General features: G+C 42.5%; 3 protein-coding genes across 3 annotated transcripts; all 3 read left to right on the top strand.

Moving 5' to 3' along the window:
- The first annotated feature begins 1,195 nt into the window (after nucleotides 1-1,195).
- LOC129339696 (vomeronasal type-2 receptor 26-like) lies at nucleotides 1,196-14,351 on the top strand. Its single transcript, XM_054994276.1, has 9 exons — nucleotides 1,196-1,387; nucleotides 3,681-3,754; nucleotides 3,993-4,290; nucleotides 4,982-5,893; nucleotides 8,792-9,019; nucleotides 11,117-11,243; nucleotides 11,724-11,726; nucleotides 12,467-13,328; nucleotides 14,261-14,351. The coding sequence occupies exons 1-9, from the start codon at nucleotides 1,196-1,198 to the stop codon at nucleotides 14,349-14,351; spliced, it is 2,787 nt and encodes a 928-aa protein (XP_054850251.1).
- A 4,176-nt stretch (nucleotides 14,352-18,527) lies between these two features.
- On the top strand, nucleotides 18,528-30,533 carry LOC129339697 (vomeronasal type-2 receptor 26-like). The gene is made up of 4 exons (XM_054994277.1): nucleotides 18,528-18,815; nucleotides 21,889-22,770; nucleotides 28,711-28,837; nucleotides 29,632-30,533. The coding sequence occupies exons 1-4, from the start codon at nucleotides 18,528-18,530 to the stop codon at nucleotides 30,531-30,533; spliced, it is 2,199 nt and encodes a 732-aa protein (XP_054850252.1).
- A 6,687-nt stretch (nucleotides 30,534-37,220) lies between these two features.
- On the top strand, nucleotides 37,221-51,682 carry LOC129339698 (vomeronasal type-2 receptor 26-like). The gene is made up of 7 exons (XM_054994278.1): nucleotides 37,221-37,412; nucleotides 38,478-38,668; nucleotides 40,026-40,314; nucleotides 41,046-41,891; nucleotides 47,297-47,524; nucleotides 49,483-49,609; nucleotides 50,757-51,682. Exons 1-7 carry the CDS (start codon nucleotides 37,221-37,223, stop codon nucleotides 51,680-51,682), a joined length of 2,799 nt encoding a protein of 932 aa, XP_054850253.1.
- The last annotated feature ends 2,528 nt before the right edge of the window (nucleotides 51,683-54,210 follow it).

The raw sequence follows: 54,210 nt of genomic DNA on the forward strand, positions 1-54,210 counted from the left end.
CCCGCCGGGATTGGCGCCCCTTTACCCTTCTCCAAAGCCTCAAGGCGTTTTAAAATTGCAGCATTAAAGCTAACATCCTCCTCGTCGTCAGATGACGACACTACTGGGGGAGGCCTCTTAGCAGGCTGCTTCTTAGCAGGCTGCTTGCCCTTGGCTGCTCCCTTTCCTTTCCTGGAAGCCATACCAACCAGCCTTATGAAGTGATAAGTAAAGCACGCGAAAGGGCACGTAGCTGCAAACAGGACACCAAGGGGGGGCCAGCAGGGGAAGAAGAACCAGACCCTCTTACCAGCGCAGGGGCCTGGGCCCTCAACTACTAAAACTATGCCCAGCCAGCGACCTTGGGGGAGCCCAAAATGGCGGCCAGAGCGAGGCCCCAGAGGTGTACAGGGTTAAGCCAGGAAGGCTGGCCACCCGCGAAACAGGCACACTGTGCAGGCCTAAACTAGCAGGCCCGGGCAGGATAGAGCCAAGCCCCCCTCCCCCACCGCAATGAGCCCCAGGGAAAAAATGGCGAAAGCGCCCAAACCGTACCCACCAGGGCCCGCCGCGCCGAGGGAGCACCGCCGCGGCGACAGAAACGCGGCCGGGAAACAGCCCGGCCCGCGCCGCGCAGAAACGACGCGGCGCTCAGCCGCGTCCGGCCAGCCGGAGGCTGCAACGGGGGCCAGCCGGAACAACCAGAGCCCGAACGAGCCAGCACAAGCCGATAGAGGCCCAGCAAAGGGGGCACAGAGGACAGAAAAAACGGCGCTAAGCGCCCAAACCGTTGCTCTGAAGCACCTGGGAACCGCCGCTGCGCCGCTGGAAGCGCGGCCGAGAAACCACCCGGCCCGCGAAACAACGCTGTGACGCCCAGCAGCGTCCGAAAGACGGAGGCTGCAAAGGAGGGGGGGCCCTCAGAAACGGCAGGAGCCCGAGCAAGCCGGCTCCTGCCTATAGAGGCCCACGCGTTCTCCAAGCGACGGCGGAGCAGGCACGAAAACGCTCCGCTCTCGCCGATCGCTTGGAGCAACTGCGTAGGAGGGAAGGGCGGAGATACAAACGGCTCTATCTCCACCCACCCCCAGAAAGCCCCGGATGGGCGGGAAAAGTCCCATCCTCCATCCGAGGCTGCAAACCCGGCCCCCCGGCCATAGCCACTTGTGGCTGCCGGGAGTGGCCGAATTGACACACTATAGGCTTAGGCACCAGAATGAAGGCCCTTTTAGCTGAACCCCACCAGAAGTTTGAAACAGTCAGATTGGAAACTCACAAAGCTCATGGGGAGTTTGCTAATTATAGAACAGATGATGAACTTTCTGAAAGCTCCCAAATCTCTCAACTACTAGAAGAGCTGGGGACTTCAGGAATGATGATTATCTGCCCTGTCATTATCAAGATCCATGTGATTAAAAGCTTCTTATGGAAATCCCACAGCTAACCAGTGACCACTGTCAAAATGAAAAGTTCAAATGCTATAAATGTTATAAACTCCAGTCAAAACAACTTGTGCCACAGAGCTCAGGGAGGTTACTCAGAAGAAGGTCCATTTTTGTCAAAGGTAGCTGTCCTCCCATCTCTGTTAGGGCAAAAATCCAGACAGGAATTTGTAATGATGAAGAGAGCAAGAGTGGAAGAGTGATTTGGCCATCACACTAGGGTTTGAGAGAATTAGTATAGGATCTCCACGCTGTCCTGAAGCTCTCTCTATTACTTTGTTTGTTGTTTAGTCATGCTCTCCAAGTCTTAAGCTACTGCAAGTTCAGTCCCTGGAATTGCCAGTTTAAAAAGGATCAAGTAATACAGGATGCAGAAGATGTATGCTAGAGAACAGAGAGAGCTGCTACTTATCTGAGTGAACAATACTAAGCTTGACAGACCAATGTCCTCATTCACTATAAGGCAGCTCCATGAGCACTTCACAGGCAGGATAAAAATGCCCTAGTCCTTTGTAGATTTTTTTGTTTCTGTAACTTTACTTCAGTTGGATTCTATTCTGCTTCCACATTTAAGTTAAAATGCTGCATCCGTGGTGTTTTAACCAAAAGAAAGCCTTTTCCAGTTGCGTTTTCTCTCTTTGTGATTTGAAATAGTGATGTGTGATTTTCATGCCATTTTCTGTTTTGTCATACTGATTTTTTCATTAAGATGTACATTTTTCATTAATACTTCAATGTTCCATTTTTCATTAATACTTCAATGTTCCATATCGTGTGGACAAATTCAATTTGTATCTCAAATATATATGTACAAGTAGTTTATACATTGCATAAAAATACCTTCAAACTGAGAACAAATCTAGAAAATCCAATAACAAAAAACAAAAGGACATGTAAGTAAATATAAAACACAGACAATTTGCTTATCCCTCTTGCAGTTACACAAGTGAATGCCTAGGGAATGATTCGGCTATGGAACTGGAACTGGGGCCACATTTTGCCAGCATTCTTTCTGGTTTTAGGATTGCAGCTACTCCTGCTAATGCCTTCCAATGTTTTCAGCAACAGTTTGAAATCCATTTGCCTTAGGCATCAAGACCTTTCTCATCGTTTCGATAGATCCAGAGATGGTATGATCATTGGGGGATTTGTTTCCTTTAGAGCTATTGAAAATGTTGTATTCAATTTTACAGGACAAGACCCTACTTTTGTAACTGCGTGGTAAGTATCTCTCAGTTTTTTTAAAGATTGAGCCTTGGGTCTTTAGAGAATCTCATCAAACTTGTGTCATTCTTGTCTCAACCATTCCACTGTGGATTTTGGCTCAGTGGTGCTGCTTCAAACATGTTAATTCATCACTTAGAAATTATAGTATCAAGAGGTGATTCACCCGCATGAAGAGGCAATCTCAAATCTAATGTCACAGTCTGAATGTATGTTTCATCTCAATCACAGCTCTGTGTTCATGGATTGAGCTTTCTGTCATCTTGTATAAAACATCCCAGTGTTCGGAAACCTAAGTAAAGATCGTTAACTCAAGATTCTCAATAAGCTTAACTGTAACGAGTTAAACAATCTGACAAAGCAGAGCCTTTAATAAAAATAGAGTGGTTAGGACCATTCCACAGATATAATGATGTCCACCTAGAGGGTGTGACTTTCTTCTCTCTCCTACCACAGCAACCCCAAATGTCTCCACCTCGAAATCCCACTTCCACCCCAGTTTTTCAAATCTCAGTTGAGATGGTTCCTTCCTAAGTTCAGTTTGAAACGAGACAATAAAGACAACTAAGATTGTATTTAAAAAATGCTTCCCTCCCTTTCTGAACGAACAATATTGTGTGAGCCAGTATTTCAAAGATCCCATTGATGCTAACATCCAGGCCAAAATCCTGCACACTGGACACCAGCAGGCCCTTAGAGGGTCATTATTGTATAGGGTGCTATTGTGTAGGGTACTATTGTGTAGGGAACTACACAGGAACTTCATATTGAGCCAGTTCTTACAGAGGATTAACAGTGCAATCCTAAGCAGAGTTACACCAGTCTAAGCCCATTGATTTCAATGGGCTTAGACCGAGCTTAGGATTGCTCTGTAAATGTATGAACATATCCTGTCATCTCCCCTGCTACCCAGAGGCTACTTTTCATATCCCCCAAAGCATTCAGTGCACATGCAGGTTTCCAAGATGCAGGACCCCCGCACGAATCCCCTCTTATGGATGTCTCTGATGAGGCTGTATCCTTATTCTTCAACAGGAAGGCATCCGCACTGATACATTCATAGAAGCAAATTCTCTTCCTGAAACAGCTGAGACTGAACCAGGGTTTGTGTAAGACAAGTTAAACAAATCAATCAAGTAGGAATTTTTCTGTCAATGATCAAATTCTACTGTCAGGGAGTAGCAAGGCTTCTACGTATAAGATGGGGAAAAACCTGTCAGCACGAAGAAGGCTTGGAGTTGCAGCCCAGCTAAATTTCTGTGGTGAGGTCTACAGTTAGATGCTTTTGGAAATGAAACACATTTATTGATATAACACGTTGTCTGCCAAAAACATTTTTTTTAATAGGGCGATACCTAAAAACTACCAGCATATTCTTGCCTTTGCTTTTGCTGTTAATGAGATCAGGAAGAGTAATCTCTTACCCAACACCACATTGGGATCAAAGATCTCTGACAATTATTTCAATACACGATATATATATCAGAACACTCTGGAGCTACTCTACAGAGGAAATCCGATTCATCGTAATTATTTCTGCGCCAGGAAGCAGAAAGTAAATAAACTGATGGCCACCATCAGTGGACTTCGCTCCGAAAACTCCATTCACTTGGCCAACATCTTAACGATTTTCAAGATTCCCCAGGTATGTGTGTTCTTGGAAATTCATCGATCCAGACATTTAGCAATAGAGAGCTGCTTTTCAGTATGCTTTCTGTGTTCCTTGCAGAACTGTCAAATTGGTGGTGGAAAGTTCTGTCAAGTCACAGCCAACTTATGGTAACCCTATAGAATATTCAAGGCAACAGCTGAACAGAGGTGGGTTGCTAGTGCCTGCCTCTGGCTCTGAACATCCTGGAGGCATCCGTTCTAAGTACTAACCTAAACGGACCCTGAGTAGCTTCCAAGATCTGATGAGCTCAGTCTAGTTTAGGCCATCCAGGTCAGGGCAAGAAGAATGAATCTTCATCACAACAAATTCATGGCTACCCCACCTAATGGGGCATTCAGGGGAAGAGAGGTGAAGGCCATTTCCTTCCTCCTCATAGAAACACCCATCTTCCTTGGAGATCTCCCATCAAAGGAGTAACCCTGACCATCCCTGATAACCTTCAAAGCTCTCAAGAGCTTCGGTTAAGCTGGGATATTCAGACGACTTACTTAGTAGACACCATTCAGTCCACTGCTCAGAATTCTATTATTAATCATGATTCCTGTTAGCTTCTTGGAATAAAAGATTGTCCAATACCATGCTCTGCCTAAACCTGAAAGTTCATGGTGAATTTTCTTGCTTTCATTTTTGTCACCATTGTTAAAATCCTTATCTTTCATCTTAGGTCAGTTATGGTCCCTTTGGCCTTATGCTGAACGATAAAACTCAGTACCCATATTTCTTCTCAATGGTTCCAAATGATGTTCATCAATATGTCGGGATTGTTCATCTCCTTAAGCATTTTGGATGGAATTGGATTGGTTTAATCAGAACAGATGATGAGGAAGGAGAAATTTTCCTTCAAAACTTGATGCCAAAGTTGTTGCAAAGTAACATTTGCATTGCTTTCAAAGAACTGCTTCCAAAATTCAGGAATTACTTAATGGATGATTCAGTTCAAGAAATCTTAGGAAGGATAGCTTTTAACCTCTTGAACAAAACAAACACCATCCTTCTTCATGGGGATCGTCAGTCTATGGAACCTTTACGAATACTTCTACTCTGCTATGAAATTGATTACAGGCTACCAATAGAGAGAGTTTGGATTATAACATCTCAATGGGATGTTACATCTGTTTACAAAGCGAATGAATTCGCTGCAAAATCCCTCAATGGCACTATGTCCTTTGCGCTGCACACAAGGGTAGAGTCTGGATTTCAGGACTTCATTGACAGCATACATCCATATAAATCGGAGATTTTTTTGATCGAACTGTTCTGGTGTGAAGTATTTCACTGTTCGCTACCGTTTTTTTATCTATATTACCCAAATGCTGGAAACTGCACAGGGGAGGAGAAGCTGCGGAGCCTCCCAGAAACTGTGTTTGAAATGAGAATGTCAGGACAGAGTTATGGCATCTACAATGCAGTCTATGCTGTCGCGCATGCTCTCCATGCCATGTATTCATCGAGAACTTGGAAGAAAGCAATGGTGAAAGGAGGTCATCTCAGTGTTCAGCCATGGCAGGTCACTCACCCTTTTGGACATAACTCACCCATAAGCAGCATCTTAGCTTGCAACAACACAAATGCCACTGTAGGAATTATGTATGTCCATATAATTTATTTTCCTGGGAGACATTTTATGACGTTAACTCATAAACTGCATGCAAAGTAGTTAAAGTATTTTAATCTGTGCCTAATCATAGAAGGACTTTTATCTTAGCACCCCATGCTCTTTTGTGACAAGTGATCTTTGAGAGGTGGCTTAACAGAATTCCTTTATCCAATTGTTTTGTCTGTGTAGTTTAGGAAGATTCAAGACTGTGACTGTAGGGGCAGGCAATTCTTTTGGATCCAAGAACCGAAACATGCAAAGTCTGATTTGTCAAGTTGCTCATATGCCAGAAAACAAAAAGAGTAAGTTAGAATGGGCTAGAGATGTGGGTTGTATTTAAACCCACATGGAGCAAATTTTCACCAGTGTTGGAATCTTTAGGATTTGCCTTTGACTCAGTTGGTGGCTGTGAAGATCTAGGAGGAAATAACAGGGAGAAGACATGCCTGTTTTCTCCTCCCGCACTCCTTCGTTCAGCTCTGCCAGTGTTTCAGCTATTTACATGGGGATCTCTCCTTGGGGCTAAGCCTAGTGTGTTTCCATTGATTTTTTGTTGTTGTTGAGGCTTGCTCTCTCCTAGCTTTTAAGGAGATCAGGAAATTGCTTCTCTCTTGTTTGGTTTACCAGGTATTTGGTTACCTTCCTTGCCCTACACCTTCACTACATCAGTTCCAGTTCCTTCTTTGAATAGTACAGGCTAGAATAGGATTTGGGATTTAATCTACAAGAAAATGCCTTTGTGCTTTAGACTGCCCCACATGTATTTTGGATGAATCCTGCACATATTGTGCCTCAGATTATCTGAAGAAGGAGAAGAAGAAGAAAATGAATGAATGAATGAATGAATACAATGGGAAACAATTCTGGCAATCAAATGTTTTATTTTCCCAAGTAGTAACTGTATCAGTTGACATCAAAAAAGCAATGATGTATCTTAAGTCAATTAAGGTTATTGTGGACTAAATTGTCATGATGCAGAATTGAGAGATGAAAAAGACATGGGCCATCAGAGACACTCAGAAAGGGTGCTAGGAGTTTCCCTTATATCCCTGGGCCATAATTTTTTTGTGTGCGGAACAAAAAATCTACTTCAAACTATTAATAAAATACGTTGAAAGTGCATTATGCAACATTTGCAGAATCAGTCAGAGTTGCACATATTAAACTCAAGACCTGCCTTGACGGTTAGAGGCTCTGCTACTTCAGTCCTACAAGCTAGTGTGGGGGCAGTCTATTGTTGCTTCGCAATTGTGAGCTATTCTGCACCTTGTAGCAAACCAACAAGGAATGGTGTTTTACCAGAGACAAAGCTTAAAAGCATTCAAAATATAAGACAGTTTAATGAAGAAATAAAAAAGAACACGTGTCTTTTATGCACATCCAAGGAGAAGATGTATCCAGAAAACTAATAATATCACCTTGAGGGCGTCAATCCCTCTGGGATTCTTTGCTCTTCCTGCAGACATTCAGCTGCCCTCCTCTCCGTCGCTTTAGGCATTCCATTCTAAATGGTAAATCATTGTCCTATTTCAGCCAGATCCATTAGCATATGCAAGCATTCAAGGATGTTGTATTGTTGAAGGCTTTCATAGCCGGAGAACGATGGTTGTTGTGGGTTTTCCGGGCTGTATTGCCGTGGTCTTGGCATTGTAGTTCCTGACGTTTCACCAGCAGCTGTGGCTGGCATCTTCAGAGGTGTAGCACCAAAAGACAGAGATCTCTCAGCGTCACAGTGTGGAAAAGATGTAGGTCATTTGTATCTACTCAGGAGGGGTGGGGTTGAGCTGAGTCATCCTGTAAAAGTTTCCCAGGGTGTGGAATGCTAATGGCGGGAGGCTTCACTGTATCCTGAGGAGGTTCTTTTGCATATGGATTGGTGCTTGATGTGCTAATCTTCTCTGCAGGGCTATTGTCGGGTGTAGAGTGTTTTGTTAGCCTGATGTTTTTCAGAACTGGAAACCATGCTCTGTTCATTCTTAAGGTTTCTTCTTTCCTGTTGAAGTTTTGCTTATGCTTGTGAATTTCAATGGCTTCCCTGTGCAGTCTGACAAAGTAGTTGGAAGTGTTGTCCAGTATTTTGGTGTCCTGGAATAAGATACTGTGCCCTGTTTGCGTTAGGCTATGTTCAGCCACTGCTGATTTTTCAGGTTGTCCAAGTCTGCAGTGTCTTTCATGTTCTTTTATTCTTGTCTGGATGCTACGCTTTGTGGTCCCGATGTAAACTTGTCCACAGCTGCAGGATATATGGTATACTCATTCAAGGACGTTGTTCATCAGCAGGAGGGCTAAACCTTGGGCTGCTCCTTCCTGCCAGCTATGAGTTTGCAGACGGGTTGCAATTTACAAATAGGGCCGTTTCAATAGTTGAAATATCTGGAGTGAATGCCAGATCTCTAACAAAGTGGCATGCAGTCTTCCCTCAGTACAGACACTTCAAACAATATTGTATTTGAAGAAAGATTTTAAACATTGAATGTTCTAAAATTAACGATTTTCTGAAATTAAAAATGTATTGCACAGATTGAAGGATTATATCTCTGCAAGTTCCAGAATTCTAATGTCAGGTCATTTTTCATTAGTTTCTTTTTATATATATATTTTCTCTCCCAATCTAGATGTAGTTGTTATTTTTTAAATTTTTAAATTTTTTTTTAACAAAATAAGGATAAAGAAAAAAGGAAGGGGAGGAAAGATTTTTTTAAAAAAGGTTTAAAATGCACATTACAAGGACTATTCAAATTTTAGTAAACATGTAACATTTAAGATATGAGTAAAGTACAACATATTCATAGTTCTTAGGAATATTTTCTCTCTCAGTCCTAATGAATTATGTCAGCTCAACTTTCTTCTTATATATTTTTATCTTTCCCAATCTAGATGCATTTGTTTCTGAGGAATGTCCGCTTTAACAATACTGCTGGGGAAGAAATCTTCTTTGACAAAAATGGAGACCTGGCAGGTGGCTTTGATATCATGAATCTGGTCACCTTTCCCAATCAGACTTTCCAGAGAGTGCGAGTGGGATGGATGGACCCCTGGTCTCCTACAGGCAAAGAGTTCTACGTTAATGAAAGTGCTATTGTGTGGAATCAGAAGTTCCAGCAGGTGTGGATAATCGTTTTAAAATAAATGATACCTTTGGAAAACTATAATAAAGGGGAAATGCAGTGTTACATATAAAAGTCAATCCAAACTGTAGCTATGCCCACCATGGTGGGTGTAGTGGTTAAGAGTAGAGATGGGCACGATCCAAAAATTTTTAACAATCCAGCAGATTGTGGATCGGCGCCGGCGACTATCCCAAATTAACGATCTGTGCCGATTATCCCCCGTTCCCAATCCGTGGATCGTGGAACATGGAGGCCAAAGCGGGGTATGCTGTATTATGAGGGAAGGTGGGTGGTGCTGGTGGCCACTGGGCCTGGTGGGCATGGGGAGGCGGCGACGAGCCACCTCCCCGCAGGGGGCGGGGGTCTGGCCACTCACCAGCGGCACCCCCCATGTGCCTGCCCGCCAGGCCAAACTGGAGCACGCTGGTATTCCCTGTGAAGGAAGGACGGTGGGTGTTCGTGGCGGCTGCCAGGCCTGGCGGGCACGGGGAGGTGGTGGCGAGGTCTGTGTTTGGCCGTCAGAGCTGCCTCTCAGGGTTTGCAGGGATGAGATTGGAGTGCCCATGGCTACAGAACACCCCCTTCCCCCTCCCTACCCTGGGTGTCTTCTCCTAACTTGTGACTGCTTTGCTGCTCCGTGGTTGGAAGGAAGCCCTGCTGATTAAGGAAAGCTGGGCTTCCATTCGGGTTTCCAGGGCAACAGAAGGAGGGCAAACAGAGCTCAGGCATGCCCCTGGCTCTGTTGCCAGGGGAATAGATTGCTGGTGCCTGAGTGTCTGGATCCCCGATCCGAGCCCAAACGCCCCGATCCAGGCCAGGTCACGATCACGCAATTGCCATTATCGTGTTTTTTTTTTTTTATCGTAATACAGATTGTGCCCATCTCTAGTTAAGAGCTTGGTACTCTAATCTGGAGAACTGGGTTTGATTCCCCACTCCTCCATTTGAAGCCAGCTGGGTGACCTTGGTCAGTCACAGCTTCTAGGTGCTCTTTCAGCCCCACTCACCCATGGGGTGTTTGCTGTTGTGGGGATAATAATCATATACTTTATAAACTGCTCTGTGTAAGTGTTAATTTGTCCTGAAGGGTGGTATATAGCTCGGATGATATTATTATATTGACCCAGAGAATTCTTGTAGATTGGGGAATTTCATTTCTGAAATTAATTTTTTGGGCCATTGATTCCTCTGCTTCTCTATTTCTCTTTTAAGAATTGGACTTCTCTTTCATTTAAAGATAAATCAAAGTGCCCTTTTATAACCTCAGCCTTTGCAATTGTTATGCACCCCGTGGCAGTGTTCTAACAGGAGACAGGAAGGGTTGGGAAGATGCTGCTTGCCTTTCAGCATCTACCAAGTGAAATTCTGAAATCTTGCAGAACCTCCCATCCTGTCCCTCCTTTCTTTCAATGTCTCTTTGATCAGAAAGGTATTGATTAGAAACTGATTCTCAATTTCTAAAAACAAGAAAAGAAACAGATAGTTGGGGAGAAACTGGGTAAAAACAATTAAGAGAATTTCTGTTTAGTCAAAAATATCTCTGAATACAAACATTTAAACAATCAACAAAGTACCTTTTAGGATAACCACCCAGAATAACAAAACAATGTGCAGAACTGTCCATCAAGAAAAAATGTCTCAGGAGGAGGTCAGGGAGTAATGGTCTCCTGTACTGGGGGGTTGCGTTGGCCACAACATAGAAGTGTGTTTCTGTACTGAGGGTGGGTGCGGCCCCCATCACCCCCTGTTGCTGAGGTGTCTTTTGTCGGTGGTCATCCCTTCCTTGTGGGTCCAGGAGGGTGACTTCCGTACGTTTTGAAATATTGTCAAAGGAGGTTCAAGCACCACTGAGTGGAATTTCAGAGGATGAGAGGAAGGGCGCAGCTGGGGTGGTAGGTTGTGGGATGGAGAGCAGGAAAAGAAAGATCAGATGTTGCTTTAAGGCAAAGGATTCAAGATGCGGGGTAAGTAGCACCATGACTGTGATCATCAAACATATTCTGGATGAACTTATTTTTGTGTTCTTGTGCAAAAAGATCAGAGTGGAAAACTGAGAGATAAAACTAACCACCTTTCTTCTGGTTATCCATAGAGCATTCCTAAAGCTACGTGTGTCCCCAACTGCCACTCAGGGTACAGCAGGATTGTTCAGGAGGGGAAGCCCATTTGTTGCTATGATTGTGCTCAATGCCCTCAAGGGAGCATTTCAAACCAGACTGGTAAGTGAAAGCCTTTATCTTGATTGGGGGAAATTCCACATGCCTAGCATTGAGCCCTGCCATATCAATATTCTGTATAAGAAAGGAGTAAATGGTTTGGTAATTTTCGTTTTGAACAGCAACAAGGACAACTCATGGTTTGAGTCAACCTGATATGGCTTTTCTTTTCTAGAGAATTTGCCCCTATATGTTCTCCACAAGCTTAGTTAACTAGTCTGATAATCATCTAAGATATGTTACCGTTTGCATATCCTAGGAGAGGAAATGTTTGGCAACCTTCTAAACATGTTTAAATTTTTCAAGTGACATGAATTTCAGTAACTGCAACAACATCTCAAAGAACACATGCAGCATTAAGCCTATGGCACATTATGAGGGGGCTGTTCTAATTCAAGTATTGTTGCGTTAATGTTGCTCTTTTGCAACATCAACACAACAATAGCCAGGAGACAGGAAAACTGTGAGCAAAACTGTTTCCAGCAGGTAGCCATACTGTTATGCAGTAGACAGCAGGATTGGATCCCAATGGCACCTTATAGATCCTCAAGATTTTCAGGTTTTGGACTTTTGAGAGTCAGAACTGCCTTCTTCGCATGATTTGAGCAAAATAGACATGCATTAAAGTTTTCCAAAGCCTAGTCAGAACAACGGAACTGATTGAATTTGATTACTCTGCCAATTTCTTCAGGACTGTCTCTTTTTATGAGGATTGGAAGATGGCTCATGTCAACAGTTTCTGCAATGTATATTCTCAATGGGTACACTTACTAGTTTGATGGCTTTTGTTTTGATAATTAATGACATGAATTTCAGTAGTTGCAAGTGCAACAACATCTGAAAGAATGTAGGCAGCATTAAGTCCAGGGCACCTGTAAGAGGAGATCTCTGGAGTTAAAGTATATAGGGCAATACCTGCTGTTTTGCACCATTAATACTACAAAATACATGATACAGAATAACACTGAGCAAAACCAGTTCAAGTAGGTCACTATGTTGGTCTGCAATGAAGCAGCAGCACTGGAACCCAGTGGAACTTTACAGATTTTCAGTGTACAATAACTTCTTTCAGAACATTGTTTTAATAACTGATATCGTTATTTTTGAATAATAGTGGGAAAGTTTCATTTTTTAAAAAAAGAACGCAGTGCTGTGTTCATAGGCATGATAATGATCAACCATTTGTGTGTATTTGTGAATACTGAGACCGTGATTATGCATTTCAGATGCTGAAAAATGTGAGAAATGCCCTGAAGCCCAGTATTCAAATAGAAAACAGGATGAGTGCATTCCTAAACTGATCTCCTACTTATCCTTTGAGGACCTGATGGGAGCAGGTTTGGCTTCTGTTGCCATTTTGGTTTTTATAATTACAGTTGTTGTGATGGGGATCTTTTTGGCTCACAGAAACACACCTATTGTGAAAGCCAACAATTTCAGCATCACATGCATCCTGCTCTCCTCTCTGATGCTTGGCCTTCTGTCTTCCTTCCTCTTCATCGGCCAGCCTGGGACTGTGACCTGTCTCCTCCGGCAAACACTGTTTGGCATCATCTTCTCCCTTTCAGTTTCTTGCGTCTTGGCCAAAACCATCACTGTGGTTCTTGCCTTTATGGCCACAAAGCCAGACAGCAGGATGAGGAAATGGGTGGGGAAGAGACTGGCTCTCTCAGTCATCATGTTTTGTTCTTTGATTCAAACTGGCATCTGTGTTGTTTGGCTGGCAACATCATCCCCCTTTCCAGAATTTGACATGCACTCCGAGGTGTCTGTGATCATTCTACAGTGCAATGAAGGCTCAGCAGTCATGTTTTACGTGGTTTGGGGCTACATGGGTCTTCTGGCCATCATCAGTTTCACTGTGGCTTTCCTAGCACGAAAGCTGCCTGATTCTTTTAATGAAGCCAAGCTGATCACCTTCAGCATGTTGATTTTCTGCAGCGTTTGGGTGTCCTTTGTCCCAACGTATCTCAGCACCAAAGGGAAATACATGGTGGCCGTGGAGATCTTCTCTATCTTGGCCTCTAGTGCTGGCTCATTGGCTTGTATCTTCTTCCCCAAATGCTATATTATTTTAGTCCGTCCAGAACTGAACACCAGAGAGCAGCTAGTAAGGCAAAAGGAAACAAAAGCCCTTCACACCTAACTCTTAATGCCTCTTTATTTTTGAACTCTCTTTCTCTTTCCTCTATACCCAATTTAGTGGCGAAAGGGCAACTTTTCAGTACTGTGTTCCACAATGCCATCTATGTCACAGTACAAATATTATGAAGAAGAGAATTGTATTTACAGAGAAGGAAAAATTGAGATGTTTTTGGACTGTTGTCCCACTCTTCCTGTAAGCTTCCCTCATCCTCACTATGTATGTACTTATGTGTCGTCCATTCACAATGGACTAATGGCAACCCCAGGAAGGGCCTTTCAAGACTACTCAGAAGCAGAGTTGGTGTGCTATTGCCTTCCCCTACAGAGTCTTCCTTAGTGGTCCCCCACTGCTTCTGCCACAGATTATTTAGTTGTTATTTGATGTTTGATGTTTTTCTAGAGATCATTTGTTCCTGTTTGCAATGCATAAGTCCTTCTTGTTTTAGATTTTTTCCTTAGAGTGCAAAGGTATGCAACTCAGAGCAGCCACATTGTGTATCCAGAAATTCTAATAAAAACATCAGTGGACCCAACAACTGTTCATTATCAAATGCCATCACATGTCAACAATTCCCTTTAAATTTCAACAATTCCCTTTCAATTAGGTAGCATGGAGCACAATATTCGAGATAAAATTGTAACTCTTACCTAGCCTTTAACAGATCAGATCGCAGAAACCATGGTATCCAAAAAGCGGACCGTGAAATGAATCTTAGGATAACACTATCGGACGAGATCCAATCTCTGCAAAAATATAACAATGGAATGCAAGATGGAAAACAGATACACTACCCATATTGACAAACTGGTATTTAAAAATCTGGCATTATTTTATATTTGGATATACTCTATCTAGCAGAAAATTATCCTAAAACCGCCAATTTTATGGAAAAATGGCTTTCATTTTTTAAATATATCACTCTTAATAACATACAACCATCAAAATGCCATACCAAGAAATTTTAAACTCATAAAAATTGGCCTAATATTCACTAAAACGCCCTCAACTAGATAGCCCAGGTGAGCCTGATTTCGACAGATTTCAGAAGCTAATTAGGGTCGGCCTTGGTTAGTGATTGAATGGGAGACCTCCAATGAAGACCAGGATTGCAGAGGCAGGCAATGGCAAACCACCCCTGTTAGTCTCTTGCCATTAAAATCCCACCAGTGGTCACCATAAGTCAACTCTGACTTGACGGCCCTTATATCCCGCCCTCTCAACAAACGGGCTCAGGGAGGGTCATGACATCATAAAAACCACACTTTAATATACAATTAATAACAGTTAAAATCATAAAAAGATAAAATCAACAGATCATTAAAAAGTGGAGCGGAACAAAGCAAAAGCAGCAGTTATCCTGCAGAAGAATTTCAAAGCGAGTTTAGGAAGAGAGACTGCTGAATTGCAACTGATAATGACGCTCAAGACAATGCAGCCACCTGGACTGAATTGAGACCTAGGTTGCCTGTTTCATTGCCAATGCTGATTTCTCCATTCCTACCACCTCTTTGCATGTCCCACCGAATCCAATTATGCCTGTTATTGTCATTCACTCACTATTTTCATTTACTTGCTATTGTCATTCAGCATCGGAAATTATTCCACTCTCCAAGTTATAAGGCCACATGGATTCACATTCTAGCTGTATCTGAAGTGAGCTATGACTCACAAAAGCTCATACCCTACCACAAATTTTGTTAACCTTAAAAGTGCTACTGGATTTTTACTCTTTTCTACTGCAGTTAGGCACCGGTGATGCTGGTTAGGATTTTTCTTTTAATTCTCATTTCTAAATTGACCACACCAAGGGAGTTCTATCCCACCCATTCAAAGTCACCATTCTGATTGAACTTAAGTATTTCATTGTGGAAATTGGCATGATTGGTACATCTTGCACAGCTTTTGGGACAGAGAGGCTGATAGGGCAATCTTGCAGCTTCACAGTGCTGAAGGGACTGTTATGACTTAGGAAGGGTCCTGGTTTGGAGCTGTTGTTGGGCTCTGAAGGCTCACCTAAGCATAAGACGTTATGCTGATGACAAGGGCTTTTTTTGAGCCGGAACGACCCGGAATGGCATTCCAGCAACTCTTTAAAATACCCACGTGATAGGCGCACATATTGAGAGGTGTACCACCACATTTGTGGGTCATAAATAGCAAAGAAGAGTTCTGCTACCTATCCAAGATTTGGAGAAGTGTTGGATGGTCTGAACAAAGCCAGCAGAAGCAGCTGTTTTCAATCTCCCACCCCGTACAAAGAACATCTATAATTGTGTTAGGGATGTTTTCCTCTAAAGTGGTAGATGAAACATTCTAAATAATAAATATGTAACCCATGATTCAGTCTATTAATGCATCTTTCATTCCCAGGATAATGTGACACATTATAGTGAGATGTATAAGAGGAACATTGTTGTAAGAGTCATTTTTTTTGCTGTTTTTCTCATGCAATAAAATTGTTTAAAAGTCTGTCCTGAAATGAGGAACAATTATTTGTAAAGGTTATTGGTCTGAGAAGCCTAAAGATCATGTGAGCAAGAAAATCCCTAAGAGCTGATCACTGGCTTTGCTGCATAAGACGATCGGCCCTGCATTGTCGTGTCCTTAAAAGAGCCTTATGCCCCATTCCCTCGGGTGATAGAGCAACTACTCGTCAATGCATCTCTGCATACTTTTCCTGTGTTGAGGTAATTCAGGGAACTTTTTTTTCCCTTTTATTGCAATTGATTTAGTTATCAGTCTAAACACCAATGACTGATTCAAATTTAGCACAGTTGAAAAAAATTGCATGGCATACTTCTACGCTTGATAAGACAAACTGGGAAATATTTGTTTGCTTGTGATAACTTTTGAAAAAAAACTTTTAAATTATAAATTAACCTTGCTTTACAAATATGACTCAGATGTGTGTGCTAAATTTCAGTCCAGCTCTTCAACTAATTATCTCGTAAAATCTCTTCCTTTTGAATTTTTTTCTTTTCTTTTTTTTCTCCCCACAACGGCTCCTTTTCGAATAATCCCCCCCCCCCGCAAGCCATATGCATTTGGATAACTCTCTGGGGGCTATGTGAGACTTTTCCGGAGAAGCTGTAAACATATTTTCTTCTCCTGTGGTGCAGAGAAGCTGAAGCTGTGTTTAAGATATCCGTCTCTGCGATTATCTAATTCCCCATGGATGCTTCTACTCTTCAACACCCTTAGGGAGTTCTAGTGACCACTAGGAAAATTATAAACCATGAATGAAGAATGCTTTTAATATACCCTTCCCATTTAGAGAAGGACTTATAGAGATGCAGACTCTCTGTCAGACTGATAATTGATACATTTGCATTGTACTGTCCTAATTACCACTCTAGGCAGATTGTGGTTTTCATGGAAACTCTAATGAACATGTGGAGAGAGGCAGATTTGCGTCTCAGTGGAAGATTTCTGTGCAAGATGATGGTATTCTTAGTGTTGCTACTTGTACTGCTGCCCCAAGCAGGAGGCAGATTTCATTCTGTTCAGTGTCGCATCAGTGGTCCCCATCCTATTTGTCACAAATACTATCGATCAGGAGACTTCATCATCGGTGGCATTATTTCTCAGATCTTTACGCTTCTCAGACCAATAACCTTTAAAAATAATCCTTCCTTCCAATCCTTTCGTGGCTCTCTGTAAGGACTTAATTTGTAGGGGGAAAAAACCTAAATCATTGTACCTTTCTCATTTGAGTTAGTGCTGCTTGTATGTTCATTCATTTGGGGATAATGATGCTGTCCCTGCAGATCATTCATTGCCTGTTGCTGCTACCCATTTGTTTTAATGATGCTGGTGTTATTTGATGCATTTTGAGTCTCTTAAAGTTAGATTTTATTAAATTTGGTTGATCATGAAGGGGAACCTTAAGAGTATCATAGAGAGAAGGAATAAAAATATCTTTTATGTGAAGCATTTTTTCTCTCCCAAAGGAAACCAAAATAACTTAAAAAGTTTTTCTTCTCTTTTCCATTTTCTCATTATTACAACAACCCTAAGAGAAGAATTAATGGCCTACACTTACGTATTAAACTCCCATGGCAAAGCCATGGCCTCCCAAATATTAAATGGATCGTCTAACTGCTACTCTGCACTGGCACTCTTAAATAAAATATAAAATATTTGTTCAGATAACTTTCTCAGCAAACCAGTCCTGTTCTTTGGTTTCAATGGGGCAGGAAATCCCTGGCTTTTTAGGAAAGAATTTTCATAATCAGGATTACTGATAACACTAGTTGCAATGTCTTAGAAACCTAATTTTCCCATAACTGTCCCATAATTTCCCCGTAAGGTCCCATTTTAATTGTATTTTATTTTTATTATTTTAATAACTGTATTTTATGCTTGTAAGATAGATTTCTATTTTTACTGTTTTTAACTTGCTATTGCGACGGCCTTTGGCCATATACAATTAAACCTTCTTACTTACTACTACTCTTACTAGTTGCAATGCTACTTGAATGAATAGTGTATATCAAGCAGAAAATTAACACACATTTGAAGATGGCTTTGAATGCTGTGCATACATGGGCTTGTGTGGTAACTCATAGCTTTCACAGTGAGCTAGTAACAGACTAAACTAGCAATTTCCACTACTGCCTGCTTCCCACTACAGGTTCTCATGTCATTCCTCAGGTTTCCCAATCCCTCATTTTATAGAGGTCAGGGGGCTGCAGTGAGATGAGGGAGACAGGAAAGCTTCATTCCACCTACAGAAAATCCAATTCTATGTGAGTCTTTCAAATCAACTTCATACTTCCCTGGATTGGGGCAAAACAATGGCTTAGAAACTCACAAGTTTTTCCATGAGCAGAAGGATTGCTAATTGCGGAGCATAATGTTCTTGCCTCTCTCCCTGACAACAGCCTGGAATGTCCCCTCCAAAAGTGTTCCTGAGAGACAGGGGAGACTTGAGGAATAGAATTGGTTGGTGGGCATTTCAGGCCGTCACAGGAGGGAGGGCAGGGATTTTGCACTCCGTGAGCAAAAATCGTTCCACCTGCAAGAAAGACAGTATTTTACTTTGATGTTGTTAGCAATCGCAGAATTAACACCAACGCTCTTAATGTTATTTTCTGACTCTGATGGACTGTGGTGCAGAATAAAACTCTTATTGCAGGGTAATGACTCAGATCTACCAGCACATCCTGGCCTTGGTATTTGCAGTAAAGGAAATCAGTGAGAATCCTCAGCTTTTACCCAACATCACCTTGGGATTTGACATCTATAACAACTATTTCCATCCAGTCCAGACCATCCAAGCCTCCATGGAACTTCTCTCCACACAGGACAGATTCATCCCGAACTATAAATGTGACACACAGAACAATCCAGTAGCAGTTATTGGGGGACCCAACTCCAATATCTATCTTCATATGGCAACCATCCTGTGCATGTACAAGATTCCACAAGTAAGATGTATTCATTGCATGTGTGAAGAAATTATCCTTACTTCCCTTAGCTTTGAGGCACACTTTTTGAGGTCTGATGACAGAAAAGGTGTGATTAAAGTGCAAAAGGATACCTTGCTTGATTCAGATGAAGAAACACAATTCTGTAAGTTTGTTCAGAAGTCTGATGGAAAAAAAATAGCTTGTGTGTATTCATTCACTCATGTATAGGCTACCAGTATGGGATTGGAGAACATCACCATATTTATTGAAACTATGTTCATACGTTACTTTAGGTTTATGAAAATCTAATGTACACATCAAAATGAAGTAGCGTTTTTCCTGCAGTCTACCACTTCAGTCTATACCTATACCATTTCAAATAGAATGAGGCATTTGCACGCTGGAGAGCCAGTTTGATGTAATGTAAGAGCATGGGACTGTAATCTGGAGAACGGAATTTGATTCCTAAGTCCTCCACTTGAAGCCAGCTGGGTGATCTTAGGTTAGTCACAGCTTCTAGCTCTCTCAGGGCCAAGCTACACATGACGAATGACACTTGAACAGCAAGTGTATTTCTCTCTGTTCACTTGCCCTCCACTCAATCCACTTGCCGTTCAAGTGTCATTCGTCATGTGTAGCTTGGCCCTCAGCCCCACCCACTTCACAGGGTGTTTTGTTGTGTGGATAATAATGACAAACTTTGTAAACCACTCTGAGTGGGTGTTAAGTCATCCTGAAGGGCAGTATATAAATCAAATGTTGTTGTTGTTGTTGTTATTGGAATAATTGTCCAATGTTTTTTTTTAATCAGTTTTTAATTCCCCTTCTCCCCAAATGAGAAAGCAGAACATCTCCTGATCTCTACCAATAGAATGGAATGGAATTAGATGGAAGGAACCAGAATTGGAATAAATCAAGGTTTAAAAGTTACATTTCTCCATATGATTGTCACAGAACTACCAACCGTTTAGTTTGTTCCTATGACTATGAGTTTCATGTTTTGGTGAGATTAAAGGACTGATGCTTTTGAGGAAGGTCTATTGTAAAGGGTCAATTTACCTGTCTCTGAGAATTTGAAATGACAAAAGACTGTAGGGATGAAAGAAGAATGAGAAAGGGAAATGCCAGCACCTGGGAGCATGGAGGATTTTTTAGTGACAAATTAGTCAGAGAAATACTTGCATTAGCATTTGGTGGCTCTTTTCTGTGCTTTTCCCAGCCCTTCAGCATCTTTGTTGAGATGTGGCAGCAGAACTATAAAGCAGTATTCCACATGAGGCTGCACCAGGCACTCGCAAAAGTCAGTATTGTAGTGGCAGTTTTATTACCACCCCTTTCCTTACAATCCCAAGCATGGAATTTACCTTTTTGAATGCCGTTGCATTCCTAGTCAACTGGTCTGCCATTGTTTGTCCAGATGCCATCAGCATAGATATGCAATTGGTAATTTTGGCCCCAGTGTGGAAGTTTTCACAACCACCAAGCAATGCATTCTGCAGAGGTTGGACCCTCTGACTCTGAGAACTTGACTCTCTTGAAGTTAAACATGGCTGTGTTGGACTTTCTAGGCTACTTCCTGCTCACAGATATGTTGAACTTCATAGCCCCATGGTCACTTTTAAATCTTTTTTAACACAAGTGGGATCCAGGCAGCTTTTTCACTCAGTCTTATCCAGTTCTCCTCTTTACTTCAGATTTTGACTTTGACCAAATCGTTCTCATGATTCCCAGTACAGAAGTTTTGATGATGTATGGGACTCCTCCTCCCATATTAAGCAGCAGAAAAGTGGTTGGACCCCATCTAGAGTCTTGGGTAATACCAGCTGACCTCTATTACCGTCAGGACATAGTATTTTGTCACAGCTAGAATGCTGAAGTCAGTTGCAAAATCTGTGAGTATAATTAAAGACCTCCACCACCCCCACCCCCACCATTACAAAGCTGGGTTTGATCAAGCCAGATTTTCTGCTTGTGACAAAGGAAGGTTCTATTGGGGTTCATGGGATCTGCAAGGACAGAAGCTATGAGTGGTGAGATGGGAGATGTAGGAAAGGATAGAATTTGTTGAGACTGAGTTAAAAAGTTGGCTGGATTCAATTCACTGTCCCTTTCAACAGCCTCTTTTTTTGATTGGTGTGAATTTTCTGGGATGTATAGCCGTGGTCTTGGCATTGTAGTTCCTGATGTTTCGTCAGCAGCTGTGGCTGGCATCTTCAGAGGTGTAGCACCAAAAGACAGAGATCTCTCAGTGTCCACAACAACCCTTGTCCTCCGGCCATGAAAGCCTTAGACAATATAGTCGCTTTTTTCTTCACCTTCAGATCTTTGGTCCTCGAGATGATAACACATTAGATGCATCTTTTCAAACTCCTCTGAAACTGAGAAACTGCTGTCTGTAAGACATCATAGTTTAGATATGGGTGTAAAATATGTGCCATATTCAGCAAAATGTGTTTTGGGGAGCTCATCTCAAGCATTATAGTTCAGAATATTTGATGTATAAGCTGAAGTAGCCGCTATGAGGAAAGATCAAAACAGACTTCAAATCACACACTTTATTTGCAAATATGTAATATGAAAGCAATGATGAAAGCAATGATGAAGAATATCGTTTTTATCGTTTTTTTTCCTGATCGTGTTTTTCATATTGCTTCATAGAGTGAGAACAAGCCAATCACACTGGGCAATCTTTACGGCAAGTTTCTCAACAGGCATCCAAAAAGTACACAAATGGAAACTGCTCTTCCTTGGTGCGGTTTCCATTGTTCTCCTAAGCCCTGTGCATCACTCAGCCATGAAGCATTGTTGAGACCAGCATGAGACTAAGTCTGTTCTATTCCATGTCGTCTTCTGACTCTTATCCAGGGATTCTAACTGTTTTATATTTGACATAAATATTCCACTGACATAAATTGCAATTAAAAAAAAAACCCTCCAGGTTCATAAATGCTCAATAAAGACTTGCAGAAATCTCCCTCACTTTGACAGCTGTTCTGAAGCAGTGTATTTTGCAAATGTTTAGCTAAACACAAACACAAATATTTAAGAAATATTGCTCTCTTTCACCTTTCCCCCCTCCTCTTCTGTTTAGCTCATTTATGGTTCTACTCCAGATGTGAACAACAAAGCAGAAGATGTTTTCTTCCACTGGATGTTCCCCAATGGGGCTCATCAGTACTATGGCCTTCTCCGGTTATTACGGTATTTCCGGTGGGTATGGATAGGAGTGATTTATCTGGATGTCGACATTGAAAAAACATTTATACACAATGTACTTCCCATGTTTTCCCAAAATGGAATCTGCTTTGACTTCATACAATCATTACCAAAAATGAGTTCCACTATTGACATCACAAAATACGTAAATGAAGAAATCGAGCTATGCCACGTTGTCATGAGAAGCACTGCTACTGTGGTGGTTTTTCATGGTGAATTTCAGACCACAATGAGGTTGAGAAGTTTACTCCATTATGCAGAATTTGAGGAGTTACCAGTGAAGACAAAAGGTAAAGTCTGGATCATGACAGCCCAGATGGACTTCACGTCAGACGCCTATCAAAGACTTTGGGACGTAGACTTCATCCATGGTGCTCTATCCTTTGCAGTTCACTCCAAGGACATGCTAGGATTCCAGAAATTTCTCTGTCTCAGACACCCTTCCATTCAAAAAGTGGATGGTTTTATCGGGGACTTCTGGGAACATGCATTTAACTGCTTCTTTCCTGACAGAAAGGTTAGGGGAATCTGCACTGTGTTAGACAAGAATGTTGAAGAAATGTGCACAGGGACTGAGAAGCTGGAGGCCCTTCCTAGCTCTGTCTTTGAAATGAGCATGACTGCCCACAGCTACAGCACTTACAACGCGGTGTACGCAGTGGCACATGCTTTGCATGCCATGCATTCATCGAAATCCAAGCATGTACCTGGGAAGGATGGAGGGGAAGGGACACGTCAAAATTGGCAGCTGTGGCAGGTAACATCCTGAGAAATCCGCCTGCCTGCCTGCCTGCCTGGATGGCTGGCTGTTTGTAATCCACATTTCTCACTGAGATCCAAAAAAGATTACATAGCACAAGTGAGAATACAATATAGTCAACATCTAGGACAGTCATTGAACAAAGCACAATAATGAAGAACAGTCAGGACATTCAGGGAAACACATACAATAAGGTATAATAGCAATTAAAAAAAAAAACAAGCATAAAGCCAAAGCATAGAAATTAAATCTTTCTAAATCAAGCATTACTAATTTACATGGCATGTTTAGCAATCTGGAAACTCACTAGTAGGCAGACAATATCCAACAGAGTGGCATATCGTCCCTGTCAGTACCAATGCATGTGCCTGAGTGACTTCTTAGAATACATCCCTATGATCTGGGTAGAAATCCCTCCTGAATAATTCAGTCTTGCATAATTTCTGGAAAGCCAGGAGAGTGGAAGCTTTCCTGACCTCCTCAGACAAACCATTCCATAAGGTGAGGGCAACCACCGAGAAAGCACATGTGTGGCAGCTGTTGATTTTACCCAACCGCAGGGTGGCTTCTGTAGGTAGACCTGTTAAGATGAACCAAGATGCTATGGCGGCATTTGCAGAGTTATGAGAGGCTGAGACCATAAAGGGCTTTGAATGTGATATTCATAATCTTGAATTGAGCCTGGTAACTGATGGGAAGCCAATGGAGTGACTGCAGAATGGGAGTAATATGTATGCTCTACATATGTAATACGTAGAGTAAACAATCTTCAGCGTTCTGCACCAGCTGGATTCTCTGAGTCAGCTTTGAGTGGAGGCCTATGCAGAATGCATTCCAGTATTATAGTCACCTTGTTACTGTGCTATAAATCTAGGTGGCCAGATAGGCTGTGTCAAGATAGGGGGCCATCTTTCAGGCTAACCTGAGTTAGAAGAAGGCCTTTTTTGCGGCTGCATTTTCTTGCTTCTCTAGCAGTAGTGCTGGATCTAGTATAACCGTTTGGCTCTTAACTGAGTCAGTCAGGGTCAACTGAACCCCATCAAAGGTGAGAAGCACGATGGACTTCAGGATCTCCGCTTTTCCAACCAACGTCACTTCCATTTTGTCTGGCTTCAATTTCAGTTGTCATCTGAATATTAAAGCCATAGCTACAAATGAGTTCTCCAAAAGCCTTGGATTCAATTTCAATTTGTGTGCTTTCAGTCAGTTCACAACAGCTGCCAAGCTGTACCTGTATGGCATCACCAGGATATTTGGATAACAAGATATATGCTGGGTGTCATCTGCATGACACCCTAAAGTTCTCCTAAAGTCTTTACGTAGAATTTTAATTACATGGGGGATAAGATTATGATTTGTGGAACCCTACAAGGGTTTTCCATATCTGTCTAGAGCAACAGATTATAACTCTGTCTGGAGGTTAGGCATCAAAGAACAACTGCCATAATACAGACATTCACTAAAGTTCTTGCTCAAGTTAAGATTATTGTGGACTTGAATATTCCTTGTCTGGCTAGACTATGATTTTTCACTATTACCAGGATTACTACGTCTAATGGTGTGAAAGATCATTATTTGCAGGGCTTTTTTCCAGCTGGAATGTGGTGAAACGGAGTTCCGGAACCGCTTGAAAATGGTCACATGGCTGGTGGCCCCACCCCCTGATCTCCAGACAGAGGCTGTGGTGCGGAGGGCAATCTAAACTCCCCTCTGTCTGGAGATCAGGGGGTGGGGCCACCAGCCATGTGACCATTTTCTCCAAGGGCAACACACTGAGTTCCACTACTTCTTTTCCCAGAAAAAGCCCTGAGTATTTGCAAAGCTAGGTTAGTCTGTCATAGAAAAATTAGAAAAATTCTAGTCTGTCAAGACATGATCCTGGGCCTAAGGCTGAAGAAGAAGCTGCTTGGAGGCCATGAGGAAGCCCATCTGCCACAAAAGGCAAAAATGTTATGCATTTGCCCAGGCAGTAAAAAATTGGCCCTACTGCAACATTATTCCTTCTGAGTCATGCCAGAAGTGATGCTATCAGCCAAGTATGCCCCCCTTATGTTTCTGCCACCTCAGTACCCCCACCTATCACACTCAACCTAACCTCACCTACAGCAAGGTGAATGTGGCCTAAGAATGAGAATCCCATCAGGCAGTCACATAAGGGAGCTTTGTTGTTTCCGGGCCATATTCCTTCTTTGTGAATATTACTGTGTATTAATTCTGCCCCATTTTTATAATGCCACTCCTATTAGTCACGTGCTATCATATTTGTTTCAAATCCCTTTTCTTTCTTTAAAAACATTTTATTATACCAAAAAGGGAATACCGAAAAAAGAGGGATAAAGGAAGGGGATAATTAAAACAAATACGAAGCTGTGTGCTACAAGGATTATTAAAGTACAGAGTACAAAAACCATAACCTTTAAAGGTGTTAGAATAATAATTAAAACTGTTTAGTATATATATTTTCAAATAAACAACACATGCAGAATTCAAACCTGTATCTATTCCTTATCTTAATTTTTTTTAAAAAACTCATTATCCCATCTATCTTATCATTACCTTTTCTTAAGAATAACAATGCTAATCCTTTAAGGTCAAAAGCCTTTTTTGTTCACTTTGCTGGGGTTCGTCACACCTCAAGTTCAGCCATACATCTGGGCATGGCCTTACTAAAGAGGGGAATGCCTCGGGGCAAGGAGGGCAGAAATAGGACTCTTTTGTCTCAGTCATGCTCTGATCTGGGCTGCCCTCCTGCTCGATTTTGTGGCAGAAATCAAGAATGAAAGGTGGGTAATGGGGCCAGGGGAAGAGCATGGCATGAAACATGGTGAATCCAATCTTCTTCATTGCTGCAGGTGGTGTAGAAATGTGAGATGTGAGCTTTCTGAGTTAAGAACTGGCAACATTAGTGAGAGGCTAGTTGCAACAAATTCTTATATATTCTCTTTCCTCTTTTGGGTTTCATATGCATTAGGTTCTATTTATATATATATATATATATATATATATATATATATATATATATATATATATATATATAAATTTGTTTAAAAATTAATATATTAAAACATATTAAATATATTAAAACATATTAATATATTAATATGTTAAAAATTAATATATAAGTCACCTTTCCCGGTGACTGAAGGCGGTCTGCAAGTTGAGCCATGTCTTAATTTATCTTTTGAGTCTCTTCTTGCCTGTGTTGTTTTGTCAAGTGAAATGTGATTACCCAAAGATAAATCTTTGCACATGTCTTTTAAAATAAAAACTCATGATTTCCTCTACTGCAATTTAGCTCCCCCATTTTCTGAGAAGCGTCTCCTTCAACAACAGTGCTGGAGATAAAATTTCCTTTGACCAAAATGGGGAATTCATATCTGGATTCGATGTTGTTAACTGGGTGACATTCTCAAACCAATCTTTTCTTAGAGTCAAAGTTGGAAGGATCGAACCAGATGCTCCCTCAGAAAATGTGTTCACCATATCTGAGGATGCCATCCAGTGGCCCAGTATCTTCAACCAGGTAGGAGCCAAACACGTTTTGAATGTGTATCACCATTTTCCCAGTGTTTAAAAATCGTTCCCTGTTTAGGCACTGAGTAAATTCTTGTTGTGGAAGAGCTAGATAAGGTGCAATATTCATCTTCTACACTTTAAAAAAGATAGTAAAAATTGCAGCTGCTGGTTTGAATTTTGAGGAAGGATTGCTAGGGAACAGTGTTTAGCTTCTCTTCAATGATTTAGAATGCTCCTCTGATATTGTAGTTACCTCTGGTTTGTGTGTGTGTGTGTGTGTGGCATTTTGAACCTGTGTTTCCATAGGATAGATTTCACTCTTTTCCTGGTTTTTGTATGCTGCCAGAGAGACAAATTGAACCTATTATTTTCAACTCGAAGTGCAAGCAGTCAGATGTTGGAACTCAATTGCTCTTTACTATGTATTAGGGATGGGCACAAACCAGAAAAAAAAATGAACCATGCAGTTCACAGTTCATCACATTTCATGAATCACAAACCACAAACTTTCAGAAACCTGCCCTGGTTTGCGAACAGGTTCATTTGGTTCGTAAAAATGGCACTTCCAGGCCAGCAAATCACCACTTCCGGGTCAGCAGAAGGTCACTTCTGGGTCAGCAGAAGGTCTGCAGAAAGCCCATCCCCCATTGCCTAGGAAACTGATTGATCAGCACCAAGCTGTCTGCAGTGACAACCTGAAAAGTAAACCAAACAAACTGCCCTAAAGTTTATGGCGGTTTGTCACAACCGGGTTCTGACAAACTGCCAGTTCATGAATCATGACCCGGCCTGTTTTGTGCTGAACTTTGGTTCGTATTTTGTTTTGTGCTTATCTTTACTATGTATGTTGTTTTCTAATAAGTGAATGAGTTATGTACTCATTTCCATCAAATGCAATGGACTTAGAAAGGTATAACTCTATTTAGGATTGTTCTCTAAGTCACCAAAATTCCCTTCAAAGTTGTATAAATTACAAACCATTTGATGTTATGACTAGAGATGGGCACGATCCAAAAAAAATTAACGATCCAGCTGATTGTGGATTGGCGCCAGTGACGATCCCTAATAAACAATCCACACTGATCATCTCCCATTCCCAATCTGTGGATCATGGAGGCAAAAGCGGAGGGGCACCCCACTGTTCCCAGTGATACAGGAACGGTGGGTGATGCCGGTGGCATCTGTGTTTGGCCATCTGTGTTTGGCTGTCAGAGCTGCCTATCAGGGTTTGCAGGGATGAGATTGGAGTGCCCGTGGCTACAGAACACCCCCTTCCCACTCCCTCCCCTGGCTGTCTTCTCCCAACTGGTGACTGCTTTGCTGCTCCGTGGTTGGAAGGAAGCCCTGCTGATTAAGGAAAGCTGGGCTTCCATTCGGGTTTCCAAGACGACAGAAGCTGAGGCATTCCCCTGGCTCCATTGCCAGGGGAATCGATTGCTGGCGCCTGAGTGTCTGGCTTCCCGATCCAAGCATGATCCAGCCCCAATCCAGCCCCCCTCCCAATCAATGGATCGTTGGCTGTGGCCGATCACGATGTGCTGATTCATGATCGCACAATCGCCATTATCGTGGGGTTTTTTGGATCGTAATGCGGATTGTGCCCATCTCTAGTTATGACCATCTACACAAAAGACAGGCTGAATTTACATTAAAAACCTGAACTTTAATAATAGAAGCAACTGGTGTGATAAAGTTGCTTTCCCCCCAATATCTTTATCAAAGAGTTGCAGTCGTGGTGTTGGTTCCAACATTACATGACAAATCAATTTCTCTCTTGAAGCTATGTTTTTGCACCATTTGAAATTTTGATTAGTTGAGAATTGGGTTGCTGTCAAATTCTCTAATTCTGATATTTTAATATTCCTAATGCCTCTTTTGGTTTTGCTTCTGTTTAATGTGAATTTCCTCTCCAATTTTCAGCTTTGTAACAGTGTTCTCTATCAGTTGTGTATAATATAAAAATTGAGTTAATGTAGTATTTAAAGTGGTATTTTAAAAAAGAGATCCTACACATCAGCAGAAATGGGAACAAAAACTGTGAAAATAGGAAAATGTAAATTATGAAATGGGGGAAAAAATGCAGCAGAGCATCAGCACTTTATGCAATGCTAATATCAGTCAAGTTCTAGACTGACCAGAGAGATGCAATATCCCTGAATTATTCTTAGCTTAACTTCACAGTTCCCAACTATCTCTTCCCTCCATACTCTCACCTACGCCAAGTAGATCTGCCTCATCTGGATCAGAGAGCATGTTTGCAATCAGAATTGTTCTAGAACAATCAGAATTGTTCTAGAATACATCTGAGGGTGCTTAATTCTTTCTTAGAAGCTATACTGAGCTGTATCAAAAATACAGCATATGGCTTTATTATGATATCTAAAATGATTAATGTGCATCATTTAATGAATTTCTGGACAGGTTCAGCCCATTTCTCAGTGTAATGAGGAGTGCCATTCTGGATATAATCAAAGAAAGAAAGAAGGGAAGCCCTATTGCTGCTATGATTGCCTTCCATGTCCAGAAGGAAAGATTTCAAACCAGAATGGTAAGACTCAAAGTGTACAACACGCAAACATTTTTTTTAACATGATCAAACACTTGGGTATCGGGATGTATATGCACTACCACTGTTTGAAAAGTGGTTTTGGGTTTTTTTTGCATGCTTCACTGGTGATTGTTGATAAGTCTGAGACAAGAATATATTTTTATATGCATAATACCTCATTTAACTCAACCAGATCAAGGATTACACTACATCCTAACGAGATAGTGGTCGTGACTACTCCCATGTTGAGCCACCTAGGTAGAAAAGAAATTCTCAGTGACAAGACTGAGATTACATGGATCCTAAAATTTTGGATTAGATTTGCTCCTCCTATAGCAAATTTCAAGAGAACACTATGTAAATTATGGCCATTTCCACAGGCGTTGAATAATGCACTTTCAATGCACTTTCGCAATCCTTTAGAAGTAGATTTTTTGTTCAACACACAGGCTGCTTCCACACACATTGGATAATCCACTTTCAATACTCTTTAGTGAACATTTGAAACTGATTTTCCATGTGTGGAACAAAAAATCCACTTCTAAAGGATTGTGAAAGTGCATTGAAAGTGCATTATTGAGCGTGTGTGGAAATGGCCATGGAAAACCAGTTTCAAATGTTGACTAAAGAGTATTGAAAGTGGATTATCCAACGTGTGTGGAAGCAGCCCATGTCATGTTTTGAGTGAGGAACATTCAATCAGCGTCTTGTAATGTAAAGCAGTGATTACTGAGATTATCTACTGATTGTCTTCCAAGTATAACTTCAAAAAAAAAAGATATTTTATTTTCCAGATCTGGGCAACTGTTTTCAATGTCCGGAAGATCATTACCCAAATGACAAACAGGATCTGTGCCTTCCGAAAGTTATAACCTTTTTGTCTTATGAGGAGCCCTTGGGGACCAGCTTGTCCATTTTCTCTCTCTCCTTTTCTTTCATCACAGTTTTGGTGCTCGGAATATTCATGAAGTACCACAACACACCCATCATCAAAGCCAATAACCGGCATCTCTCCTACACTCTTCTTATCTCCCTCCTCTTTTGCTTCCTTTGTGCTCTACTCTTCATTGGCCGACCCGAGAAGGCGACATGCCTCCTTCGACAAACGACATTTGGCATTGTTTTCTCAGCGGCTGTCTCTTGTCTGTTGGCCAAAACCCTCACTGTAGTTCTCGCATTTCTTGCTACCAAGCCTGGATCCAGCATGAGGAAATGGTTGGGGAAAAAACTGACAACCTCCATTGTCCTTGCCTGCTCCTTAACTCAGGTTGTTCTTTGCAGCACGTGGCTGGCCAAATTCCCCCCATTCCCTGATCTTAACATGCACTCCATAAGGGGAGAAATCATAGTGGAATGCAACGAAGGGTCAGACATCATGTTTTATTGTGTCCTGGGCTACATGGGCTTCCTGGCCTTTGTCAGTTTTGTTGTGGCTTTCCTTGCCAGGAAGTTACCAGACACTTTCCAGGAAGCCAAGTCTATTACCTTCAGCATGCTCCTGTTTTGCACGGTCTGGCTGTCCTTTGTTCCGACCTACCTGAGCACAAAAGGGAAGTATATGGTGGCCGTGGAGATCTTCTCCATCTTGGCCTCCAGTGCTGGAGTACTGAGTTGTATTTTTTTCCCTAAATGCTACATCACTATGATAAGACCTGATCTGAACAAAAGGGAGCAGATGATAAAGAGGGGGAAATGAAGAACTTGTATGTCTTCTGCTCTGGGCTGTGGTGGAATACTGTGTACATGCATAGAAATTTTTCTGAAATTTTCTTTGTGTCCTATATATTTGATCGTGAACTTATCATTTTTGAATGAAATGATCAGGTGTGAGCCAATTCTTTTTTCTAATTTATTAGTTGAAATTTTTTAAATTTATTAGGTGTTTTCCAAAATTGTGCATGTGCAAAGTTCTACTGATCTTAGCAGTTTGACAGCCATTATCTAAGTACAGCATTTAGTTATGACTGATTTAAGTCTGGCTGATTCCACACAGAGGCCAATTCCACATGGCTTACCTGAAGCCGGAACTTTGCAGAACATTGCGGATCATGAAGGAAAAAACACGGAAGATTACGTTTTCTCATGCGAGTTTTGTGTGACGTTGCACGAGTTTTGTGCGAGAAAACACGCTCTTCTGCGTTTTTTCCGGCATGATCCTCAATGTTCTGCAATGTCCCGGCTTCATTTAAGCCATGTGGAATTAGCCAGACAGCTGTCATTTTCCTTCCATTTTTCCTCTGCCATGCCACAGGAAGCCTTCTGGAGCAGAGCAATGAGAAATCACTACTGCACTATTACAATCTAACATTCTTCCGATGTATCGCCATGATCACTAAAGTCCAAGCTTTCATTTTTTAAAAAAATAAGTCTCTATTCCCTTCTCTTCTCCCTACACCTTTTCTCATATAACTCTGCAACAAAATGGGTTAGAGTCTTATTTTGTAAAGAAATTAAAGTACTTTTGCATCATGGCAATACGTTTGGTAGAATGTTGATTATTATTTGATTATTGCAATAGAGCAATACCGATTGCCAGTTTCTAAAAAAAAATCCAGGGATAACTATGGCCATGTCTGCGGGAAAAGCTGGTGGTGATGCACTGCACTGAGAGGAAGGAATACAGAGAAGCACCTTGGTAAACATTCACAAGCTGGTTGACAAACAGTTGAACTGATCATGGAAAATTTGGTTTCTTGAAAGAGACTGGTAAACAGGATGTGAGCTGAACTAGTAGGTGATCAAGCATCCCTAAAAAGGGTGAAGAGCTTGTTTTTCATGTTCTCATCACTCAGTCGATTAAACAGATACCAGAGAGGGAACTTCCTCCCATCTGTTGTGCTTAACTGATGGGATATGAGCTTAAGCATTTCGCTGAATCAATACATCACATTCTGCAGTGCATTGTACATGTGGTTTGGAGGGATCAAGTGGCAAATGGTGAAATGGGGCATACTTCACACCATCAGAGTGGTATAGGAAGATTTACTGAAAGCAGACTTTCATGACTCAGTTGATCCTGGCAGCGATCCATACCTGGGTGATGAACACGCACTCATTCCCAAGGGGTTCACATGCATAGGCTAATGACACTGAGCAAGGAACTTATCTATACCATTAAGGTGTGTGGGCAGATGACTAATGGAGGAAGTGTTTATACCTATGTATACCAGGACAAAGTTCTGCTATAATATGAACTGAATGAAAATAAACATGAATTGTGATACATGCTAAATGTGCAGCCACATAAAAGTTCAGAGAAATTCATGGTGGATCAGTGTAAGAAGTGAAATGGGACACTTGATTCATCCAAACTGGGAAACAAGCGATTAGAAGAGGATTCGTAAAATTGATACAGACTTGTTAATGATTTGATGACGGCCACCTTTCGATTCAGTCGCAATATCTGTCTAATGACTCATTGTGAAATTGCTGGAGAAGGTATGCTTCTTCAATCTCATCTCCCTCTCCTTCAGTGTCCCGTTGTTCACCTTCCTCTCCCATCTGCAAAATCAAGCAGAACTTCATGGTTCCATAGTAGGTGGGTAAGGGAAGTAAGATGGATTGGGAGATTCAGGACAGGAGGTGCAATCGTGAAGCCTTCTCTTGTTAAACTACAGAAGGTGGTCTCAGTTGAAAACAAGCCGTCCTAGGAAGATGTTATATTCTGAAGTGGGTGCATGTGGACACGGAATGTCACTCTCACCATATGGTTCCAACTGAACTTCCACCCTGTGCTGACAATCATTTTCCTTAAATGAGTTCAATAAAACCCTTTAATCTTCTTTAATGTCTTCTTTGGTTCTCTGTATGAATATTGATTTAAATATTGACTAAATTTGCTTAGTCACAACTCACAACGGAACGTCTCTCCATGGGGACATGATCTTTCTTTGACCGTGTACTTCTCAATAGAGCAGTGTGTGTGCATCTATATGTATACATGTATTGAACTATCTATTTTAATGCAGCTGTCTTCATTGCCACATTCAAACATGTGATCTATGGTGCATAAGGTAAAGGTAAAGGTAGTCCTCTGTGCAAGCACTGAGTCATTACTGACACATGAGGGGGTACATTCCCTGATGCAATTTCTTTGGTTATATTTGTGAGTTGGATCCAACCAGCTTTTTTGCTAGGAAAAAGAGAGGAAGAATTCAACTTGTCCAGCTGCAGCAAAGCTGCTTAGGCTGGGAGTTGGCTTTGCAGCCCCGCCCAGAGGAAGCTGACAGGCTCCCTTCCCGGGCATCCGGGGCTTTGGCCAGTAGTGGAGCCAAGATCCGCTTGCAGGTGGCTCTGTTTCCCCAGCTTCAGTTTCCTCATGTGCTCGGCCCACCCACTTCACCCTGTTTTAGTGCAGGATTAGCCAGCTGCTGTGTCAGAGCCAGGTAGGAATTTTTCCCTTTTTGCCCTGATTGGCTTTGGGAGAGGGGGGAGGGTTCGCCTACCTTGCACAAATGGCAGTGTTCTGAGGTATTGTTTGGGTGCTGATGCTTGATCTGTCATTGGCAGGAGAGTTTGGGGTATAGGGTGCGGGCCGGTGAGCACCCAGTGGTGCTTCCCCATAAGTGGGGAACAAGGTCTGCCATCAGTGTGGTATGCTGCTGGTGGCTACCATTGCACAGGCAGATGCCTGCTGGGAATCCCCAAGTACAAGGCCTTCCTTCATGCTAGACAGCTGGGGCATTAGGTGCTTGAAGGGGGGATCCCTTGCCTGGCTGGCCGGATTGCAGGGGTCAGGGAAACTGTGGGCCCGATTGAAAAGAAAATGACCGCAAGATCCCTGTGCATGGTCTTTGGCACAATGCCCAACTCCCTCAAATGGGCTAAATAGCGCAGTACCGCCAATCAGCCACAGGTCCTCTGGGAATGGATCTGGGGTGTGAAGTGAGACAAGGCGTCTGAGATACTGTTATCTGCACCTGCTACATGATGGGACTCTCCTATCAGAGCATGGCAAGTAGAGGTCCATTAGGTGGCATTTGGGCCATACAGAGGCCCTCCTTTCATCTTTTGACTCACTGCATGGGGAAGCGAGAGTGGCCCCCAACCCCTGCCTCTGAGTGATTGTCTGTTATGCAGAGTGAGAATACACTAAAGAGGTGGCTGCATGTACCCTCTTCCCTATGATTGATGAAGCTGCTTTCAGGACATTGCTAATCATGGCGAGGTGGTGTGCACAAAACCACTTCCTCCACACCGTCACTCTAAGAAAACAACTAGGCAATTGGAGGCAGGGGGCCAGGCCTCTCTTGCTCATCATGCAGCAAGTCAATGCATAGGAGGTGGAGGGTGGGATGTGTCTTCACTAGGCTAGAACTATTGCTAGAATAACTACCTAAAATTAGCTGTTAGAGGCTTAGGCAACACAATGAAGGACCTGTCAGTTGAATGCCACAAGAGACCTGTTAGTAGCCATATTGGAATCTCACAAAGATTGTGTTGAGTTTGCTAATTACAGAGCAGATCCTCACCTTTCTGAAAGCTCTCAAATCTCTAAACTACTAAAAGAACCAGGGGCTTCTGGAGAGGTGATTATCTGCCCTGTCATTATCACGTCCCCTATGATTAACTGCTTCAGGTGGAAATCTCAGAGCCAATCAATGGCTACTTTCAAAATGAATAGTCAAATGCAACTTACAAGCTTGTGCTGTAAACTCCAGTCAAAACAACTTGTGCCTCAAAGATCTGGGAGGTTAAACTGAAGAAGGTTGACCTGTGTCAAAGGTAGCTGTCCTGCATTCTCTATGAGAGCAAACAACCAGGCAGGAATTTGTAATGATAAAGAAAGCAAGAGTGGAATAGTGATTAAACCATCAGCCTAGGGTCTGAGAGAACTAGCTTCAGATCTTAACCCTCTCCTGAAGTGCTATTACTTTTTTTTTTTTACTATCATGCTCTCTAAGTCTTAATTTACTTAAGGGAAGGGTCCATGGCTCAGTTTTAGGACATCAACTTTGCATGCAGAAGCCCCAGGTTCAATCTGGAATCTCCAATTCAAAAAGTATACGTAATGTGCAAGATGCCCGCTAGATACCCCAGAGAGCTGCTTCCTGTCTGAGTAGACAATACTAAGTTTGACAGACCAATTTCCTCATCCAGTACAAGGCAGCTCCATGAGCACTTCAAAGGTTGATGTGAAGAGATGGAGAACTATGGAAGTCAGTTTCTGTCAGGAAGGAGGGATAAAAATGATCCAAATAAGAGTCTTAGTCCTTCGTTGATTGTTTTATTTCTGTAACTTTACTCTACATGGACTCTCTCCAGCTTATATATTTCAGTCATGAATGTCACATTCATGCTGTTTTAACCAGATAAAAGCCTTTTTCTCAATACTGGCCGTTTCCTCATGGCTTAACTCATTCTGCAAAATAGCAAAATCTCGTGCAAAATCTCACAAGAAGATGCTGTTATCGTGTCTTCTCATGCGATAACAACATCTTCTCGCGAGATTTCACGTGAGATTTCGCTATTTTGCAGAATAAGGTAAGCCGTGTGGAAACGGCCTTGGTTTCCCATCTTGTGATTTAAACTAATGATATGTGATTTTCATGCCATTTTATGTTCTTGAAAATGTATACATTTTTCATTTTCACTCGTGCATTAGTACATTAACATTCCATATTGTGTGTACAGATTTGATACATATGAGTCACATTCATCATATGCATATGCATATATAGACTACATATAAATACAATCAAAATGAGGAAAAAATCTTTAAAAATATTTAAAAAGCAAACAGGCATAAAAAAAATGAACTATGGCAGGCAATAACATTCTTGGAACATATTCAGCAAGGGCTCAGGTTGGCCATAAGCCACCTGTGGGGTGCAGGAGTCTGAGCAGAGGCCCAACCTCCCTCTTTGGCAGGTTAGCATGGGATTTGAGTGGGATGGTGACCCCTTTGGCGCATTCACTTAGGGGAATTGGGATTCTGTCAGGAGCAGCTGGTGGGCTTCATGGCAGCCAGTTGCGAGGGCAGACTTCCTTTGGGACTCCTGAACAAGTCCATCCCTATGGGCTACACTGCAGTGGGGGTCAGAGCTTTAAAGGGGGACCACTTGCCTGGCCACCAAATACCAGCCATCCTTTGGAGGGCTAACCCACAGGGCAGTGGGGGATCACCCAGGCAGGTCAAGGCAGAGGTCTGGTGAGACCCCAGAGCTTTGTTAGGGCTCACCGCGGATGCCACTGCGCAGGGTGCTGGGCAGTCTGCTCCTGACATCAAAAGGGGGCCAGGGATTCTGCGGGACCCTGCTCTGTGGATGGAGGAGCAGTATACATCACCCAGACTCCCTCTCACTACACTCGCTGGCCCACTCAACCTGTGCCACTCACTCCCCTTGGTCTCTGCCATCTCCTCCTCCGTGCCCTCACCCTGCTCCATCACTCCTACTCAAACCCACCACCCCAGAGCTCTTCCCAGTCATCCTTTATAAGGCTTCCTTTCCCCACCCCACCCTTCTTCCAGCCTGGATCTGGGCTGCCCCAAGTAGTTGCAGCTGGGGTAGCTGATCTGGCTCCACTGACCTGCACCAGCTGTGTCTTGTTGCCTGGCTGCCAAGCCTCCCTGACATTGCTGATTGCTGAAGGCAGGTCCAGCTGTGGCCCCTTGGCTGCCTGCCCAGTTTCTCCCCCAGAATGCCTGTGGCAGCTCCACCTGAGGTTGCTTGGCTTCTGGCACTCCCTGGGCCTGGCTATTGCTTTCTAGCTGGTGTATAGGCTGGGGCATGGTTCTGGGCTGTTGGGACTGCTTCCCCTCATCAGATAAGGGCTCTGCTTGGGCAGCTGCTGGGTCATTATTTCCCCTGCCCTTGCCTTCTCCCTCTACTTTGCCCAGCCCCCTGCCTTCTCCCTGGATGGTGGGGCTAGCTGGCCTTGCCCTGCCCCTTTCAGCCCCCTGGGGCCTTGGACCCTTGCCCCTTTTTCCTGGCATAGGCAGGTTCTGGCTCTGATGGCTGGCTGGGGCAGCAGGGCTGCTGCCTCCTGGCTGTCTCTCACTGTTTCCTCCCAGCGAGGCTGGGGCTGTGCCTCAGACCCCGGACAAGCTTGACCTGCACCGCTAGTTAGATCCCTTGCTGATTCCAAGTTTATGTTTAATTAGTAAACTGGCCCATATTTTATACCCAAGCAACTTGTCTGCCTTTTATTTCAACTGGGGGTGGGGGGGTAAACACTCCTGAAGTTCTGGGAGTAATGAAAATCTCTCCCCCAGAATGTTGGGAGTGTTTCCGAGATTCAGAGAGGCACAGGAGAAGGAAGGGAGAAAGGGGAAACAGCCTGGGAAACAACTGTTAGTGTTTTTCTTGCATTACTTTTACCCTGCTTTGATGCACATCAAGGGAGGCTTTGAGGTTGACACACTATAGGCTTAGGCATCAGAATGAAGGCCCTCTTAGCTGAACCCCACCAGAAGTTTGAAACAGTCAGATTGGAAACTCACAAAGCTCATGGGGAGTTTGCTAATTATAGAACAGATGATGAACTTTCTGAAAGCTCCCAAATCTCTCAACTACTAGAAGAGCTGGAGACTTCAGGAACAATGATTATCTGCCCTGTCGTTATCAAGATCCATGTGATTAAAAGCTTATTATGGGAATCCCACAGCTAACCAGTGACCACTGTCAAAATGAAAAGTTCAAGTGCTATAAATGTTATAAACTCCAGTCAAAACAGCTTGTGCCACAGAGCTCTGGGAGGTTACTCAGAAGAAGGTCCATTTTTGTCAAAGGTAGCTGTCCTCCAATCTCTGTTAGGGCAAAAATCCAGACAGGAATTTGTAATGATGAAGAGAGCAAGAGTGGAAGAGTGATTCGACCATCACACTAGGGTTTGAGAGAATTAGTATAGGATCTCCACGCTGTCCTGAAGCTCTCTCTATTACTTTGTTTGTTGTTTAGTCATGCTCTCCAAGTCTTAAGCTACTGCAAGTTCAGTCCCTGGAATTGCCAGTTTAAAAAGGATCAAGTAATACATGACGCAGAAGATGCATGCTAGAGAACAGAGAGAGCTGCTACTTATCTGAGTGAACAATACTAAGCTTGACAGACCAATGTCCTCATTCACTATAAGGCAGCTCCATGAGCACTTCACAGGCAGGATAAAAATGCCCTAGTCCTTTGTAGATTTTTTTTGTTTCTGTAACTTTACTTCAGTTGGATTCTATTCTGCTTGCACATTTAAGTTAAAATGTTGCATCCATGCTGTTTTAACCAAAAGAAAGCCTTTTCCAGTTGGGTTTTCTCTCTTCGTGATTTGAAATAGTGATGTGTGATTTTTGTGCCATTTTCTGTTTTGTCGTACTGAATTTTTCATTAAGATGTACATTTTTCATTAGTACTTCAATGTTCCATTTTTCATTAATACTTCAATGTTCCATATTGTGTGGACAAATTCAATTAATTTGTATCTCAAATATATATGTACAACTAGTGTATACATTGCATAAAAACACCTTCAAATTGAGAACAAATCTAGAAAATTCAATAACAAAAAACAAACTGACATGTAAACAAATATAAAATACAATTTGCTTATCCCTCTTGCAGTTACGCTAGTGAATGCCTAGGGAATGTTTCAGCTCTGTACCAGGAATTGGGAACACATTTTTCCAGCATTCCCACTGGTTTTAATATTGCAGCTATTCCTGCTGATGCTGCCCGAGGCTTTCAGCAACACTTCGAAATCCACTTGCCTTAGGCAACCAAAAGTTTCTCATCATTTCCATAGCACTGAAGAGGATATTATCATTGGGGCGTTTGTATCCATTACAGTTCGTGAAAGCATTCTACAAAGTTTTAGAGTACGGCCAGACCTCCATACAAAGGCGTGGTAAGTATCTCTGTTATTTTCAAGACTGAGCATTGAGGCTTTAGGGAATCCTGATCTAACATGTATCAATCTTGTCTAAACCATTCCACTGTGGATTCCGGCTGAGCTGTTCTGCTTCAAACACGCACGTTCATCACTTAGCAATTACGGCATCGAGTGGTGATTTGCCTAAATGAATAGGCAATCTCAAACCTAATGCCACAGTTAGAACGTCTGTGTCATCTCAAACACAATGTTATGTTCTTGGATTGAGCCTGGAGTCATCTTGCATAAAACATTCTAGTATACGATAATTTAAGTAAAGATGATGCGTATGTGAATCAGCATTAATTTTTTATAGTTCTAGATAATAAGCTTAACTGTAACAGGCCAAACAATGTGCGAAAACAGAGCCTGTATCAAGGCCTGAATCCTTACATGGGCAGACAGATGTTCACATACACAGTGTGATTTCCCCCCCCCTTCTACTGCAGCCCCAAATGCCTCCACCTCGAAATCCTACTTCCAACCCAATTTTTCAGTTTTCCGCTTAGAACTTTTACCCCTAAGTTAAACTGGAAATAAGACAATCACTGCCTCTGGAAACTGGAGCTTCTTAGCACAACTAAGAGTCTATTGGAAAATGTATGCCACTCTTTCTGAAGCAACAATATTGTACTTGCCAGTGTTTTCGAAGGTATCGTTGATGCCAATGTTCAGGCCACAACCCTTCACCCTGTACATGCAGGTCCTTCAAGGGTTCTTGGTATAACCACCAAACTCCTTTTTGTTGGAAATGCTGATGCTGTATAGGATGCACTTTGTGATATCCATGAAGTTCTCATCAAGCAAAGACTTCCATAGGATTAAATTTATTAACATCACCTGTAAACCACGCTCACCCCAAGGCTATCCTTCATATTCCCCTGAAGGATCCCCTTCATATCGCCTTCATATTCCCCTGAGCATTTCCTTGTGCAAGCAAGCTGTGCAAGAGGCAGGACCTCTGCATGAATCCCCTCTTATGGAGGCTGTAATGGAGGCTGTACCCTTTTTCATCAACAGGGAGGCATCCTCACTGATACATTATTAGGTGCAAATTCTCTTCCTAAAACAATTGAGACTGAGCAAGGGTTTCTCTATGATAAATTAACTAAGATTCCCAAATAGGAAGGTTTCTGTCAGTGACTAAATTCTACAGTCAGGGACAGCAGCATTAAGGTTTCTCCCTGTTAAATGAGGAAAACCGGGCAGTACTAAGAAGGCTTTGAGCTCCAGCCCAGCTGAATTTCTGTGGCAAGGTCTACAGTTAGATGTTTTTGGAAATGAATCACGCTATGATAAAAAGCTGTCTGCTAATAACAACACCTTTTTGTAGGTTAATGCCTAAAAACTACCAGCATGTTCTTGCCTATACTTTTGTTGTTAATGAGATAAGGAAGAGTAATCTCTTACCCAATACCACATTGGGATCAAGGATCTTTGACAATGCTTTTGATCCACAATTCACATATTGGAACACTCTGAATCTACTCTTCAGAGAACAGCTGAATCCTGCTAATTACTACTGTGACCAAAAGCAGAACTTGATGGCTACCGTTGGTGAACTTAGCTCCCAAAACTCCATTCAGATGGCCAACATGTTAAGTATCTTCAAGATTCCACAGGTATGTGTGTTCTTGTAGATTTACAGATCCAGATATTTTGCAATAGAGAAGTGCCTTTCAATACCCTTTCTGTGTCCCTCTAAGAACTCTCAAATTGGTAGTAGAAACTACTGTCAAATCACAACCAAATCATGGTGACCCTGTAGAGTATTCAAGGCAAGAGATGAACAGAGGTGGGCTGACATAGCCTGCTCCTGCATAGCAACCCTGAACTTCTTGATTGCTTCCTTTCCCAAGTACTAGCCAGTCCTGACCTTGCTTAACTTCCAATATTTGATGAGATCAGTCGAGCCTAGTTTATTCAGGTCAAGGCAAGAAGAATGTATCATTATCACAACCAACCAATGGCTACCCCATCCATGGGGCATTCCAGGCAAGAGATGTGAAGAGGTGGCTGGCCATTGCCTTCCTCCTTGTAGCAACTTCAGTCTTCCTTGGTGGTCTCCCATCCAATCCATAACCATGACCAGCCCTGATAACTTTCAAAGCTCTCGTAAGCCCCAGTTAAGTTGGAGTATTTGGACTGCTTAGTTAAAAGACATCATTCACTCCACTGCTCAGGATTCTGTTAGTTATTCATGATTGCTGATACAGCAGGAATGATAAGAGCAGCCTCTCTCCCTGGATGCATGTTGTTCAGCACCATGCTGTGGCTAGACCTGAAGGGCCATGATGAATTTTCTTGCCTTCCTTTTTGTTTCCTCTGATCAAATCATGATCTTTCTTCTTAGGTCAGTTATGGTTCCTTTGGCCTTACACTGAACGATAAAACTCAATACCCATATTTCTTCTCAATGGTTCCCAATGAGGTTCATCAGTATGTCGGGATTGTTCATCTCCTTAAGTATTTTGGATGGAATTGGATTGGCCTAATCACATCAGATGATGAGGACGGGAAAACATTCCTTCAAAACTTGATGCCAAGATTGTTCCAGAGAGACATTTGCATTGCTTTGAAAGAACAGATTCCGATACTGAAAAGTTACATAAAAATTAAGTCAGCTTTAGAAATTTTGGCAAAGATAGCTTTTAATATCTTATCGAACAAAAGCAACACCATCCTTGTTTATGGGGATCGTCAATCTATGGAAGGTTTACGAATAATTCTACAAAATTATGAAATTTTTCAAGGGCTACCAATAGAGAGAGTTTGGATTATAACATCTCAATGGGATGTTACATCTGTTTTCTCTGTGAATAAATTAACTTCAAAATCTCTCAATGGCTCTTTATCCTTTGCGCTGCACACGAATACGGTGTCAGGATTTGAGGATTTCATTGAGACCATAAATCCATATCAATCGGAGATTTATTTCATCCAACTGTTCTGGTTCCAAGTGTTTCTCTGCTCTCTACCATTATATAATATTTATTACCCAAATGCTAGAAACTGCACAAGGGAGGAGACGATAAGGAACCTCCCAGGAATGGTGTTTGAAATGAGAATGTCTGGTCAGAGTTATGGCATCTACAATGCAGTCTATGCTGTAGCACATGCTCTACATGCCATGTACTCATCGAGAACTTGGAAGAAAGCAATCATGGAAGGAGGACTTCTCAGTGTTCAGCCATGGCAAGTCAGTCACCTTTTTAGTCATAGCTCACTTACAAGCTTAGGTGACACTGTGTAGTCTTATGTCTTAGGTGACATTGTGTAGGAAGTATGCATTATTATTATTATTATTATTATTATTATTATTATTATTATTATTATTATTATTATTATTATTATTATTATTTCTATTTATAAACCACCCATCCTCAGGGGCTCTGGGCAGTGAACAACAGTTAAAATCAATAAAAACAAGAAAACGTTAATTCTAAAATCAACATACAATAAACAATAATAAAATAAATTAACCAAATACATTAAAGTGCAAAGATGGGAGGCTGACATGGCACTGCTCCCTTCAACCACCGAATGCCTGGTGGAAGAGCTCTGTCTTACAGGCCCGACAGAATGATAATATGTCCCGCTCGGCCCGGGTCTCCATTGACAGAGTGTTCCACCAGGCTGGGGCCAGGACTGAAAAGGCCCTGACCCTGGTTGAAGCGAGGCCAGGGACCACCAGTAAACATTTATCCACTGATCAAAGGAGTCTCCGGGGAACATACAGGGAGAGGCGGTCCTGGAAATATGCCAGTCCCAACTCACTCAAGGCTTTAAAGGTAAGAACCAACACTTTGAACCTGATTCAGGATTCAACTGGAAGCCAGTGCAGCTGGTGCAGGACAGGTGTGATATGTGACTGGTAGGATATACCAGTCAGGACCCGTGCTGCCACATTCTGGACCAGTTGTACTTTCCGTATCAGGCCCAGGGATAGCCCAGCATAGAGTGAGTTACAGTAATCCAGCCTGGAGGTGACCGTTGCATGGGTCACTGTAGCCAGGTCCAGGGGTGTTGCCTGATCTGACAGAGATGGAAAAATGTGGACTTGGCAACCACCATGACCTGGGTCTCCATTGACAGGGAGGCATCCAGGAGCACGCCCAGAGTCTTCACCACTGGCAAAGTTGCCAGTGGTGTCCCATCCAGGGCAGGGAGCTGGATCCCAACATCTGGCAGCCCCCATCCCAGCTGCAGGACCTCCGTCTTCACTGGGTTCAATTTCAGCCTGCTCTGTTTCAACCATGCCGTCACAGCCTCCAGAGCTCTAGTCCGATTTTCCAGGTTCGTGTCTGGCCGGCCGGCCATCAACAGATAAAGCTGGATATCATCTGCGTATCAATGACAGCCCAGCCCAAACCTCTGCAACAACTGCTGGATCCCCTGCAGGATCCTGTCAACTTCATTCTGGGAGAGCAGTCTGAAATTATCTAATACAGATGCAGAAGACGGCCAAGGGGTCTCCAGTTCCCTTACTGTATCAACAGTGGGCAGCAGGCCACCGCAAAGTGACAAGATTTTGACTGCAAAATAGCTCACAAAAGCCTTGCAGCCATAGTCGAATTAAGAATTTGGCAGACCGAGGACTGAACTGTTTGAAATAATTGACCCGGGCGTGAGCTAGCGGATGCAATGGAAGCAAGAAAGAAATCCCTCTTTGCTGCTTTCACTGCCACCTCATAGGCTTTCATAAATGTCCTATAAGATGTTCTTGCCTCTTCATTGCATCCCCACCTCCATAGTTGCTCTAGCCGTCTCAGAGACTGCTTCATCTGGCGAAACTCCTCAGTGAACCGAGCTACTAGTTTGCGGGCTCGGAGAGGATGGCAGGGGGCAATAACGTTGATGGTTTCGGAAAATCGGCCATGCCAATCATCCACCAGCTCATCTAACGTATTGCCAAGGGGCATCGGATCCCTTGGCGGCAGCCTGGAAACCAAATGGATCCATAAATCTCTGCGGGTGAGCGTAAATCCACTCATCCCCCACTCGGAAAATGAGCGGCATGCTCAGACAAGCCTTCAGAACAACGTGATCTGACCATGGCACTGCATCATAGGCATCCAGGACCATCATCATCCCAGCCCCCAAAATCAAATCCAGTGTGTGACCTGCTTGATGTGTGGGAGCCAAAAGAAACTGGGAGAGTCCTAGGGCCACCATGGAGGACGCCAGGCAGCAAGGCAAGTAGTGCAAGCAATCCCCTAGCAGCAGCCTTGTAGGCAGGAGCAGGCAAGGGGCAGGGCTGGGTAGATGGAAAAGCCCATCCCTTGATGGAAGAAGCTCCCTTGGTGGCAGCAGCAGCAGGGCAGCCAGACCTCTAGCAGGAGCCTTTGTAGGCTGGAGCAGCAAGAGGCGGGGACGGGCAGATGGAAAGCCCAGCCCTTGATGGAAGAAGCTCCCTTGGCAGCAGCAACAGCAGTGCAGCCAGACCTCTAGCAGGAGCCTTTGTAGGCAGGAGCAGGCAAGGGGCAGGGCTGGGTAGATGGAAAAGCCCATCCCTTGATGGAAGAAGCTCCCTTGGTGGCAGCAGCAGCAGTGCAGCCAGACCTCTAGCAGGAGCCTTTGTAGGCTGGAGCAGCAAGAGGCGGGGACGGGCAGATGGAAAGCCCAGCCCTTGATGGAAGAAGCTCCCTTGGCAGCAGCAACAGCAGTGCTGCTGCTGCTTGCTACCATGTTAGGTAGCCATGTTGGTCTGCAGTAGAACAGCAGGATTTGAGTCTGGTGGTACTTCAGAGATGAACATGATTTTCAGAGTACAAGCTTTTGAGAGTCAAAGTTCCATTTCTCTGATACTGAAGAAGGGGGCATTCACTGTTGAAAGCTAATACCCTGGAAATCTTGTTTGTGTCTAAAGTGCCACTAGACTAAAATTCTATTTTATACACATAGGATCCATTCTCCTTTAACTTTAAATTTTCCACTGCATAAGACAAATGCAAACTATTTAAAATATTTTTAATCTGTGCCCAATCGTAGGATACCTTCTGAACTAGAAATGGACATGAACTGGGAAAAATTCGAACCATATGGTTCATGTTTTGTTGCGTTTCACCACAAACTTTCACTAAATTGCCTCAGTTCATGAACTGGTTTGTTTAGTGCATGAAAATGTTACTTCCCATTTCAATTCACATCTTTATCTTTGACTTGCAGTCAAGGATTTTAGAAAAGAAACTTATTGGATATTTAGACTGAATTGTCTGGTTCCTAGATGCTTAAATATAGGTGGAGACCATCAAAAGCTGAATTCGGAGATAAGCTGTGAGGCTTTTGCGAGCTTTTTTACGGATAAGATCTTGTTTCTCCGCCGCGACTTACCAGCTACAGTTGATACAGTAAATGAACTAGAGGCCCCTTGGCCATCTTTGGGACCCATATTAGATCATTTCAGCCCTCTTTTCTGTGAAGAGGTGGACAGGATTCTGCAGGTGGTACAGCCTACCACGTGCCCCTTGGACCCATGCCCATCATGGCTGGTGAAACCCAGTGTTGACGGGCTTCGGGATTCCTTGGAGGTGATTATAAACCTGTCCTTGAGCTCTAGGGTTTTCCCCAAGGCGCTGAAGGAAGCTGTGGTACGGCCTCTTCTGAAGAAATCATCATTAGATCCTGCTGACCTGTTCAATTACCAACCAATTTCCAACCTTCCATTTTTGGGGAAGGTGATTGAGTGGGTGGCAGAGAAGCAACTGAAGAATTTCCTGAAGGAGACCTAGGCCCTAGACCAGTGGTTACAGCTGGTACAGAATGCAGCAGCGTGGGTCATTGCTAGAGCACCGGTGTGGGAGCATATTACACCGGTGCTACATCAGCTGCATTGGCTGCCAGTGGAGTACCGAATCAGGTCCAAGGTTTTAGTGTTAACCTACAAAGCCCTATGCGGACTGGGACCGACGTATCTACGGAACTGTGTCTCACCATATGAGCCCCGGAGGACTCTCCGATCTGGTGGAAAGCATCTTTTAAGTGTCCCTGGCCCTAGGGAGGCCCGCCTGGCGTCGACCAGGGCCAGAGCCTTTTCAGTCCTGGCCCCGGCCTGGTGGAATGCTCTGTCTTGCGAGACAAGGGCCCGGCAAGATTTGCTTGCATTTTGCCAGGCCTGTAAGACAGAGCTATTCTTCCAGGCATATGGCTGATGCCAGGTGGTGCCCCCCCCCGTGGAGGGGGGGTTAAACCATCGCCCCTATGTGAACACAGATGCTGTTGCCACACTCATTACCATTGCATGTATTCCCTCTGGTAGAACCACTATGCGGTAGAACCGCTGTACCATTTAATGCTTTTAAATGTTTTTAAATGTACTATTTAATGCTTTTAAATGTTTTTAATGGTGTGTGATATTTGTATTTTGTTATCTGCCCTGAGCCTGCGAAAGCGGGGAGGGTGGAATATAAATATAATAAATTAAATTAAATTAAATAGTCAATGATTTTACATGTTATTTGGGTTGATTGTTCTATAGAAACATATTGGTATGTATTTCCCTTTAAGAAATGGTTCCTATGAAATGGAGTTGTGTGATTGGAGGGTTTATATAAGACATCTGAGGCTTTTACAATACTGTGACTGGTATTTTTGTGAATGATACCCTGTTGTAAGAAATTGACATAATGGAATTTGTGTTTGTTACTTTTTTGCCTTCAACTGAATGTTTAAAATGATTGTATTCTTTTGCCTTCAACTGAATGTTTAAAATGATTGTATTCTTATCAGATGTATTTATTTCCACTGTCTGTGTATTTTTTGATAAAGATGTGAATAGAAACAGGACCAATGAGGATCTAGACAACCCACCAGAATCAGAACCAAGAAAATATTCTTCATTTAGGACTTTTCACCGTCACTTGGAAATGCCTACATTTGAGAGAGCTTTGTGGACTCTCCCACACTGTGTGGATATTGAGTGCTTTTGACCCTTGTCTGTTGTGTTTCATGTATACAGTTGTATGCTTGCCTTATTGGTGCTAATTGGTGCACTTTAATATGAATGTGGAATATTGGATACATTAATGTTTACAATAGCACTTTAGCAGCAGCACTTTATTTATACATAGGTACAGGTTCCTTTAAAAGTAGTACCTTTTCGAATGATTTCTCCAGCTTTGCTCTGAGAGTCATATTAACTTGCTAGCCTTTCGTTGTCTACATAAAAAGTATACTGTTGCTTATTCAATTGTCACATTGCCAAGTTAAATTGTGTACAAACATGTTTATTAGTAAGTTCACTCAGGTCTCTTGTTTGCTTTTGTGAGCTTCAAGATTGCAGCAGGGTGACCATTTACAAACTAATTGCAGTCCTAATAGTTGAAATATATGGGGTGAATGCCAGAGTGGAGGGCATTTCAGGAGTCCCCATAAATCCTTAACAAAGTGGTATGCAGCTTTCCCTCTTAATAAACACATTGAACAACTTTGTATTTGAAGAATTTTTTTTTTAAAAAATCTCACTTTCTGAAATTAATAATCTGCCGACATTAAAAATTTGTTGCACGGGCTCCAGAGGCGCATCACAGCAAGTTACAGCTATATAATATCTGATCATTTCTCATCAGTTTTATTCAAATATAATCTTTTTCTTTTCTTATCTAGATGCATTTGTTTCTGAGAAATGTCCGTTTTAACAATAGTGCTGGGGAAAAAATCTGTTTTGATGCAAACGGACACCTAGCAGCTGGCTATGATATCACGAATCTGGTCATATTTCCCAATCAAACTTTCCAGAAAGTACGAGTTGGGAAGGTGGACCTCCAAGCTCCTGCAGGCCAAGAGTTCACCATTAATGGAAGTGCTATTGTGTGGAATCAGAAGTTCCAGCAGGTGCGGATAACAGTTTTAAACTAAAAGATACTTTTGAGAAAGGATTCCTTTCAGAAACTGAAATAAACAGTGACGCAGTTTTCCATATCCTTACAAATCCAAACTGGAGATTTGACCAATAAGATGCTTGACCCATAGGACCATCATGGGGAAGGGAATTTCTTTTTCTGAAATTCACTATTTTAGATATAGATATTCATTCCTCTTTTCTGTCTTTTAAGGGTAAGGTTTCTCCTTCATTCAAAGAGAAATCAAGGTGACATTTGTAGCCCCAGCCCTTGCATTTGTTTTGTTATATACCCCAGAGTGGTGTTCCAACAGGAAGGCATGGGAAGTCGTTGCCTGTCTTGGAGCATCTACAGAGTAAATTTCTTAAATGGTACAGAACCACCCTGCCTGCCCCCCCCAATAAATTTGTGATCAAAAAGTCTAAATTCCTAAAAAGAGAAAAAGGAAAGACTTGCTGGACTTCAGGGATAAACTGAGTAAAAACAAATTAAGAAAATTTCAACCCCATTGATTCATCCCTTTTCTCTTTAGCCCAAAGCATCTCTGAATACAAACAGTTATGCAATCAACAGAGTACTTAGGATGATCCAACATGACAAAACAATGTGTGTCCTAATGAATTCACCAGAACTCTTCATCAGGAAGAATGTCCAAAAAGAAAAAAGAAAAGAGGGGGGATTTCTCACGTCATGATTTTAAGACCTCTTCATGCCAGTATTTGAGTACTTGAGGAAAAGAAGTTTAGATGATGCCAGTATCAGGCTATGTCCTGGTTTCTGTGAGGAAGAGAACCCATAAACTACAATGACCAATGATTTTTCGGTGATCATTGTAATACCAGGCAAAAGTCACAAGAAGTCCTTTGTAGGCAGCGACCAAAGGAGCCACTGTGTAGTCATTGAATTTACTTCTTTATAACATTTATTAGCTGCCTTTCCACCATGCAGGAACACAAAGCAGCATCCAAAATAAATAAAATATTTAAACATGAATAAAACAAAATTTAAAAACACAAGTCAAAAAATGTACTTTTAAAAGTTTTAAAACACAGTTCAGAAACTGCCCATAAATATCAACAAAAAGACAATAAAGACCAACCTTAACATCCTGAGAGAGGTTCTTTGGACTGCCACCAAAATGGCACCCTCTTGTGTACCCACCAAACATGCTATCTGAATTGATGGGACACTCGGGAGGACCTCTCCCTGTGATCTGAATTCCCAGGCAGAAACATACGGGAGCATTAACAAGATGGAGGTTATGCATATGGTAGACAGTCGATTCAATACAAATTGGATAGCTGAACTTTGTACACCGATCTCTTGTTGGTCCCATTCTTCTACAACTAAACACCTTCAGGCCTACAGCAGGCTCTTGCTCCAACACAAATAGGAGAATGCTGTGCAGATGGGAAAGCAGCACCAAAAAAATATTTTTAAAAGATATTACCCCATGATGGCCCAAGATAGGTCTTATATGTGAGAACCCAAATGCAGCTGAAGCACAGATGCAAAATCAAACACAATACTGCCTGAGAGCACATCTTCTGAAGTGCTAAGAAGAAATGAATGTCAATCACATTTTTTACAAAGTTCTTTGCATCCTCCATCATGAGGGATTTTAGCAGTAGAAATATTTCACATGAGGATCAAAGGGGATTCAGGCATCAGCAAGCGGATATTTAGAGGATGAGAGGAAGGGGACAGCTGGGGTGTTGGTTGTGGGAAGCGTATTTGGAAAAGGAAGATCAGATGCTGCTGTAAGGCAAATGAGGTAAGTTGGATAAGGGTAAGTTGGGTAAGTTGGACCACGATAGTGAACATCAAACATGTACCAGGTATAGATGAGTCAGGGATGGAACTTGTTACTGTGTTTTTCTGTGCAAAGCCCAGAATTGAGAGGTAAAGATAAACCAAGTTACCTATCACCTTTCTTGCGGTTATGTGTAGAGTGTCCCAAAGGCTACGTGTGTCCCGAACTGCCACTCAGGATACAGCAGGGTTGTTCAGGAGAGGAAGCCAGTTTGTTGCTACGATTGTGCTCAATGCCCTCAAGGGAGCATTTCAAACCAGACTGGTAAGTGAAAGCCTTTATCTTGATTGGGGGAAATTCCACCTGCCTAGCATTGAGCCCTGCCATGTCAATATTCTGTATAAGAAAGGTGTAAGTGGTCTACAATGATATCTATGGCCTGATTCAACCTGACATAACTTTTCTTAGTTGGAGAAGCTTCCCCTACATGATTCCTGCAAGCCCAGTGACTTGGTTTTGGATATGCTATAATTTGGCCACATGAGGAGAGGAAAAGTTTAGCAACATCTCTACTTACCATGTCTATATTTTAATTGACGTGAATTTCAGGAGCCACAACAACATCTCAAAGAACATATGCAGCATTAAGTCCAGGGCAATTATAAGAGGGGATCTCTGTAGTTAAAGTATATAGGGGAAAAAACTTGCTCTTTATCATGATTAATAGTACAAAAGCCATAATTCAGAATGAAAGTGAGCAAAACGATTTGAGGTAGGTAGTTATGTTGGTCTGCAGTAGAGGAGCAAGACTAGAATCCAGGAGCTCTTTAGAGACCAATAAGATTTACAGAGTAGAAGCTTTCAAGAGGCAAAGTTACAATAACTTCTTTTAAAACTTTGTGTTAATAATTGATCTAGTGTTTTTGACTAGTAGTGAACAAAATATCTTTTCAAATAATGCTGTGATAAGAAATATAACTACAATGCCAAGACCATGGCAATACAGCCCGGAAAACCCACAACAACCATCGGTTTGATTTTTGTTTTCTTTTTAACAATGATAATGATAACCTATGGCTGGATTCAACCTGATACTGCTTTCATTTGCTATTTCAAGTATATAGGGGTGACACCTGATGTTTTGCATCACATACTACAATAGCCATGATATAGAATAATATGGAGCAAAAACATATTGGGTAGGTTGCTGTGTTGGTCTGCAGTAGAACAGCAGGACTGGAACTAGTGACGTTTTAGAGACTAAGAAGGTTTTCAGGGTATAAGCTTTCAAAAGTCAAAGATACAATAACTTCTTTGAAAAATTTGTTAATGATTGACAGTGGTTTTGAGGAATAGTGAACAAAGTTTCTTTTTTATCTAATAATGCAGTGACAGTTTGATGGGCATGATGAAGATGAGTCATATTTGTGTGTTTGTGAATAATTAATGAGAGCCTAATTATGCATTACAGATGCTGAAAAATGTGAGAAATGCCCTGAAGATCAGTATCCTAATAAGAAACAGGATGAGTGCATTCCTAAAGGGATCTCCTACTTATCCTTTGAGGACCCGATGGGAGCAGGCTTGGCTTCTGTTGCCATTTTGGTTTTTGTGATTGCAGTTGCTGTGATGGGAATCTTTGTGACACACTGGAACACACCTATTGTGAAAGCCAACAATTGCAGCATCACATGCATCCTGCTCTCCTCTCTGATGCTTGGCCTTCTGTCTTCCTTCCTCTTCATCGGCCAGCCTGGGACTGTGACCTGTCTCCTCCGGCAAACACTCTTTGGCATCATCTTCTCCCTTTCAGTTTCTTGCGTCTTGGCCAAAACCATCACTGTGGTTCTTGCCTTTATGGCCACAAAGCCATCAAGCAGGATGAGGAAATGGGTGGGGAAGAGAATGGCTCTCTCAGTCATCATGTTTTGTTCTTTGATTCAAACTGTCAACTGTGTTACTTGGCTGGCAACCTCACCCCCTTTTGTAGAGTTCGACACGCGCTCCCAGGTGATGGCTATCATTCTACAATGCAATGAAGGATCAGCAGCCATGTTTTACATGGTTTTGGGCTACATGGGTCTTCTGGCCATCATCAGTTTCGCTGTGGCTTTCCTAGCAAGAAAGCTGCCTGATTCTTTTAATGAAGCCAAGCTGATTACCTTCAGCATGTTGGTCTTCTGCAGCGTTTGGGTTTCCTTTGTCCCAACATATCTCAGCACCAAGGGGAAATACATGGTGGCCGTGGAGATCTTTTCCATCTTGGCCTCTAGCACTGGCTTATTGGCTTGTATCTTCTTCCCAAAATGCTATATTATTTTAGTCCGGCCAGAACTAAACACCAGAGAGCAGCTAGTAAGGCAAAAAGGACAAAAGAGCATCACACTTAACTCTTGAAGACTAATTATTTTTGAACATTCTCCTTTTACTATTCCCAGTTTAGTGGTAAAGGGACATCTTTATCAGTACCATGCCCTATGATGTCATCTACATTATGAGTCAAACACTAAGAGCAAGAGAAGTGTGTTAATAGACAAGAAAAAGGGAGATGTGTTTGGACAGCTGTCCCACTCTTTCTGATACTTTTCTTCATCTTCACTATATATGTACTTATGAGCTGTCCAGTTGCAACTGACTAATGGCAACCCCAGGAGGGGACTTTCAAGGCAAGTGCTTTCGGGAGCACTTCACTCTCCTTCCCTTAAGAAAGATAAAACTATACACTTAATATGATGCTTAAAGGACAGAGTTTATTCTCTACAGAGGCTAAGACCATTTTCAGAGCCCTTCTAGGTCTTCCAAACTACTGTTGCTCATGTCAGCAGGGAAATCTCTGAGAGTAGACCACTGACTTCCCTGCACAAGACTCTCAGTCCTGCACTGTCCTGTTCCTTAAAAGAGCCCTTTGTGCTGTAGCCACCACTTAGAAAGTCTTGGTATTGTTGTGTGAATTTTTTTGGCTTTCCCCACTGGGTTGGGATGAATGTTATTGAGGGCAAGTGTTGGTTCCCACACCACTCTTGGGCAAATTGACATATCCTATTTCCCAACCAGATCCTGCCTGTTTTTGGTTCGTTCCGTGGCTCCCCGGCCAGGCAACCCTTAGACGGGAGCACTTCACTCTCCTTCCCTTAATAATGTTAAAACTATACACTTAATATGATGCTTAAAGGACAGAGTTTATTCTCTACAGAGGCTAAGACCATTTTCAGAGCCCTTCTAGGTCTTCCAAACTACTGTTGCTCATGTCAGCAGGGAAATCTCTGAGAGTAGACCACTGCCTTCCCTGCACAAGACTCTCAGTCCTGCACTGTCCTGTTCCTTAAAAGAGCCCTGTGTGCTGTAACAACAGCTTAGAAAGTCTTGGTATTACTGTAAGCAGAAATATATGCTGTTCCTTTAAGAATTTGGATCATGGGAATCATTGTTCCACTCTCTCCCCCCCCTCCCCCCCCCCAGGAGAGAGAGACATATGAGATTTTAACAGCTTATCTGTAAGCAGTCAACCCGGTCTTCGTTAGTTGTACAACAGTTTTCTTATAGCTGTGTGTAATCTTAAAAGTGTACAAGCCTCTGGAGTTTAAAATGGCTACCGTATATCCACCAAAGAGCCTCTGCCATTGCCACATCCCACCTGGGAGAACCAGGCATGCAAGGAATGCTGCCCTGGAATGCAGAGTGACTGTGGCTTGATTGGATTTACTGCCATCCCGGCCCCACTGGTGCCCAGGGCAATAAAGGCCTCGCAGCGTCACCCCCACTTAGCACATTCCTTTCCCTCCTTCCATGATGAGATCTCCTGTCCATGATTGAGGAGCTAATCAAATGACATTCATAAGTACAGACAGTCCTTCCTGGCACGAGGTGTTCCCTCCCTAAAAACACTTAACCTAGCTCTGGTGTACTTCATCAGAAAACTGTCCTTTTTGTACAGCACTAGAACTAGTTTTGCATCTGCATTCACACACCCCAGCAGCTATCAATCAAACTACTCAAGCCTTTTGTCTAACCCAGGAACTGACCATTGGAGTCTTTGTCCTAACTGCTAGAAGGACTTTCCTCTACCTTGGGGCACATTTTACATATAAAAGCAGAGCCTTACCCCATTCAAATTGAACACGTTTCCGGATCCAAGAGTGCTGTTCCCTTGAGGTTTGCTCTAAGCCTCTTGCTCTCTTGGCTGAGGATGCTGGGCATTTGAAGCTTCTTTCTCTCATCACGGACTAGACTACTCTCCAGGATAGGTAGATATACTTACTCCCCCCTCTCTAGTCCCAATCTCTGGCTATATTTCCTAGAACTCTGAGTGTGTGTGTAATTATTTTCCCCAGTAACTGGTGTGTATGTGCATGAAGTTCTTGTGTTCAATATAAGTTATTGCTTGATATTAAGCACCAGACTCGCTTGTTCTATTGTCAGAAGGGACCTGGTATACAAAGGTGACACGTCCCAGTTACCGCCTCTCATATAGCCGTCTTCCTTGCTTGCTAATTCCGCCATAAATCATGTTCATTGCAAGGAGACCACTTCTGATAACATATCTTCCTATCTAAGTGTCAGTTTATGACCTTCCTGCCCCCTTTGTTTGTAACTTACTTCACCCCCCTCAAGCAAGGATGGAAAGCCATCATGATTTTACCACTTTTCCATGCATAGATCTGGCTAAATAAAGATGTATCTACTCCGTTTGAACCATGTCTGAGCTGCTGCTTTGAATCGTGAGTAGGATCCCTTAAGAGGCTAGATTTAAAAAGACAGTGTGTTGAAGCTACCCAGAAGCAACATAAAAGTTGTTCCTGGAATGCCCTGTGCCCCATTCCCTTGGGTGGTAGAGCAACACAATTTGCTTCACTTGAAGGCACTCAATGGACCTCTCTGCACTCTTTTTTTGTTTTAAGGGCTTTTTTTATATACCCATTCATTTA

Source organism: Eublepharis macularius, chromosome 12 (genome assembly GCF_028583425.1).
Source record: "Eublepharis macularius isolate TG4126 chromosome 12, MPM_Emac_v1.0, whole genome shotgun sequence".
NCBI classification, from domain to species: Eukaryota; Metazoa; Chordata; class Lepidosauria; order Squamata; family Eublepharidae; genus Eublepharis; species Eublepharis macularius.

What these genes read in the sequence shown, in the direction of transcription:
- LOC129339696 (XM_054994276.1), top strand. Translation starts at nt 1,196, where the DNA reads ATGAAGGCCCTTTTAGCTGAACCCCACCAGAAGTTTGAAACAGTCAGA. An exon ending in CGATTTTCAAGATTCCCCAG is followed by an intron (nt 4,291 to 4,981) that starts GTATGTGTGTTC and finishes CTTTCATCTTAG; the next exon opens with GTCAGTTATGGTCCCTTTGG. An exon ending in GGAATCAGAAGTTCCAGCAG is followed by an intron (nt 9,020 to 11,116) that starts GTGTGGATAATC and finishes GGTTATCCATAG; the next exon opens with AGCATTCCTAAAGCTACGTG.
- LOC129339697 (XM_054994277.1), top strand. Translation starts at nt 18,528, where the DNA reads ATGACTCAGATCTACCAGCACATCCTGGCCTTGGTATTTGCAGTAAAG. An exon ending in GCATGTACAAGATTCCACAA is followed by an intron (nt 18,816 to 21,888) that starts GTAAGATGTATT and finishes TCTTCTGTTTAG; the next exon opens with CTCATTTATGGTTCTACTCC. An exon ending in AAAATTGGCAGCTGTGGCAG is followed by an intron (nt 22,771 to 28,710) that starts GTAACATCCTGA and finishes ATTTCTGGACAG; the next exon opens with GTTCAGCCCATTTCTCAGTG.
- LOC129339698 (XM_054994278.1), top strand. Translation starts at nt 37,221, where the DNA reads ATGAAGGCCCTCTTAGCTGAACCCCACCAGAAGTTTGAAACAGTCAGA. An exon ending in GTATCTTCAAGATTCCACAG is followed by an intron (nt 40,315 to 41,045) that starts GTATGTGTGTTC and finishes CTTTCTTCTTAG; the next exon opens with GTCAGTTATGGTTCCTTTGG. An exon ending in TCAGTGTTCAGCCATGGCAA is followed by an intron (nt 41,892 to 47,296) that starts GTCAGTCACCTT and finishes TTTCTTATCTAG; the next exon opens with ATGCATTTGTTTCTGAGAAA.